General features: G+C 44.8%; 4 protein-coding genes across 8 annotated transcripts; 3 read left to right on the top strand and 1 right to left on the bottom strand.

Annotated features, from left to right (window-relative positions):
• Positions 1 to 497: 497 nt before the first annotated feature.
• zgc:92360 (ArfGap_ADAP and PH1_ADAP domain-containing protein) lies at positions 498 to 14,129 on the top strand. 2 transcript variants are annotated; one of them, XM_010905018.5, is made up of 12 exons: positions 498 to 622; positions 1,264 to 1,382; positions 3,005 to 3,138; positions 3,587 to 3,678; positions 7,938 to 8,020; positions 8,202 to 8,314; positions 9,009 to 9,155; positions 9,322 to 9,405; positions 9,491 to 9,553; positions 11,962 to 12,033; positions 13,038 to 13,269; positions 13,448 to 14,129. In XM_010905018.5, the coding sequence occupies exons 2-12, from the start codon at positions 1,295 to 1,297 to the stop codon at positions 13,474 to 13,476; spliced, it is 1,137 nt and encodes a 378-aa protein (XP_010903320.1). In that variant the 5' UTR covers positions 498 to 622; positions 1,264 to 1,294; the 3' UTR covers positions 13,477 to 14,129. The 2 variants fall into 2 exon arrangements, with proteins under 2 accessions (XP_010903320.1, XP_010903321.1); XM_010905019.4 differs by lacking the exons at positions 498 to 622; positions 11,962 to 12,033 and having other exon boundaries at positions 972 to 1,382.
• A 716-nt stretch (positions 14,130 to 14,845) lies between these two features.
• Positions 14,846 to 16,710, top strand: LOC105030899 (urotensin-2 receptor). Its single transcript, XM_010905023.4, has one exon. The coding sequence runs from the start codon at positions 15,238 to 15,240 to the stop codon at positions 16,348 to 16,350; it is 1,113 nt and encodes a 370-aa protein (XP_010903325.4). The 5' UTR covers positions 14,846 to 15,237; the 3' UTR covers positions 16,351 to 16,710.
• Positions 16,711 to 19,960: 3,250 nt separating this feature from the next.
• lgals2b (lectin, galactoside-binding, soluble, 2b) lies at positions 19,961 to 24,177 on the bottom strand. Its single transcript, XM_010905020.3, has 4 exons — positions 24,072 to 24,177; positions 20,920 to 20,999; positions 20,424 to 20,583; positions 19,961 to 20,292 (listed from the first exon to the last, which is right to left on the bottom strand). The coding sequence occupies exons 1-4, from the start codon at positions 24,072 to 24,074 to the stop codon at positions 20,146 to 20,148; spliced, it is 390 nt and encodes a 129-aa protein (XP_010903322.1). The 5' UTR covers positions 24,075 to 24,177; the 3' UTR covers positions 19,961 to 20,145.
• A 908-nt stretch (positions 24,178 to 25,085) lies between these two features.
• gtpbp1l (GTP binding protein 1, like) lies at positions 25,086 to 36,697 on the top strand. 4 transcript variants are annotated; one of them, XM_029122335.2, is made up of 15 exons: positions 25,086 to 25,180; positions 25,503 to 25,695; positions 26,377 to 26,488; positions 27,545 to 27,725; positions 28,117 to 28,300; positions 28,607 to 28,771; positions 28,903 to 29,026; positions 29,454 to 29,568; positions 30,078 to 30,222; positions 30,420 to 30,602; positions 31,095 to 31,230; positions 31,887 to 32,065; positions 32,643 to 32,768; positions 34,077 to 34,127; positions 35,079 to 36,697. In XM_029122335.2, the coding sequence occupies exons 2-15, from the start codon at positions 25,513 to 25,515 to the stop codon at positions 35,211 to 35,213; spliced, it is 2,019 nt and encodes a 672-aa protein (XP_028978168.2). In that variant the 5' UTR covers positions 25,086 to 25,180; positions 25,503 to 25,512; the 3' UTR covers positions 35,214 to 36,697. The 4 variants fall into 4 exon arrangements, with proteins under 4 accessions (XP_028978168.2, XP_034150239.1, XP_034150240.1 ...); XM_029122336.2 differs by having other exon boundaries at positions 25,122 to 25,180; positions 25,488 to 25,695; XM_034294348.1 differs by lacking the exon at positions 34,077 to 34,127.
• Positions 36,698 to 60,948: the final 24,251 nt, after the last annotated feature.

The raw sequence follows: 60,948 nt of genomic DNA, 5'->3' as shown, positions 1-60,948 counted from the left end.
GCCGGACGACCTGGTTGGTTGGTCATGTGATCATATAAACACATCTCCCGAAAAAAATTAAGCTATCACTGCACCTTTTTCTTTCCTTTACAAAAAAATTGAAAAGGAAGGTTTTGAGTGAGGAACAGAAGGGTTAAAATTAAGAGACCACTGCAAAATGAACCCTCACTCAAAACTTTCCTTTTCCACTTTTTTGTAAATGAAAGAAAAAGGTTCAGTGGTCTCTTAATTTTTTCCGGAGCTGTATATTCCTTAGTCATGGTAGGCTGTTAATACGCCGAAATGTAGCCTACTTTTTATGAGAGAGTGGTCTGCACCCAGGCCGCACCCAGGCCGCACCCAGGCCGCACCCAGGCCGCACCCAGGCCGCACCCAGGCCGCGCTAATGCGGCTCGAGACAATGTGATTGACAGTTCTGTCCGCCCAGTGACGGACATTACTCCCTGTTCAGACTCTGCGCATGTCTTTACCGACTGCTGAAATGCTGGTGCAGTGGCGGTTCGAAAGTATCTCCAGAGAAGGTTCTGTGTCATCATTTCAGAAGCCGTAGTGCCCGTACAGATAAACCTCTAATCCGTAATGGACGTGCGTCCGAGGCGCCACAGTCCACGTTTCTGGAAAGGTATCTCACACACCACTTTCATTCATATGCAATATGCATACACATATTTTATCATATTTTACCATATTTTACCTTGTGTAACAGTGTTCCCTTTCCAAAATGTTTATTTTAGTATTTTCAAATGTGTCATTGTGTTTTATTTAAATGTAACCGGCTGCACTGTTTTAGGAGACAGGTGGGCTATTTTGCATACATCTACTTCTCTTACTGACGACAAACTGACATCTAGCGGTGGGAAGCGACATTGCAATTGTAAGACCAGAAAGGTTATCTGAGCAGCAAATCTTTTTATGCGGAACCGCAGCAAGTTCAAACAAAACCAACAGTTTACTTCCGAGTATAGGTTAGACTCCCTTCTCAAACACACCCTGTTGGAAAGGACTCGCTGATAGACAGATTAAATCCAACAAGCTGTGGGAAAATAGTGACGTTTGAACCTAGGGAAGTTTTTGAATGGAATAGAAATATTGACTTGAATGTACATTTATTTTTTCTTCTTTCGGTTTAGTTTGGCATAGGTAAACCTACTTAAGCGTTTTCTGCAGCTACCTGTGTGGACCTGTCCCCGAGCTGCCGCCCGTGTAGACGGCCCACCCGAAGACTTACACTTTTATGCCATACTTTGTTGTTCACTCTCTCAGAAACGGTTTGGGACCGATATAACGGGTCAGGATGTCTGGCAACGAGAGGATTTCCCGTCTCCTCAAGGAGCTCATGCAGCGGCCGGGCAACGACCAGTGTGCAGACTGCGGGATGCCCGGTGAGCTTAATACTGTTCAGTAGTTAGAGGAGAACGTCTGAGTTGAAGAGCGAGCATGGAACAGGCTCGGACATGTATAGGTTGAAATATGCGTTTCAGTCACTACAAGTCATACCTTTTGGGTATTGCTGTGCCTGAGAAATGTAGATTTCAGAATATAGACCTTAGACATTCGGAGTTTAATCAGTCCAGATTTAGTGTTTAGACTGTAGAGTCAGTTTCCAAAGGATATCAATTGCGTTATTAGCGGTTAGGAGTGTTGGCCTGAGATTGGGACAATACATTATTTCACTGATTCATTAATTTAATAGACTTATCGCCATATTATAATTTTAATACTATTTCGATTAATTAAAATCCACACTTTGATCCCATTGAATTATGTCTCGCCGGCCTATATACGGTTCCCATTACACTGATCATTCCATTGAACTATTCAGCAGTCACATGCTAATTTTTCAATCCTTCGCAGTTGGAATTCACTGTCGGGGATTCAAGCTCACCCAGCTATTGAATAGGAACAGGCGTGACATTGCGCGTGTTATCATGTCATTATCATAATGAAGGTGGTTGAGGGAACGTTCGCGTCAGAACGTCCATAGATGTTGCCGTGACGCCGTAGCAGCGTAGGCCTACACAAGGCCTACCTACGGTCGATCAGTGATGTAATAAAGCGCTTGGACAGGCCTTTCTCAGCCTGATTCTTAGGAGCTAAAACACAGTAATTGACAAAGACACGCATAAAAGCGTCTGTGGCCTCCGTGCGTAATTGTAGAGCTGTGGTGGGCCCTGCGCAGGCGTGTCACCCCCCTGAAACTCAGGCTCTGCACACTGGCAAGGCTTATAAACAACATTTAATGCCGTCAAAAAGCGTGTCACCCTGAAGGCGGGATCAGAGTCATTACTTTATCTAACCTGTTTTCTTATGGCTGTTCTGGGTCCCCATATTTGATCTAAAGCTATTTCTGTCACCTGTGTGAAAACCTTATCGTAGAATGCTTACAGTAATCAGACTTGCACCAGACCCAATTTTCCAGATGTTATCTTGTATGGTAACAATGCCCTTGGAACCAAATGCATCTATGTGTTTCACTTTGTTATCTTTTTCCACCTCTCTTTCCTTCCTCCTCATTGCATCTCTCCATATCTCTCTGCATCTCTCCATATCTCTATGCATCTCTCCATATCTCTCTGCATCTCTCCATATCTCTCTGCATCTCTCCATATCTCTCTGCATCTCTCCATATCTCTATGCATCTCTCCACATCTCTCTGCATCTCTCCATATCTCTCTGCATCTCTCCATATCTCTCTGCATCTCTCCATATCTCTCTGCATCTCTCCATATCTCTCTGCATCTCTCCATATCTCTCTGCATCTCTCCATATCTCTATGCATCTCTCCATATCTCTCTGCATCTCTCCATATCTCTCTGCATCTCTCCATATCTCTATGCATCTCTCCATATCTCTCGGCTCCATCTCTCCATTTTTATATTTGACATTTCAGTCATTTAGCTGCCGCTACAGAGTGTGTGCAGACATTTTCATGCTTTCTTTGTGCTTTCTCGATCTCTCCATCCATTCATCCCTCCCTTCCTTTGTCCATCCATACTTCTTGCAGATCCTAGTTGGGGCTCCTGTTCCCTTGGAGTGTTTATCTGTGTTCAGTGTTCCGGGATCCACAGGAATATTCCCGAAATCGGAATGAAGGTCAAATCCCTCAGCCTCTCCAGGTGGGAAGATCAGGAAGTCGAGGTTGGTTCCCAAAATTCTTAAAAATGGGAATATCAGATTCCCCTGAAACAAGAATATCTACTAATGTACATTTCAGCAAATCCGATCAGACACAAACCAGATTTCAGATGATCGTTTTAACCCCGGTCTGGAGCCATTTTGCGAATGAGTCATAAACCAGTTACCTTGACTTGACACTACTCTGGAGTGATTTGAAAGGCTTGTTTGATCATCGTCCACAGAAAGTTGATCCCTGTAGTGTTTCAGAATAACCATTCTGCTGTATACAGGATGTCACACTGAAAACCAACAGGGAGACTTTGGACATTTCTGGAGATTGAAGCACATACAGTTATGACTCAGCCACTCTCTAGTGTGTCCCTTCACTTCTCTCTTCCTGGGTGTGTCCGTGTGTGTGTTTGTGTGTGTCCTGTGTGTGTGTGTGTGTGTGTGTGTGTGCCTATTACAGTTCATGACGGAGAATGGAAACAAGTTAATGAAGCACAAGTACGAGGCCACAGTTCCTGTCTACTACTACAGACCCACTCACAAAGATTGCCAGTAAGTGTGTCTATATAGGTGTGGGTGTATATCTGTGTGTGCGCGCGCGTGTGCATGCGTGTTTGTGTCTATATGTGTGTGTGTGTGTGTGTGTGTGTGTGTGTGTGTGGGTGGGTGTGTGTGCTTGCATGTGTGTGGTGATCATGTTGAGTCATTGTGATAAAAATTATATTTTTAGTGATTTCGTCAAAGTTGCACTGGACAAGGCGGAGATACTAAGCTGAAAAGACACAAACACACATACACACACAGTACATGTACAGACACACACACACACACACACACACTGTTTTTCTGCTTTGTGAAAATTATTTAGATGAACTCTACATCCCCTATGGGATTCTATATTGTGTTCACCGAAAACTGGATTTCCTGTTTCGTTTTAATATATACAGAATATATTGACTGCTGTGTTCAGTACAGGTGCTTAAATGATCAGAGATGTTTTCTTTTTATGTTCAACCTTCAACTTTCCTGTGCCTGAATTTATTTCTCTCTTCATGTCTATTTGTATTTTTTGACCTCTCCATCTCTCTCTGGATTTTATGTCTAGTTCTTTCTCTTTGTTTGTCTCTAGGTCTCTTTCCATGTTTCTTTGTTTAATGTGAGGTGTGAGGAAACTGATATGTGAGGAAACATAATTTCAATAATTTCACCTCACAGGGTTAATTTCAGTGGAGTATTGTAGACCCAGTCCGGTGAAAAACAGGATTCTCACTTGTTTTATAGATATTTCCACACGTTGCAGTTGGAATGAGACTTTGATATTGTGGCTCAGTGATTCAAACTAGCGAACTTTCAGTTACTGGACAACACTCCTAACCACTGGGCCAGTCTGGCGAGGCCACAACTCCAATGTCGTCTGGCCTCCTTGGCTATCTACCTCACCTCACCTCTTAAATTTAAGACATTCACAGAAAGGTTTTTTCATTATTATCCAGAAATGAGTTTAATATGATTTAAAACCGTTGTGTTGGATATTTACTAGTTATTCGTGTGTGTGTCTTTAGATTTGTTTACTTGACTGTTTCCAATGCTTATGTGGGGTCGAAGGTCAAGTGTTGGTTGATATCTTGTCTCAATGTCTGGATGATAATATCTCTCCCTTTGCCTCGTCTCCATAATCAGCCATCCTTTCATTAGTGCTCCAGCCTGCCCTGTAATCATTCCACAGCAGGCGTGAAGCCCAGCCTGTCCAGGCACACACATCTCCCATGAGGTTATTGTATGTCACTGTGATTGCAGGACTTTAAATTGACATTTTTTGCATAGTTGGAAGAAAGGACTTAGAGGAAGATAAAAATGGCAGAGAGAAAGAGACAGAGACACAGAGAGACAGAGACAAATTAAATATTTACAATTGAACAATAGTAAATAAATCTGCATGTTCCTGTTTGTGGAGGCAAGGAAAGCAGACCAATCTCAATCCTCTCTGTACTGTGGTCAACAGTCTCACTCCTCTCTGTACTGTGGTCAACAGTCTCACTCCTCTCTGTACTGTGGTCAACAGTCTCACTCCTCTGTACTGTGGTCAACAGTCTCACTCCTCTCTGTACTGTGGTCAATAGTCTCACTCCTCTCTGTACTGTGGTCAACACTCTCACTCCTTTCTGTACTGTGGTCAACAGTCTCACTCCTCTCTGTACTGTGGTCAACAGTCTCACTCCTCTCTGTACTGTGGTCAACAGTCTCACTCCTCTCTGTACTGTGGTCAACAGTCTCACTCCTCTCTGTACTGTGGTCAACACTCTCACTCCTCTCTGTACTGTGGTCAACACTCTCACTCCTCTCTGTACTGTGGTCAACAGTCTCACTCCTCTCTGTACTGTGATAAACTCTCCATGTAGTGATTACCAAGTTAGCCAGTGCCTTCAGTTTGGCAAAATTGGTGATCATTACATTGGTCTTAATTTTGACAGTTTAAAGAAAACCATGTTGATATTATAAACCTCTGAATAATTGGAAAGTGACGTTTCTCTGAACTTCAGTGCCTTCCCTGCTTGTTCTCACATGATAAAAGAGGCCAGAGTGGAAAAAGTTTGGTAACCACTGCATCAAAACATACAGGAATTTACTAGTTACGCCCTAGCTTAGCGCCAAGATTAATACCTTTATGCTGTTAAAAAAAAAAAAAAGTTTTTTAAAATCAAAAGTAAAAAAAAGTTTTGGAACTCTAACGGGTTTTGGAACAGTCCAGTTCTGTTTCATGTCAGGTGAAACGGCAGCAGTCTCCCTTGTGTCCAAGCCCACTCCGCTGTCTGCACTGCTCTGTCATGAAGGCTTTGCTGCTCCCCACTACTGGTCAACCCCCAAGCCAGTCTGCCTGGTCCCAAAGCCAGCTCTGGATGGCCTAAACCGCTGTTGTTGTTTTTTTATCATTGGGACTGGATTAATCTCCCTAGCCTGCTTTAATTTACTGGCACTGAGGTCAATAACTGCCATTTCCCATTGACCTCTCTGGGCTTTGGTGTGTGGTTTATGTCCCACGGAGTCCAGCCAAGTGGTGTGCACTGAATGGATGAGCAGCGCATGTAGAGAGCAATCACTGGGGGTGTGTCAGAGGACACAGCTTTTACTGACGGTTTTATTGGCCCACCTATATGGCTGTCTAGTGACACAATCATTTAAAATGAGCAGTCTATCTGTGTTGAGTTCCACTTCCTCTGTTGAGTAATAACCCTGGTAGATATGCACAGATGTACCCAAAAATAGTTCTGATACAGTTTGGGTCCTGTTTGAAAAAGGTTCAGCTTCAAAATATCCACGATTCTTTCCCCTGGATATGTCAGATGGACCAGCTTGTATTTATTATTCATAGGCTGCTATCTCAGTTATCTTGCTTGGGAATGCAATAAAATCTCTACTGGCTTACTGTTGATCGTGTATGAAATGAGAGCTACTGAAATAAATCTACCGTCTTACTTTAAGAACGAAAATGTATGCTATTCTAAATCACGGAGGAACGTTTGGCATGGTAATCACAGTGTACAGTTTTTTAATACAGAGCATAAAAAAAACAGTTGTAGCCTGTTCATAACTGATTTATATATAGTTGCAGAATGGAGGATCACAATGCATGGGATTGGTTAAAGTACAGATACAGGCCCTAAGGTGTGCTATGTTACTGTGGTTCTGTCAGGATGCAGCCTGGGAAACTGGGTTCCAGCTGGTCAATATCGGCGCTATTGAAAGATAATATTATTAATATTATTAAAGAGTCGGGTTGTCCATTTCCATACTTTTTCTTTTTGTTTATTTCACCTTTGTTATTCATTAATGTTTTGATTGATCATTTTATCCCCAGGCAAACAATGTATTGATTTGAGAGTGAAAGAACAAAAAATTCCAGCTCTATGATGGTAATGACTGTTTCACGTCTGCCAGCCATAAAATGTCACATATTTCACACGCAAACACACACACACACACACACACACACTGTTTCCCTCTACTCCCTCTGACTGTTCCGAAGTGGAACAGATCTTGTTTTACGCAGCTCTTGAAGCTCTCCATCTCCTGCAACTAAACAATTAGGCAGCTCTTACTGTACAGAGGACACAAACAAACTCTCCCTCACACACCCACTGACTGTGGCAAGTTTGTAGCACTAGATCAGTGTCACGGCACGCACGCATGTGTGTGTGTGTGTGCGCAGCGTCATGGTTAAAACTGCTCCAGACAGAATCAGGTGGATTGGTCACATTCTCTTCTGAATTTCCCCTGACCTACATTCTTAGGAACAAAGGCTTTCAGAATAGTTCTTGAGCCATCGGATTGTCTTTTGTAAAAAAAAAAGACAAAAAAGAAAACCGCTTTTGGTTTGAGGTAGAACCCCTTTTTGATTCAGATATTTCTATATTCTACCTGAAGCTCTTGTTAAATGGAGACAGCCACATGTAGCCGAAATAACCATTTCAGATCATCGATAGCACTGGTCAGATCATTTTTTGAGACACTGGTCTGCTGGAAGTGCAGAAAAGGACTATGTCCAAAAAGGATGTTGATTCAGCTTTCTACTCTAAATGAGCCAGCTGCAGTAAGGTTCAGATGTTGATTCAGCTTTCTACTCTAAATGAGCCAGCTTTCTACTCTAAATGAGCCAGCTTTCTACTCTAAATGAGCCAGCTGCAGTAGGGTTCAGATGTTGCTTAACTAAACTATTGTCCTGTAAATTAGCAAGGTGTCCGCAGCTGTTTTGTTTCAAGGCTTTTTTATGTTACTCTCAGGAATTTCATAGTTTTGTGTGTGTTTCTGACCAGGGTCTTGAGGGAGCAGTGGATCCGGGCAAAATACGAGAGAAAAGAGTTTACAGAAGAAATGAGGAAATGGACCTACGAGGAGGGTATGAACACACCTACTATTAAACACACACGCAAGACAATAATACACACATACACACACTTACTCATACTAACAAATGCTTACACACGCGCACGCACACACACACAAAAACAGACACGCATACACGCGCAGACACACGCACGTATGACCCTTCCTCAGCGGGCTTGTCGTCATGCCTACAGGAACGAGAGACGGGATGTTGATGAAAAGGGGGCGGGACAACGGACAGTTCCTGAGCAGACGATTTGTCCTCTCCGAGAACGAGGGGACACTCAAGTACTACATCAAGTTTGACGTTAGTCCAAATATTCGTTTTTTTTTTTCTTTCTTTCTCTCCGCCTTCTCTGTCCGTCTGTCCGTCTCACAGTTTTTGTCCCCTTCTGTCTGTCCTTCGGAACAACGCACAGTATTACAGAGTGTGCCGTATCCTTCTCAGTGGTTTATTCCCGTTTTCTTTTATTCGGGCGATGTGTCTGTTCTCTGTGTGTCTTCCTGTTACAAGTGCGTGTGAGATCCCCGTACTCATGTAGTCAGATTGATTTGGAGGCTGGAGTTTTGCAGATGTTTATCCTGTGGCCTCTGAATCGGGGGGGCCCATGAGGTGTCACTGAACTGATCAGACATCTAGGGCCCTTCCTAATCTAGGGCTTTAACCCGTTTGACCAGATAAATCCTGTGTGTTTCACTGAAGATATTCCATCAAACTATTTCTTCAAACCCACCCCAGACTGGTACTGCAGGTCCTAACACCCGCTGCCTAAGAGAAGTAACACGAACCCCCTTCTGAGAGCCTGTTTAGACTACAGCAGTTGTGACAACAGTTTCATTTGAATGACATGAACGTAATATGGAATCAGAAATGTCTGTGTTTGCCATAAGGCGCAACACTCGCGCGCGTCAGGCGAGGGGTGTTGGGTCTGTGGCCTTCTCTCACGACCCAAGTGTCTCTGCCTCTCTCTCTCACTCTTCCGCCTCTTGTCTCTCTGCAGGCCAAGGAGCCCAAAGCTGTAATAAAGGTGGACTCCATCAATGCAGCCTTCCAGCCGGAGAAGATAGGCAATCCCAATGGGCTGCAAATCACCTACCTAAAAGACTACAGCACCAGAAACATCTTCCTTTACCACGAAAGCGGCAAGGTCAGTGTGCGCGTGTGCGCGTGCGTGCGTGTGTGTGCACGTGCGTGTTGTCACCTCACGGACGTTTGGTCTTGTGGCAGATTTGCACGGAACTTTTTCTCTCTCACATCCATCCTTCCCTCTCATTCCCATTCTTTCTCTCACTGTCTGTCCCCGCCTCCTCCAGGAGATAGTCGACTGGTTTAACTCTATCAGGGCCGTCCAGCTTAATCGTCTCAAGGTGGCCTTCCCAGTGGCTAGTGACACAGAGGTGAGAGTGGACATGACCACACACACACACACACACACACACACACACACGTCCATTTACTGAGAATACTGCTCTTGTCTTTCAGTTGATGCCTAAATTGACCCGCAACTTCCTGAAAGAGGGTTATATGGAGAAAACAGGACCTAGGGTAAGTACACACACACATATACACACACACATACACACACACACACACACCCACACACACACACACACACCCACATACACACACACAGACACACACACACACACACACACAGACACAGACACACACACACTTGCATAAACACATTAGTCATTGTCTAGTAACATTGCACATTGCAACATTGTCTAGTAACATAGACCAAGCAATCCACTCCATTGATCATGAACGCTATGTTTATCTCTCGGGGGTTCCTCCCTTGCCTAACTTCACCTGTCTCACCTCTGTCCGGTCTCTGTCTTTATGTGGTCTAGGCTGCGGTCATAAAATCAAAAAGCTGACTCGCTAAGCCTTCGGCAGCCACTTCCTCTATTTCCTTGTCAGGTACTCGGTTTGACTGACAGCTGAATCACTGTGTGACAGAACACTTGATCACAGACACCAGAGTTGGTTCGACGAGGGGTTAACGCACAGGCAGAGAAAAACGCTGCTTCCTCGTTGGGTTAGTGCTGCAGCCACAGAGTGTTCTTTATCACGGGCCGCCCGTCCTGACTTCAGTTGGAACTGCCATTCAGGAACCGTCCAGGAATTATATTTCTGCGGCCGACTGAGGCCGTCCCATCGTACAAGGCTGGGACAAACTCGGGCCACCGTTTGGCAAGGCCTTCTCAAGAGGGAACACTAATCTGTCACGTGGAAATACAATCTAAAATGCTCAACTGCTCACAAAACTGTTGTGTGAAACAATTTGATGTGGGATGTCGACATCATGGCGAAACATGGGGGGAAAAAACAGTTGCTTGTTTCCTTGTCAAGGATGTAGCAACGCCGAAGCACACAACCATTTTTCTCCCCTTGCCCGAGGATCCAAGGCTGTGTTGGATCTCCATACCCCTCCTGTGGCCAGCGTTGATCTGTTTGCTGGGATGCCATTGGTTGGTGGATTTAGCTCGTTGATAATCCTGGGGGGGGGTAGCATTAGCGCTAACGTGTGCCACTTAATCTGATGGGACCAGGTATAATTTGGCATTCTGTCATGTGACCGACAGAATGCCAAATCTGCATTTGGCACTTTGAGCAGGAGAAACCTCTGTTCATCGCTTTCGCGGGTATTGCCCCGAACTGTGTGAAATTCAAGTCCCCGAAGGAGTCTTTTCCGAACCTTGTGAATTTCTCACTTCCACAAATGGGATCTATTGTCTCTAGTGTCTCCCTTAGCGAGTGCAGGATATTTCTGGACCTACATATCCTGATGTTATGAACATATTTAATCAGAGTAGTTTGGCGGTCAGTGAGGAGGAATGGTTCAGAGGAATTCATTATCTTTCTGCCGTATCCACAGGACTTCTTCCAATTCATCTTATTTGATTATTGAGTACAATCTCCCAGTGGGGACCCATATGAAACGATCTGAACTTGCCCAGTATAACTACAGTGTACTGTGCCGACCAGGCCTCTGGACCAGAAAACGGAACGGGTCGTCGATGGCATAACGGATGAACTGGCCGTTTTAAGTGAGCCAGTTAATCAGAGGTTGGCTGAATCCCAGAGCCGACGGTGTGACCAGTCGATTTGTTTTTGAGCAAGGCACCCGAACCTGATTTCGGCCCGTTTTTGCCATTGGGAATGTTTGTTCCTGGGTCTCGAGGGGAGTTTGGAAACACAACAACTAAATGTGCATTTTGCCTCAACGTGCTCGATCGACACACAGGTTTTTGTGCAACAGAAATAATCGGATCCCCCAGTGTCTGTACCCGTGAGGCCGTGTCTGTACCCGTGAGGCCGTGTCTGTACCCGTGAGGCCGTGTCTGTACCCGTGAGGCCGTGTCTGTACTCGTGAGGCCGTGTCTGTACCCGTGAGGCCGTGTCTGTACTCATGAGGCCGTGTCCGTACCCGTGAGGCCCTTGTCTGTACCCGTGAGGCCCTTGTCTGTACCCGTGAGGCCCTTGTCTGTACCCGTGAGGCCATGTCTATACCCGTGAGGCCGTGTCCGTACCCGTGAGGCCATGTCTGGACCCGTGAGGCCATGTCTGGACCCGTGAGGCCATGTCTGGACCCGTGAGGCCTGTGTCTGGACCCGTGAGGCCCTTGTCTGTACCATGTCTGGTTGCCTGACCTGTACCTGGATCTGGTCCTTGTAGTTTCTATGTTATTTCATTTCTAGATCACCTTCTGCTCTTTGACCCCACCGGATCATCTGTAGTCTTATAACAGGAGAGAAACCGACGGCTGACTGACAATGACCCGTCCATTTGATCTGTCTTATTGTCAATCTCACTCTCTCCATACCTCTCTCTCTTTACTTCTCTCTCCATAACTCTCTCTCTTTACTTCTCTCTCCATACCTCTCTCTCTTTACTTCTCTCTCCATACCTCTCTCTCCCTCCCTTTCTTTCTCTCTCTCTTTCTGCAGCACACAGAAGGCTTTAAAAAGCGCTGGTTTACCCTGGACCACAGGCGTCTCATGTATTTCAAAGATCCCCTGGTAAGACTGGTTTCGGGCTTGTTATAATTGGTTTCAGGTTTGTTGTAATTTAAGTAGCATTTTTTCCTCCGACAGAGTTGGTTTTGGATGTACATACCTCATAAGTTATTGCAACTGGGTCCGTAGCATGTGTGGATTCTATGCCCGTCCAAAACAATCATGTAAATCAGCTCACATAGCTCTCTGGTAGCGAGCGTGACTGAAATAAGTGGGCAATGTTATCGGATACTTTGTTTGCGTTACACTGTCAACAAAAACGATGGGTTAGGACAAACCGGGAACCTCACCCCCCTTTATGGCACCATCTTCTCACCGCCCCAACCTCACCACAATTCACCCCCAACCTCACCATACTTCACCCCCCAACCTCACCATACTTCACCCCCCAACCTCACCATACTTCACCCCCCAACCTCACCATACTTCACCCCCAACCTCACCGTACTTCACCCTTAACCTCACCGTACTTCACCCCCCAACCTCACCATACTTCACCCCCCAACCTCACCATACTTCACCCCCAACCTCACCATACTTCACCCCCAACCTCACCATACTTCTCCCCCCAACCTCACCATACTTCACCCCCCAACCTCACCATACTTCTCCCCCCAACCTCACCATACTTCACCCCCCAACCTCACCATACTTCACCCCCAACCTCACCGTACTTCACCCTTAACCTCACCGTACTTCACCCCCCAACCTCACCATACTTCACCCCCCAACCTCACCATACTTCACCCCCAACCTCACCATACTTCTACCCCAACATCACCATACTTCACCCCCCAACCTCACCATACTTCAACCTTAACCTCACCATACGTCTTCCCCCAACCTCGCCAATTTTCACCCCCCCACCTCACCACACAGCCTCCCCCCAACGTCACTGTACCCCCTAAATCCACCGTACCTCACACCCCCGAACCTCACCCTCTTTATTTCCCCTCATCTCACCCCCTCTTCCTTTCCTCATCTCACCCTCACCCATACCTTGCCAGGATGCCTTTGCCAAGGGTGAAGCGTTCCTGGGTCACCGGGACCAGGGCTACAGCGCCCAGCCCGGCCTCCCCGCTGGCACCCACTGCAACGGAGCCTGGCAGCACGGCATCACCATAGTAACGCCAGAGCGCAGCTTCCTGTTTACCTGTGAGACGGAGACCGAGCAAAAGGATTGGCTGAAACACTTCAACGACGTCATCAACATCCAGATGTCGCCTCAGGAGTATTCCAGTAAGATAGTATTACCACTTATGGCTGGTTATGGACAAGATATTAACATGCACTACTGTTAACTTTAATAGTTTCTTAAGACGTATTACACTTTTCAGGTTATCATGGTTTATAAATGGTTTATTAACACAATGGATAACTCTTAATAAGTGGTTATTATTCCCATTCTAATTTCCAGTGGAGGCTCAGTTCAGACGTAAGTATTAATGGGCCTGGGGATTGACGAACCATCCTCCCGTCCTCCTCCACTCCCATCATCCTCTGTTCCTCCAGTCCTCCTCCCATTCTTATCGCCCCATCCTGGAGTTCACCAAGTTAGGTTTGGATGTTCTTACTTCAGTCCTGGAGATGACTAGTCTGGTTATAGACTCCGCCACCCGGTCATCAGAGATTTGTAGAAACACTACGGCGCCTTTGACCATGTTATGTTGCTTGCTAGTAACGGGTTTGCACATACACCTACACTAAGCATGGTTACAATGTCTCAGGATAGCATGAAATGTTCTCTGGCAAAGGTTTCATTTTATTGTTATTGATAGATCTCAATAATGTGGAACCTTTGACTTTGACTAGGTTTCCTTTTTCATTAATTGTTGTTGCAATACTGCCACCTGGTGACTCAATATGATACATTTCTAAATACAGACTGTGCCAGGACTACCAAAGGTACTTTAACCTTCTTATTTTAAAGGGAGAAAATTAACAACTACATATCTGGTTGTTTGTTATTCGTCCCATTTTATGCCTTCATACTTATTTTTTCATATCCAGGGATTATAAAAGATTAGTTGAAAATGATGTTGTTTGTGGTTCTACGAACCATCAGCCTGTCTATTTTTAATAAATTCATTTATTGGAAATCGTAGTCCTCCCTCATTCAAAAGATGGTCTATATTCAATGTTAGTTTATGAGCCCCTGTATGGGATGTCAGAAATTGAACGTGTCAGTGGTATGAACATAACGTGCGCACGTGTGTGTGTGTGTTTGTGCGAGTGTGTGCGCGTGTGTGCGTGTGTAAACGAAGTGTTTAAATCTACACCCAGGTGTTCAAAGAGAACCGAGCCATGTCTGACCTGATTGACTAATAAATCTATAGAGTCATGCAGGGTTACACCTATATGTGAGGTGGGGGTGAGGCAGCGGGAGACCAGTCCAATGGAGGAGGGGGAGAGAGAGTAAGGGGACAGCCAGGGAAGGAGAGAACAAGAACAAAGAGCTGCCATTGGAGAATACCAGAAAGACAGATGACAGGCGTCACAAAAAACGTGGGCTCTGGGATTAAAGATGACTTAATCCACTTAGTGTACTGGACAACCCCGAAAGTCACCCGAAGATCTACCATCTTCCCTCAAAGCTGAGAAAACCTCCCCCGAAGACGACATCTGTGAAGACAACCTCTGTCAGGAAACGACCGTCTACAGTCCGACGGCTCCAGAAGCCCCTGGAACGTTCTGTACCGACGAGATACACTCCTGAAGTCACCGGTGCGAATCAAATCCTCACGACACTGAAACGGCGGCACCCGGGCGCCGGCGTGGAGGATGGGATCACGGGAGTCTGGAGGGGCGGGGATGTGATAGCGCAGGGAGATTAGAGGCAGGCGATGAGGTGGACTTGTCAAGCTTGTCGGTCGTCACCTGAAGACTAGCCCTAGGGGATTCGCTGTAGGCAGTGTGGATCGAACTGACAGCTCACTACTCTCTCTCTCATATTGTCGGATTTACATTTCATATAGATAAGAATATTTTTAACCAAAGACACGGAGGACTTTTGTCTGTTTTTCAACTGGATTTCACTGAGTGCCGTCACTTTAACCTAGAACAGTTTTCTGTTCGGTTCATAATGAAAGACTTATTGATTCACGTCTTTGGAGTCCACAGGCGACTATTTGAAATATATTTGACTACTAATAACGGCTTATCCCGGTAAAACTGCCTCTTCTTAGCCGGGACGTGCTGGCCTTATTCATGAACTCCAACCTATCCCCAAGGATGAACCAGAGCCACACGCCCATCACGCCCTCCATCTCCCCCCGGATGGGGCTTGGCTCTGGGGGCTCGGACGGCGGCCCTGGAGGGGGTAGCTCCGGAGGTTCGGGAGGCGGTGTCGGTAGCGGCAGTGTGTGGTTGACCTCTGCCCTTGGTGCCTCCCTCCTGATGATGCTGGCCTTGGGGGTGGCGGGCAACCTCTACACGCTCTTCATCACGCGCTCCGCCGTTCTCCGCCGCTCCGGCTCCATGTATGTCTACATAGTCAACCTCGCCCTCGCCGACCTCCTCTACCTCTCCACGATACCGTTCGTCGTCTGCACCTACTTCGCGCACGACTGGCTGTTCGGCGAGGTCGGCTGCCGGGTCCTCCTCAGCCTGGACCTCCTCACCATGCACGCCAGTGTCTTCGTCCTGGTCGCCATGTCCCTGGAGCGCTACCGGGCCGTCGCCGAGCCGTTCGCCGCGAGGCGGTCCGGCGCGCGGGGCCGTAGGCTGGCGGCGGCCGCCATCTGGTCGGCCGCGTTCATCCTGACGCTGCCGATGATGATCATGATCCGGTCGAGGGAGGGGAGGCCGAACGCGGCGGGGTACGCCAAGCGCATCTGCTTCCCGACGTGGACCCAGGAGGCCTTCAAGGCCTACCTAACCGTCCTGTTCCTGACCAGTGTCCTGGTCCCCGGCCTGGTCATCGTGGCGCTCTACGCTGGCCTGGCGCGTCGCTACTGGACTGCCCAGGCCAGCTTGGTGGGGAGCAGCCGCTCGTCGAGAGGACGGGGGTTAAAACAGAAGGTGATGCTGATGGTTTTTTGTATTGTGGTGGCTTACTGGGTGTGTTTCCTGCCGTTCTGGGGCTGGCAGCTCGTCCAACTGTTTTCACCACACTCTCTGAGGGCCCTGTCCCCAGCCACTCACAGCTACGTTAACTTCTTCGTGACATGTTTGACCTACGGGAACAGCTGCGTCAACCCGCTGCTCTATACTCTCCTGACCCGGAACTATAAAGACTACCTGGCTCAGAAAGGACAGGGCGCGGGGTCGAGTAGAGGGGACGCGTGCACGGCTGTCCCAGAGCCACTGCAGGACGTGTAATCGGAAGATAGAGGGAAGTGACTGTTTGGGATGTGACACCAGCAAAAACAAGACTTGCTTTGCGGTCAACAATACATTAAACATAGAGAGGGAATTACTATGATGTGAGGCCAGGAGCACAGACTTGGGATTCATTTCTCATTCTGTTCAATGTGTCTCGACTGGTGTTCCGGATATAACCATGCATTTTAATGTTTTCACCATGAAAAATACATTTGGATTTATTTAAAACACGAGGACATTTATTTATAGAAGGCATTTCCAGTTTGTATTCCTTTGTAAAAGATGTGTTTTGTGTTGCCTTAAGGGTTAAATGGAGAAAAAATGATAACCAGACCAAAATATAATTTTGGCAGTTGAGGAAAAATGTGTTAGTTTTGCAAATAATATTATTCTTTTATGCAAAGAAAATTAATAAATGAGATGAGGTGAGATTATCTTGGTGTTTTTTTTTTTATTGCTGAAACATTATACACTACTTTTATTAAGTAAGGCATTTTGCAGCTAAGAAACCATTATACACCTCTGCTTGTCGCAAGAATCTGCGTGAATAGTATCTGCAACGTTCTCTACAGTTCATATGACATGTTTTCTGGGTGTTCCGCTGTGTTTTCTGTCTTGAACTTTCTCAGTTTTTTCACTGGACATCCATTACGTCTTAGACAACACAACACATTCGTGTTACTCTTTATTGAGTTATTGTTTATTTGCAATTGTTCTAGTGTTTTTACAAGGAAATAAACGAATACTGGCCAGATGAATTGCTTTAAACAAGTATTCTCGGGTGGTGTAGACTTCTGAAAAGGACCACATACAGTACTAAACGTATTCAGACCTGTTCTATTCATCCACATTTTTTTCCCTTCTATGCAAAATACCCCATAATGACAAAGTGAAACATTTTTGGCAATTTGTGCCAATTTATTGAAAATTAAAATCTGAAATATCTCAGATACATCAGTATTCAGACCCTCCAAATTGCACTCAGATACAGTGGGGAGAACAAATATTTGATACACTGCCGATTTTGCAGATTTTCCCACTTATAAAGCATGTAGAAGTCTGTTTTTAAAATCCAGAAAATCACATTGTATGATTCTTAAGTAATTAATTTGCATTTTATTGCATGACATAAGTATTTGATACACCAGAAAAGCAGAACTTAATATTTGGTACAGAAACCTTTGTTTGCAATTACAGAGATCATACGTTTCCTGTAGTTCTTGACCAGGTTTGCACACACTGCAGCATGGATTTTGGCCCACTCCTCCACACAGACCTTCTCCAGATCCTTCAGGTTTCGGGACTTTCAGCTCCCGCCAAAGATTTTCTATTGGGTTCAGCTCTGGAGACTGGCTAGGCCACTCCAGGACCTTGAGATGCTTCTTACGGAGCCACTCCTTAGTTGCCCTGGCTGTGTGTTTTGGGTCATGTCATGCTGGAAGACCCAGCCACGACCCATCTTCAATGCTCTTACTGAGGGAAGGAGGTTGTTGGCCAAGATCTCGCGATACATGGCCTTGTCCATCCTCCCCTCTACAATTTTATCCTTGATGTCCTTACACAGCTCTCTGGTCTTGGCCATTGTGGAGAGGTTGGAGTCTGTGAGAGATGGAATTCTTACTGGTTGGTAAGTGATCAAATACTTATGTCATGCAATAATATGCTAATTAATTATTTAAAAATGATACAATGTGATTTTCTGGATATTTGTCTCTCACAGTTGAAGTGTACCTATGATAATTACAGACCTCTACATGCTTTGTAAGTAGGAAAACCTGCAAAATCGGCAGTGTATCAAATACTTGTTCTCCCCACTGTACATCCTGTGATCATCTTTGAGATGTCTCTTGGATTTAGAAAGGCCCACAGCCATAAGCTATAAGGTACCACACTCCATAGCATGTGTCAAAGGACCCTCTGAGGTGGACCTCTGGAGGTAAATGGACATGGAAGATTGTGTCACCAGATATTTTATATAAATATATATACAGTATATCGAACATTATCCCCATCTTTGGGAAATGAAACAGCAACTTATTTTTTCCATAGACATTTCAACGTGTTTTGTGACGCTTCCAAGCTTCAAACAGGTACCCAAATATCTGAGGTGAACCATTCTTCAAATGGCTTTCTATTACATTTTTCAATTTATTTTATTCAGCCTGCTTATTAAGGCCATGAAAACGCCCCTCCCCACCCGGCGAACACACACACATCCGCACACAAATACGGACATGCATTTCTTCCCTACGCGCTCTGACTCTGGCCTCTTTCAGGGCAATGTCATCCCACCATGCAACATTCCACAGCCTGAAACACGGCTCTCTTCGAGTTGCCCTGTAAATTGTCCTGCAGGGATGTCAATCGTTATTCATCGAGCCAAAATAGACTCAAAGGACCCGCAGAACCGCAGAGACCGGTCTGGACCTGTTGCGTGGAACATCATAACGTACTTCTGAGCCGTTCAGCTCAACCTCACACTTTGACAGACAGTCCAACAGCAAGTTAGAGGGATTTAGAAACCCAGACACATTTTCAATATTTGCCGTTAATCCCCCACAAAGGATCCACAAAACCATGAAAACTGGAATTGTTGCGTCGTATGGATTGTCCAGGTCGGACCTATGAAGTTCACAGCTCTGTCAGTCAAAGTCAGTTAAAGGGATAGTGTAGCACCATTACATACTGGTTTAGTTACCAGGTTGAAATTAATCTACGGACAAGTTATTACAGTAATCTGTGCTTTGGTTTAGTTTTTCTGACACTGTTTCGAAACTTGGTGCTCAAATCCCATTTGAGTCATTAGACTGATATTAAAAGGGTTGCTCTTGAACGATATGAACTGTATAATGTAAACACATGGAAACCACACCATGGGATGGAGAACTGTCGCCGTGTATTGCCCAGTTAACCCGCAGTGTGATTTCATTTAAACAATCCAATTAAATTGATAGTTAATTGCCACAGATGTATTGCTGATTTCTATTCACCACAAGATCTTAAGCAACCATTGTTAACCATGGCAGAGTCGAATTGTAGTGTCAAGGCTCTGCCCACTCCAAGAAACCTTCCTCATAGGTGAAGATTCCCCCTTTTTTCCCTTGTCCTCAAGTCCACGGAGCTGCAATTCACCCAAGAAGCAGGAAGGTCAGTGACGAAACAGTGGAAGCATGCGCAGAGGGGGGCAGGGGAAGCACTGGTGGCTGAAACAAGCAATTGCATTTTTTATTTTTATTTTTATTATGAGTGAAATAATTAATTGCATTGTTTAAAAAACTTTATTTTTTTTAAATAACACACAGCTAAATGGTGGTAGGTAACACATCTGATTTCATGTACTGCTTTAGTAAAAATTGGTTTTTTGTAAGTTTTTTTGTAGTTGTTTTTTTGCCCCCCCCGGCTCGAATGTCAAACTCCACCTATGAGTGGAAGTGGAACTTCTCACAGCCGCTCAGTTAACGCCCAGGACACAATCTTCGCAACAGTGAAGGTTGCCATGACGAACTGGAAAAAGAGTATTTCGGGGGGTGAGGGGTGCTCTGTGTGCGTTTGGGAGACAATTTGAAAACTGTCCGAAGGCAGACAAAAGACACACGGATACTGAAAACATTGTTTGAGTTCACAGTGATTTTATTGGGAATGTCTGGAATGGTCCGTCTCTCCAGAAGTACACACGGGAGTGGCGCCCCCTTGTGTTATTTTAATTAATCCAACCACACAACACTCTATGCAAGCGCTGAGTTAGTATGAAATACATTCACAGGTGTATTGAGAATTGCCAGGGGTTGACCTCTATTTGACCTTGATGCTGACGATTTTGACATCTCCATCGACCATGAACTGGTTGTACTTGCAGTCACCAAGGCGATTGGGGAAGTCAATCATGTGACCGTCTGGCAACTTGATGTAGAACTGCTCATTGGTGAAGTTGATGGCCAGCTGGACGGAGTGATGGCGGAAAGAGAAGGATGGAAAGAGAGGAGAGCGATGTTTGGAATCTCACTCATTAGCCAAGGAAAGGCAGACCATTCACACCGGCTTCACACAGCCCACAGACACGCACGTCTCACCTTGAACTCCTCTCCCGTCTGGAAGGGGAAGTGCATCTCATGGTTTTCGTCGCCCCAGCTACCTCCTGATAGAGAATTAAGGACAATTTTTTCGCTGCTGAACCGAGGGTTAAAGTGGAGGGCGAAGTTGTCGCTGTTGTGGCCGATGTTGATGGAGAATCTGAGGAGATAAGGAGAGAGAGGGGAGAGGGGAGAGGGGAGAGGGGAGAGGAGAGTGGAAGAGAGACAGGTTAGAGGAAAGACGGGTTGGAGAGAGACAGAGGGACAACTCAAAATGAGAACTTGACCATTCCGCTGCAATATCATCAGGAAATGTGTTTGGCCGTGCTCATAGTTTGGTTTTGATTGGCCACATTGCGTAGAAAAAAATGTCAATCGAATGTATAACCTTATAATTGAGTCCCAAAAATAACTGTCGGCGTGGATGAGCTATTCACGTTACACTGAGGGAAACACTGTTGATTTGGGGTTGGAGAGTACAAAGCCATGTTCTTACTGAGAGGCTCCAGGGGTTGACCTCGCTGTGATTCTCAGCTCCTGGCCTTGCTTGAAGGACATGTTCTCCACGCGGAACGCCTGAATAAGGGACAACAACAGTCAACTTCAGCTGTCCCAACACAGGACCGTCACTGGACATACCGCTGGACCTCTGGGTTCTCCTTAAACACCGAAAACGGTTGTTGAATAAAACGCTGTTTATTACCGTCATCACCCAATCACAGATCTGGTGAGGGGTTACAACACAGTGGAACTACAGTATGTGTTCAATTGTTATTTTGATACTGGGTCCAATTCACTTTTGAAACGGTGAAAAGGACTTTTATCTGGTTTCTGTCACTGAAACAGAAACTCATTGTGACCCTGGACAGTAAAGAATGAGGATTACAGGATAGGGCTTATTCTGATTCACCTGAAAGGTTTGGACTGTTAAAGGTGCATCAGTGTCTGTGTCCACTGTCTGAAATATATCTATCTATGTCTAAGATCCATAAGATCTATTGTATGTATACCAGTGCCTTTCAACAGGTCTGTCGACTTTTTCCATGTTTCTTTTTTCATTTCACCTTCCTTTAATCAGGTACCTTACATCAGTTGAGAAGTAATTCTCATGTACAATGCCGACATCACTGGCTAAGAACCACTGAACATGAATAGTTGCCTGTCAGCACATGTGTGGACACTGGACACGCCTATAAAGGACATCATGGTTGGGGGGGGGGGGGTTACAATGTAACCACAATGACAATAAAGTCGAGCCGCTGTATGTCAGGTTATCGTGTTCCATGTTAATGATCAATCTTATTACAGCAGTCACGCCATCGGCTAATAAAAACATATATCTGTTTGTGATCTGTTAGCACGACAGTCACAGAAAAAGGTACCTACCAACATTTACTAATAACCCTTTTGATATAATGAAACCCTTTAGGAAGATGTGTGTTTAATAATCAACATGATCCGACTGGAAACTTTAACAAAAAACATATTTTTGGAAGACATTTCTTTAAGGTTTGATGAGATGGACAATACATAGAGAAATTATTTTCAGAATTTTTTGGCTTTATAAATGTGCTGTTTTTATCTAGTTCCTTGATTATTTCCTAATAAAACCATATGCAAGGTGTTATTTAAAGAATCGTACATTCTAGGGTATTTGGGTAGAACCCTCTACACTGCCTGCCCATGACAACTGTGTTGACCCCTGCAAAGACCCTGCCCAGCGAAACCTTTTCTGAGAGCATAGGCAACTTTAAGCCATGTTTATACAATCAGACCGGGGCCCGGTCATAAAACCATGAACACAGGGCCATAAAAGCAGGGAACTAGGAACTAAACACATCATAATCTCTCAGGAGACAGGAGTCATAAAGGACACCCCACGCCTGTTTATTGACCATGGTGACCGTGCAAACCTTTCGCCCAGTCTGCTGAGAAGATACAGGATATAGAGATACATAATCATCTTCAAACATGGGAAAAGGACCCCACCACACCCTGTGTCCATACCTGCATTCTGCGGGACCTGTGTGTGTGCACGTACACGCGTGTGCATGGATGTTGCCCACTAAACTCTGTAAGTGAGCTGGGTTGAGGAAGGGGAAGTGTGTGTGAAATGATACTGCCATTGATGGTACGCGGACTTCTCCTCATCATCCCCGGTACGATATCAATAAGGTTGTTAATTGTTAACCAACGAGTTAACCAACCTCCCTGGTATCACTGGGTGTCTGACACCAAGGTCAAACAGGGGTTTGTCCTGTATTGGAGCCTGTATCTGATCCACACCTCAGGACAATACCCGTCTCTGTGTCCATATCGCAGATCAATGTTGGTTCATTAAAAAACAGGTGGAGCCTTGTTTGAATTGTCTGAACCAATAATTCCCTTTGGACAGAATCCATTATTCACGAATGGTTCAAAGGTAGTTTGTTGAGGACGACCCCAACTGTGGTCAATTCCAATAGGTTGTCACATTGATATTCTGACAGTTAATAATTTTTTGGACTGCTGAACTAAATGTTTATTCCAAAATCTTAAAACCGAGCTCTTCAGTCGTGTTCCAGGTTTTAGCTAATTTGATTGGTAATATTAGCATGTTGATAGTCAAAAATCAGGATGGTGACAATTTGGGTTGGAGTGAAAACTCACAGATGGGTAGCTTTTCTTATAGGCATTTTGTTGTGAGGTCACTGTGGTAATTAACAAATATGATAACACATTATTAAAGAACAGTCGTTTCAGGTGCTTGTCAGCAAGTCTCTTTCCCATTACCTTGCGGGCTGTAGGCCTTGCCTGACATTTCGGACATGTGGCCTAGTGGCAAAAAGGTTGCCAGATCAAATCCCTGAGAAAGCTAGGTGAAAATCTTTTGTGCTTCCCCTGAGAAAGGCAGTTAACCCTTATTGCACACACAGTAGCAGTTGCCCACATCTCTGAAAATCCTCTTTCACTGACAGGTAGATATTTATATGAATAGTTTCCAGCTGGTTTTGACAGTACTAAAATGAAACCATGCTATATCAGTAGTAATACATTATAATCATATTGCATACTTTTACTTTGGCTAAATGCTCTACGGAGAACAAATTGTTTCATGATATTAAGAGCAACTGCAGCAATTTTAGTAAACAAGTGGACAACATTTCCACCTTTCTCACTGTCAATAATTCCACATTGGTTTATTCTTTACGTTTAGGTCATTTATCAGATGCTCTGATCCAGAATGTGGTACTGGAACACTGTGGGAATGGACGCCCATGCTCTTATAGTGAGGTACAGCTAGGGCACTATTGTCTTGATGGACAGTCTTGAAACGCTCACTTGTTTTGGACGGCCAATCAGCACTTTCAATACATTTAAAATACTGTGATTGAAAATAATAGTTTTTAGAGAAATACAGTGTATGTTCATTATTATTAATTTCTACCCACTTTGTACCTGGTGTTAATTTTCTAAATTCAGACTGGAGTGTATATATATATATATATATATATATATATATGATAAATAAAACCTATTATAACCTCCAGTGACCAACATTTGGGTTGCGACCCAGAAATTGAGAACAACTGGTTTAAAAAATCTATCTTATATAATGTAAACTTCTGAAAACCAAAAGTTGAGAAAATAAAATAGAATTGTACATACCATATTGAACTTCTTCGTGATATCGGCAGAAATCAGAAAAAGGTTGAAAAGAGGAAAGGTTTTATTGTGAAGTCTATTATTATAGCAAGGGCAGGGTTTAGCTTTAGAATGTTGTAGCCAGTTAGAATCAACTACAAGCTGTAACCAATCACGGCTAAGAAGCATCAGCACATATTTGCCAGACAAGCAATGAAACAAAGATTAATAGATTTGAGGGAGGTCCCTCAAATTACTGGCATCTAATTCTCCATTTTATTAAGGCATATGCATTTTTGGTTAAAAGTTGTACACCAAATAGTGAATGGATTGAGTGTAATCATGGTTAATGCAGTGCTAAATGTCGGCTTAAAGACTTAAAGAAGTATTCCGTGATTTTTGGCTTTTTGGTTTAAAAAGTGGTGCTGTTGCCATACTGTTGGGCCAAATCAGATAATTGCATACATCACATATGAACAGACACGTGCTACATGTCATCAAAACCATTTGCTTTCATTTTTTAAATGTTCATGGTTAACTGAGATATGATAGTGACTTTACTTATAGATTATGCATATATAAAAAACACATCCAGACAAAAATGGAGTTTTAAAAAAGTCCTGGAATGTGTGTAAAAAAAAAGCTGTAAATGTGTGCTGTCATTTTGTTTATTTTCACAATAGGGGTTTGGGTCTTTTTTTCCCGTTCAATGTATTTTTGATTCTTTCCTTCTCCATTCTTTCTTTTCAATTGTCTTTTCAGTGTTGGTTCTGTCTGTCCTCTCTCGTAGTGTTGAGTACCCTTACTGTCTACGTAGCCGTTTGATCAATGAAACATTGCCCTCCAGCGGAAAATCCTTGTACTATACACTAAACACAGTATTTTAAATGCATCTTGGAGTTGGGATATAAGCTTTAAAACGTAATTTTTACTACTTAAATTGTTTGCCATATTGCTTCAGATATAACAAAAATTAGTAAGCTTTGGGAAACACATATTTTCTGTGTTGACCACCTGTCAACGAAGAGTGAAGTTCTGAGTGCTGTAGCCAATCCGGTTTCTGCATTTCATGAAGGGGTGTGGTATACCGCTATCAAAGCGAAGTTAACCTCGCATGTACACGACTACTTCTGGTACGATTAATTTATAGTACATTGTGATAACATTGCTAATAAAACGTTTATTTCCAAGTGAACATAATGGTTCTAGACTATTTAAAATCGTAAAGTTATTGTACAATGTTGTTGTATGCAGTACAATTTAACACTATTACACGATAGTTACTTTTGCTTGGATGCCAGTTGGTTAGTTAGCTTAGCTTGTTATGCTAGCGAAGTTTGCGACATCCCTCTGTGGTAACACTGTTAGATAGCTACCTTACCTAGCTAACATTGTTAGCTTCCAATACGTTTCCAAATATTTATAGTTTGGCTTTAATAGGGTGTTTCTCTCAAGGTTTGGGGAGATGGCGTCGTTAGCAGGGACAGAGCCAGAACCAAACCCGGGAAAATTACCAACAGGGGACACCGTAGTACCCGCTTCCATATTTGCACCGGACTGTGGGGACGACTTATCTGGGGGAGAGTATTTTGAAGACGGCGAGGATGTTAACGGCGAATCCGAGGATCATTTAGACTTTACTAGCAAGGTAGGCCCGTTCTCTTTTTAAACATTTTTGTTGCTATTTTCATTTACATTGTAATTCAATGACAGTGGTTCCAGTGCGTTTAAGCATGTTATGTTGGGCTCGAATTTTGACACGTTGCATTTCAAAAGCAGTGACCACCAAAACATTCAATGTATGACACGTATACTATGTCACACTGCTTCCAGATGCCCAGTCATCAACCAACGATCAATTGATGATTTTTATATAATTTTAAAATGTAACTTGTTTAACTAAGAAAGATCACTTCAGTGTGTTCATAACCAACGCATTTCAGTGAATAATCATGTATTAACACTTTTACAACCTGTCCAGGCTTGCCCCTAGCTTAATGCCGACCTCCCACGCTGGGTTTGTGGATACTGTAGCTACCAGCATAGGTGTTTTCATAGTGTCTGACCTTAATAGTGTCTTAGTTTAATCAACTGCTCTTTCCTGAGTCGGGCATAAACATGAAACAATGATTCATTCGTGTTTTGGTCTTTCATCTCCCATCAAGGACATACCCCTATGTTGTATTTCATGTGGCAAACACATTTGTCTGGGTACCCCCCCCCACACACAGACACACACACACACACACACACACACACTTTGGGTTTTTAAGACAGCCATCACACTCCCATTATATTACTCAAATCTCTCTCACTTTGTCTCGCCTAGCTGGCTTTGGTCAGCCCTACAGGTGAACAGTATGACTCGTTACTACGGCAACTCCGAGAGAGGATGGACGAAGGCTGCGGTGAGACCATCTATGTGGTAGGAATGGGCTCAGGTGAGGAGAAGTGACACGCCCCTACCAGACCACACACACCAACAGCACTGCTCACTCCACCTTAGCATGTCAATAAAGCTAGATTGTACATAGGTTATAACGAGGCAGGTGATGCTATAGCTAGCTCCGAAAGGGACATCTGTCTCTTCAGTTGAGCACTCTAGGTCTGTAAACTAGTCAACTAGTCGAGTTTTGCGGCGCTACACTTTCCGCAGAGCTGCCATTGAGCTGTACACTGAGATTTTTGTCAGTCGGCTAAAACACATCGACCCGGTTCTAGCCCAACCATTGTGAGCCCCCCACCCCCATTATTTCCATTTGTTTGGACATGCTCTGACCCAACCCCCAGAGCTTTGTTACTGCTCGGTGCCCTAGGCCTGTTTCTGCACACCACAGCAACACGGCTGACCCATGTGACCTTTGGGGGTCAAGGGGCAGAGCGTGTTCCTCCATCTGCTGTGCTGCTGTTCTGGGGCTGTTTGCAAATATTCTAAACTTATAATTTCTTTCTCTAGTGTCAAAGCTGTTTTCTGGTTGCTTAACAGCCCTTTATTGTTTTTCCAAACAAAACTGTCTGTCAAAAGTTTCTAATTCAAGTCTAAGTTCTTCAACAAAGTCCATATTGCTGTTCCATTAGAGTGTCTTAGCTTATCATATTAATCATCAAAATACAACAGCTTCCCTAGCTAACAGCTTAATGTTTGTCTTAGATTTTTGTTTCTAATTCTGTTTCTAATTTTGAGCTGCTAATTAGGAAATATATTCTAGTAATTTTTCCCCCAACACCCAATGGCAAACCCACCAAAGCACATGCGCATGTACCGCCACAGCATGGGTTCGAATCTGGCCCGTCGCTCTTTCAGGAACCGCTTTCACCGTCCTTCCCCGCTGTCTCTGAAAAATAAAGCCAATTCATCAGAAACAAAATAAAAGGGGCCCTCGTGCTACGTTTAAGAACGTGGATTCTTCTTTGTCTCTGTGCTCATCCCCCCCCCGCCCCCCCCCCCCCCCCCCCCCCCCCCGTCCCCCCCCCCGTCCCCCTCCCATCCCGCCCAGACGGGGGCGACTATGGCCTGGATGAGAGGGACATGGATGTGTCTGTGGCCACGGTCCGGGCCCTGTGTGAGCAGCTGGAGGCCGACCTGATCCTGCTCAGGGAGCGCTGCGACACCGGGGGCAAAGTACGGGACTACCTCATACGCCGACGCGTCGGAGAGGAGGACTTCCTGGAAGTGAGGTACGGGGAATCGGGGGACAGCGTTTTTTTTATAGAGATTAGCGATGCAGGGGTCAAAGTGCGGGACTCGTCAGGCCAGAGAGCGAGACTCATCGGAGGGAGGGCGTTGTGACGATAGGTCTGTCCAGTGGCTAGAACTTGGGTCCTGTCGCCCCGATCTGGCAGCCCCCCCCCCCCCCCTGCTGGAGGATACATTTCTTGTGAGCCTTTATTGCGAAAATGACCGCGGAACTAATTGAGTCCTTTCAGACGAGAAACTCTGCGGCATTAGACGTGGGACATTGATGACGTCGGTCGGCCGGCCTTCAGCCGTGTGACGGGGTTGTTGTGTGGAGAAACCCTGGTGTCCCGTCTTCCCGGAGTTAAGGTTCTGTGTCCTCCGCCCGTGCAGAGTGGCGGTGGTGGGGAACGTGGACGCTGGGAAGAGCACCCTGCTGGGGGTGTTGACCCATGGCGAGCTGGACAACGGCCGGGGGTTCGCCCGCCAGAAACTCTTCCGACACAAACACGAGATGGAGAGCGGCAGGACCAGCAGCGTGGGCAACGACATCCTGGGCTTTGACCAGGAGGGACAGGTGAGGGGATGGTGACTTAGGGATGACATAGGCAACGTATGTTAGGACACCCTGGGCTTTGACCAGGAGGGGCTGGTGACTTAGGGATGACATAGGCAACGTATGTTAGGACACCCTGGGCTTTGACCAGGAGGGGCGGGTAATACTGGTTCATAGAGGTGACGTAGGCAGGTGATGCTGGCTCATAGAGGTGACGTAGGCAGGTGATGCTGGCTCATAGTTGTGACTTAAAGGTGACATAGGCAGGTGATGCTGGCAAACAGAGGTGACATTGGCAGGTGATACTGGCTCTGCCTCTGTTCCTAGGTTGTTAATAAGCCAGACAATCACGGGGGCAGTCTGGACTGGACCAAGATCTGTGAGAAGTCCTCCAAGGTCGTCACCTTCATAGATCTGGCCGGCCACGAGAAGTACCTGAAAACCACAGTGTTTGGGATGACCGGCCACCTGCCGGACTTCTGCATGCTCATGGTGAGTGGGAGGTGTGGTCCGTTAGGGAGGGAGGGAGCCAGGTGGATGTGTGTCGCGGCGTCTGGATTAGCTAGGTCGGATGAAGCGACGGGTTCTGTGTGGTGGCCTTTTCATTTGGTTTCCCCCGGCAGGTCGGCAGCAATGCCGGCATTGTAGGGATGACCAAGGAGCACCTGGGTTTGGCCCTGGCCCTCAACGTGCCGGTGTTCGTGGTGGTCACCAAGATCGACATGTGTCCAGCCAACATATTAGCAGGTGAGGAGGGGAATGTGAAACATGCCTTGTTGGAAAGAAAGACCAACACATACAGTTGTATTAGAACTGGAAAAGGTTTAGACCGTATGCCCTGGTCGTATGTTCCTCCAGGCACACAACAGCAAGAGAAATAGTGTGTAATGAATACAGTCTGGCCATATCATCTTCTCTCTGTGTCTGTTAGTGTTAATAACCTGTTTGTGTGTGTTAGTGTTAATAACCTGTTTGTGTGTGTTAGTGTTAATAACCTGTTTGTGTCTGTTAGTGTTAATAACCTGTTTGTGTGTGTTAGTGTTAATAACCTGTTTGTGTGTGTTAGTGTTAATAACCTGTTTGTGTGTGTTAGTGTTAACAACCTGTTTGTGTCTGTTAGTGTTAATAACCTGTGTGTGTGTGTGTTAGTGTTAATAACCTTTGTGTGTTTCAGAAACGCTGAAGCTTCTACAGAGGTTACTAAAGTCACCTGGCTGTAGGAAGATCCCTGTGCTGGTTCAGAACAAAGACGATGTCATTGTCACCGCGTCCAACTTCAGCTCTGAAAGGTGGGTGGTGTGTGGGGGTGTGTGTGTGTGTTATTCAATTGTTATTATTCAATAGTGTGATTAATAGATAGTAACACAAACTCTGGAAGTTTGGCTCATTTTGATTCTATAAACATTCTCGGATTAATCTGAGAAGTTTATATGTGGTTATAACGTGTTATCCTAATCCTTCTGTCTGTCTGTGTCGGTCTGTGTTGGTCTGCCTATCTCCCTGTCTGCCTGTCTCTCTCCCTGTCTGCCTGTCTCTCTCCCTGTCTGCCTGTCTCTCTCCCTGTCTGCCTGTCTCTCTCCCTGTCTGCCTGTCTCTCTCCCTGTCTGCCTGTCTCTCTCCCTGTCTGCCTGTCTCTCTCCCTGTCTGCCTGTCTCTCTCCCTGTCTGCCTGTCTCTCTCCCTGTCTGCCTGTCTCTCTCCCTGTCTGCCTGTCTCTCTCCCTGTCTGCCTGTCTCTCTCCCTGTCTGCCTGTCTCTCTCCCTGTCTGCCTGTCTCTCTCCCTGTCTGCCTGTCTCCAGGATGTGTCCAATCTTCCAGATCTCTAATGTGACAGGTGAGAACATGGACCTGTTGAAGATGTTCCTCAACCTGTTGTCTTCTAAAACGTCCTACAAAGAAGATGAACCTGCCGAGTTCCAGATCGATGACACATACTCCGTACCGGTTAGTACAGACACACCCACACACACAGACACACACACCGAAGTGTGTCATAATTTCCTTAACCCTACCCCTCAGTCTTCCAACTAACCCAGCCCATCTAAAGGCCATGTGTCATTGGTGGAGGCTGATGCCGAGGCAGCGTGAACTAATGTGGCCCCGTTGTCTCCCGAGCGCTGTTGACTGTGGTGCCTCCTCAGGGCGTGGGCACCGTGGTGTCGGGAACTACGTTACGTGGATTGATACGACTCAACGACACGCTGCTCCTCGGCCCGGACCCCCTGGGCAGTTTCCTCCCAATCGCCGTCAAATCCATCCACCGTAAGAGGATGCCCGTCAAAGAGGTCCGGGGGGGGCAGACGGCCTCCTTCGCTCTCAAAAAGGTGCGCGTGTGTTTTGGAACGGGTTGCGTCGGAGATGGAATGGATCAATTGTGTGGGTTGATTCTTTGTCTGATGATGATCCTTGTTGTCCATAAGCCCTCTATTAATGACTCCTGTTAATTAACCGAGACATCTGTGGCTCACTCGCTCTGTCCCTCCCCCTCTGTCTGTGTGTCTCTCTCTCTGCCTGTGGCTCTCTCTCTCTCGCTCTCTCTGTGGCGCTCTCTCTCTCTGTCTGTCTGTGGCGCTCTCTCTCTCTGTCTGTCTGTGGCGCTCTCTCTCTCTGTCTGTCTGTGGCGCTCTCTCTCTCTGTCTGTCTGTGGCGCTCTCTCTCTCTGTCTGTCTGTGGCGCTCTCGCTCTGTCTGTCTGTGGCGCTCTCGCTCTGTGGCTCTCTCTCGCCTGTTTTCTAAAACATTCTGGGGTCTGGGATGGGGTTCATGTTGCGTGAGTGTTTCAGGGTAGGTGACAGAGTTTGTCTCTCCCTCCTGCAGATCAAGCGTTCCTCCATCAGGAAGGGCATGGTGATGATCAGTCCCAGGCTCACACCACAGGCCACTTGGGAGTTCATGGCTGAGATCCTGGTCCTTCACCATCCCACCACCATCTCTCCACGCTACCAGGCTATGGGTGAGGAAACACTGTCTGGGTACCAGGCTATGGGTGGGGAAACGCATGTCTCGGTACCAGGCTATGGGTGGGGAAACGCATGTCTCGGTACAAGGCTATAGGTCAGGAAACGCTGTCTCGCTACTAGGCTGTGGGTGAGGGAACACTGTCTCGGTTCCAGGCTATGGGTGAGGGAACACTGTCTCGGTTCCAGGCTATGGGTGAGGGAACACTGTCTCGGTTCCAGGCTATGGGTGAGGGGAACACTGTCTCGGTTCCAGGCTATGGGTGAGGGGAACACTGTCTCGGTTCCAGGCTATGGGTGAGGGGAACACTGTCTCGGTTCCAGGCTATGGGTGAGGGGAACACTGTCTCGGTTCCAGGCTATGGGTGAGGGGAACACTGTCTCGGTTCTAGGCTATGGGTGAGGGGAACACTGTCTCGGTTCCAGGCTATGGGTGAGGGAACACTGTCTCGGTTCCAGGCTATGGGTGAGGGAACACTGTCTCGGTTCCAGGCTATGGGTGAGGGGAACACTGTCTCGGTACCAGAGTATTCACACTTACGTTTACAGTCTGTGGGTGTGTTCTGTCTCCTAATTAGAGATGCACCTCATTTCTTCCTGATCCACTGAGGTCAGAGGTCGGGGTGTAACGCTGTCCCGTCTCCCCTCTCAGTGCACTGTGGCAGCATCCGGCAGACGGCCACCATCCTGACCATGAACAGAGACTGCCTGCGTACCGGGGACAAGGCGTCGGTCCACTTCCGCTTCATCAAGACCCCCGAGTACCTCCACACTGACCAGAGGCTGGTGTTCAGAGAGGGACGCACCAAGGCCGTGGGCACCATCACCAAGGTCAGGGGTTAGGACACTACCCGAGAGGTCATAGAGTACATGGAGATGGAGGTTATACTAGACGTAAGCAGGCTCCTTACGTCTTGCATAGGTTATTTAAAGAGTCAAAGCTTCAGGGGTTATGAAGGCTTCATGAAGGATTGCCTATTAGATGTACTGCATTAAGGTTCACTTCAGGCTCAGTTTGGACTTGTTCTTCTCCCTAAATTCACCCTTCTGGCTGCTCCAGTCGGCCACCACGATAAAGGGTTTTGAAGGGGTTATGAAGGGTCATAGAGCACCTCCACTATGACCAGCGTCCCTGTCTCCCTTCTGGCTGCTCCAGTCGGCCAACACGGTAAAGGGTTATGAAGGGTCATAGAGGACCTCCACTCTGACCAGCATCCCTATGTCTCCCTTCTGGCTGCTCCAGTCGGCCAACACGGTAAAGGGTTATGAAGGGTCATAGAGGACCTCCACTCTGACCAGCATCCCTATGTCTCCCTTCTGGCTGCTCCAGTCGGCCAACACGGTAAAGGGTTATGAAGGGTCATAGAGGACCTCCACTCTGACCAGCGTCCCTATGTCTCCCATCTAGCTGCTCCAGTCGGCCACCAAGTCGCAACAGGCCAAGATGCACTCCACTAAGAAGGGCACAGTGCCAGCCAATGAAGAGGCAGGATCCACACAGAGGCCGGACAGCCCCAATGCAGGACAGCTACTGGTGAGTTACCAGGAGGGAGGGGCTTATATAGAAGGGGGGAGTGGCTAATACACAACCATGATGACAGAAGACGCAGGGGGTTATAACCAGGTGGGTGTTGGGACCAACTACAAGCTGGTTGCATTCACATTGTTGTTAGCTAATTTGGAAATGCAGATTGGCAAAATAGCCACCATCTATGTAAACAAAAAATACAGGTGTTCCTTTTCTAAAACAAATTACAGTGTACAGTGTTAGTGACCGTTTGGAAAGACACAAGACCATTCCGGGTGGATACTGATTCTTTCAGCATTTTAGCTTAACTGAACCAGTTTCCTAATATATTCCTTAACTGCCACTTTATCCCAATATGCTACTTAAGTTCTAACCTTCAATGACCGGCTTCATTAAAATGCTACAAGGGAATCACCCACCCTAAACGTTTTTAAGTCGCTAGAAACCAGTCTGCCCAATTAGCTGTTAAATTCCTGTGCTCTTAATTGACCCTCTCAGAGATCGCTTAAGCTAGCCTGAGGTACACAGGGCAATGGTCATCACATCAATGACCAATGGATTTGTAAGCACAACCCTTTACTGGATCAAATTGTGTTGTATGAAACACATTGACATCTCAACAAATCAAACTGAATCCCAATGGATCGTTTCAAGAAAACGTGAATCCAGTGGTATTTTGTTGAATCCAGGGCACATACAGGCATCCCCTTATGGGAAAACAAACCCTGAATAGTGTAGAGAGTAATTTTGCCATCCAAATCCTTTTTCAATAATTATATATATATATATATATTTTTTTTTTTGAAGTGAGCAGTGAAATTGTAAGAGTCAAAGCACCTTGCTGAGATGAAACGGTTTGAGGGGAAGATTTGTTTTGAATGCCGACTGTTCTTGCTACCCAGCCAAGGGGATTCTTTGTAGCACCTGTGTGTGTGTGTGTGTGTGTGTGAGCCAGCCAGCCGCATCAGCAGCTTCCTGCTTTGGTCTTTTTATTCCCCCAGTCTGTATCAGCTAATCTCTCTCTCTTCTTCTTCCCCCTGGCCACTCCATTTCATTCAACTTTCTTTATCCCTCCTCTTATGATTGTTCATCAACCTGCTTTTCAAAATGTCCTCCCCATCCTTGACCCGGCCTTTCATTCTATTTCCATCGCTTTCTTGCGTCATCCCTGGCTCTCGTCTCCATCGGCCCTTTCTTTTATCGTTCGTCGGCACCTCCTCGTCCCTCAAACGCGTCTTTCTGTCCCCTCGCCTCTTTCCTACCCCTTTCTTTCCATTTCTCTTTCTCTCCGTCCATGTGGACTGTCTGCATTAGACAGTGGCAGAGGAGGAGACACTGTGTAAGGACGGCAACAAGGAGAACAAGGTAACGAGAGGGGGGAGATGGAGGAACAAGGCTTTTGCCTGTAAGAAAATACCCTAGTTATGCACTACAGAGAGTATTGATATTGTGCAGTATTACTTTGGTTCTCAGATTGTTTGAGGTTTTGGCAGTAAGAACATAACACGCAGGCACCGTTTTGTCTCTGTGTCCAGTATCATTTAAGCCGGAGGTGGTTTACTGAACCAGTGCTCACTAGCGTTAGCGTAATGCATTGAAGTCTATTGTAACAGTTAGCATGTAGTGTTCCAGTAGACTTCCTTTGATTGCGCTAACCGTAGCTGGAAGTTGTGCTAACCAGTCAAGACGACCTGTAGACAGAAGGTGTGACAGTTTCAACCTGCACCATCTGTCGCCAACTCGGTGAAAGGGGGCTGTGCAGGAGGCGGCCCAGGAGGAGGCCCACTGCTGAGAAAGAAAGCCTGACCGCAATTTGCCAAAACACCTGAACATCCTCCAATCCTTCTGGGACAACCTCCTGATGACAGATGAGATGAAATGAAGCCATCACAGAAATGAAGACCCCCTGCCCCTGGAGCTGGGTGTCAAATACATGTGCCTGACATCATGAAATTAGGGGGATTACCGAGGCATTCCAGCAGGACAGTGACTCAAACACACAAACCTACACATTTAGGAGACCTGGAGTGGTTTTCACTAGAACTGGCCCACGCTGCCAGTACAGAGGGGCAGGAAGTCCATCCATAGATATAGGAAGTGCTTGGTTGAAGTTTGTTTGGTTAGAATGATAAATCTTGGGTCTGTGGTCAATAATGTTGTCACTGCTTTTTCTTAATTTTCTGATTTAAAAGGATCTATTCGGTTCTGAATTAATACAATGAAGAATAATGTCAAATCCATTTTCAGTGACAATGTGAGTTATTTAAAGTGACAGTATCTGTGACCTAAGCAGCATTTCTTCTTCTTCTCTCCCAGCCAAAGTCAGGGGGAGGAGGCAGAAGAAGAGGGGGGCAGAGACACAGAGGAAAAGCCCTGAACAGCACAACGTCCCCATCCTCACCTTCATCACAGCAACCAATACCTGTCGCAGGAGTTGGCGCCACAGCTTAAAACCACCGCCGCCTTTCCTGTCGTCGCCCAACCTTTCTCTTTGTCCTCCTCTGTCCATCTCCCCCCTCGTATGTCGAAATGTAATAGTTATGGGTGAAATAAGAACAAGGGAATTCGTGTAGCAGATGATAAAATAACTCGAGTTGTGAGTCGTCCCCCCCAGTCTGTCTAGGTATGTCCCCATGGGGCTTCAGTGGCGTCTAACCAGCAAGCAACCATCTGGAACATAGCTGAAGCAAACCGGGTATGATCCAGAGACTAAGAGTCATTGGTTTAGTTCAAGGTTTAGGCTTGGTCTAATGGAACACAAGAGAGTAACAAGGTTTTCGTTACTATTGATGAACATTCATTGTCATAGACCGGGAAAATAATGTGTAGTTCAGGTATACATGAAAATAGATGGGTCTGTTGACCCCCCCCCCCAGGACAATACCAGGCTAACAGGGTCCATAGACTGATGACTGCAACTACTAAAAAAGACCTTTCCTAAACAAATATTGGTGACCATGTGCCTTTATTTTGGAGATAATGCAGAAGCTGGGTTTTTTCAGTTGGTTTAAGTGGACAAGACACTGTTTCAAATAAATGCTAAGTTTGCTGATGTTTCGGTTCTTTTTTTGTAACAAATATTGTACCGAAATATGTGCTGAAAACACGCATAGCATATCTGTTCCATAATTAATGTCAGTAGAATTGGGAGTTGTTGTTCAGAAACCTACTTTGAGTGTTCTGTGTTGGATTATTTATTAGACTTTTATAGATTAAAGTGTTTGGAGGAGTAAAAAACAATTCAAAGACAGCTTAAAAGAATTTCAGGAGGATTTGGACATTTCCTGTGTTATCCTCTCAAGGACATGGGTTTAGGACAACAAACAGTCAGAAATGTAGTTTACTTTTCTAACACTTGGCACACCTTCAATAAGCTATTTTGTGTGCGAGGATTTGAGGGTTAAAGATTGGGCTGCATCCATTGCCATTGTGGACGTGACTTAAATTGTAATTTATTTTTTCTAAGCATTAATTTGATTTTATTAGGTCATGTGTGTCTGCGTGAAGTTTTTTGGGGGGGGGTTTGTATTGGGACAGGCTTCGGTTTGGAGAAAGGTGTGTATTGGTTGTTATCCTATCAGGTAGAGGTTTATCCTTCATGAGTAGTTCTACAATCAGTTGAATCAACCCCAGATCCTTCCCATTAGCATTAAAGGGGGAACACATTTGATCCTGGATCTAACAGACATTTTATTTCTCATTTAGTTTTTATGTTGAACGTTGATCGCAGTTCTTTGAACTGCCCGTTTCCTTTTCCCTTGTTATTTTAAATAACTAGTATTGCTGCATGATTTTATTTTTGAAGAGACACATTTTGTGTGTATGTATGTACAAAAGGAAAATTGTGCAGAAAGAAAAATATGATTTAATTTTAAAAGTGGTGCCCAGTCTGTGTTGTAAATCCTTTTAAATAAAGATGTTTCAGAGTATCAACACATGGTGTCATGTTTTTTCTTCGATGGGGGGGGGGGGGTAGCGAGAGAGAGAGAGGAGACTTGAGTGTCATTATTCATGAGGAACCAAAAGGGGCGTACAAGCCATGAAGATGTGTTTTTCTGTTGATTATAGACTTTACGTATGATATATTTTTTTATGAAGCCAATTAGCCACACCGGATGCAGTGAGAAATGTCAGTCCACATTCAACTGTATCAAAGTGAAACAGAATGGAGCCTTATTCAAAGGATGCTGTCACAGCATATTGGAGCAGATTCCTTTAGACGCGGCCAACCTGGAGTTGTCTCATGGTGTTCTGCTCTCTTCCCATTGCAAAACCGTTCAAAACGCCTCCGTCTGTTCTCAACCCTCGTTGATCTCAGGAAATCAGAAAAATTGGCGCTCATTTGCAATGCGAAACCTGTTTTCTGCCGTGTTCACTAATGGATAAAGTGAATATAAGAAAAGTCTATACCCCCTCGGAAGTTTTTGCCCTCCAAATTATCTTGAGTCAGTGCCTTGGAGTTAATGCATTTACATTAGGATTGTATTGCCAATTATCTACATTCCATACCCCACGCTTAATGGTTTCATTATTGTGAAATTAAATATACTATTTCAGTTTGGATTGTTTATATAACTGGAGATTTCTTCAGCATCCTGAATTAGTGCTTGCTGGAAGCCTCTGTGGCCGTAATTACATCTGTGAATATGTTGGGTGTCGGTTTCTACCCAATTTACTAGATTTGGCCATAATTTGCCCCTTTTTCACAACACTGGGCTCTGGAGCACAGATGGACAGCAGTCTTCATGTAACGCCACGAGTGCTGAGTGAACTCCAAACCCCAAACCTAACCGGTAATGCCTAAACTTCAAATTTTCCCCAATTCTTACAGTATGTGACAAAAAAAAATTCTCTATATCTAAGCCGCAAATCACATTTTCCCTAATGGGCTCCGCCTTTTAAAAAGAATACGGACTGATCTATCAGGTTTGATTATCTTGGGGGCGTCCTAGTCCCCACAAGCACAGATAAACATGGATCACACACACACACACACACGGTTATAACACTGTCCACATACATTACACATTGTTTGTAGAATACTTCTGTGAGAACAAGAGCATGCAGGGTTGATTTGATTTAATGGGGAATCAGGAGTTTATTCAGTCCACTGCAGATTTGATTATAGTCTTCTCATCTGACGCTTTTAAAAAAGCCAATAATAACTGAACTGGACACAGTGAGAAATTGCAGTCCACGTTTGATTGAATCAAAGTAAAACGGGAATGTTTTCGAATCACGCTGTCACAGAGCAAAATGAGTCGAGAGACGGGAGGCAGATGGAGATAGTGGAAGGGGGACTGAAGTACTTCAGCAAACACATAAACCTTGAAGCGGGTGCCCGCTGGTGTAGGCATCAAATCCTTCATCGATCGGAGGCCTTGCATTAAATGGGTGTTTTCCATTTCATACAGCAGGGGTGAACGTGGGGAGGACAAGTATTTGATACACTGCCGATTTTGCCGGTTTTCCTACTTACAAAGCAAGTCTGTAATTTTTATCATAGGTACACTTCAACTGTGAGTGAGGGAATCTAAAACAAAGATCCAGAAAATCACATTGTAAGATTTTAAAATAATTAATTAGCATTTTATTGCATGACATAAGTATTTGATCACCTACCAACCAGTAAGAATTCTGGCTCTCACAGACCTGTTAGTTTTTCTGTAAGAAGCCCTCCTGTTCTACACTCATTACCTGTATTAACTGCACCTGTTTGAACTTGTTACCTGTATAAATGACACCTGTCCACACACTCAATCAAACAGACTCCAACCACTCCACAATGGCCAAGTCCAGAGAGCTGTGTAAGGACATCAGTGATAAAATTGTAGACCTGCACAAGGCTGGGATGGGCTACAGGACAATAGGCAAGCAGCTTGGTGAGAAGGCAACAACTGTTGGTGCAATTATTAGAAAATGGAAGAAGTTCAAGATGACGGTCAATCTCCCTCGGTCTGGGGCTCCATGCAAGATCTCACCTCGTGGGGCATCATTTATCATGAGGAAGGTGAGGGATCAGCTCAGAACTACACGACAGGACCTGGTCAATGACCTGAAGAGAGCTGGGACAACAGTCTCAAAGAAAACCATTAGTAACACACTACGCCGTCATGGATTAAAATCCTGCAGCGCACGCAAGGTCCCCCTGCTCAAGACAGCGCATGTCCAGGCCTGTCTGAATTTTGCCAATGACCATCTGGATGATCCAGAGAAGGTAATGTGCTCTGATTAGACAAAAATTGTCTAAACTCCATTTTTGGTTTACACCAAAAATGGAAGAAGGATGAATACAACCCCAAGAACACCATCCCAACTGTGAAGCATGGAGGTGGAAACATCATTCTTTGGGGATGCTTTTCTGCAAAGGGGACAGGACGACTGCATTGTATTGAGAGGAGGATGGATGGGGCCATGTATCGCGAGATCTTGGCCAACAACCTCCTTCCCTCAGTAAGAGCATCGAAGATGGGTCGTGGCTGGGTCTTCCAGCATGACAACTACCCGAAACACACAGCCGGGGCAACTAAGGAGTGGCTCCGTAAGAAGCATCTCAAGGTCCTGGAGTGACCTAGCCAGTCTCCAGACCTGAACCCAATAGAAAATCTTTGGAGGGAGCTGAGAGTCCGTATTGCCCAGCGACAGTCCCAAAACCTGAAGGATCTGGAGAAGTTCTGTATGGAGGAGTGGGCCAAAATCCCTGTTGCATTATGTGCAAACCTGGTCAAGAACTACAGGAAACATGATCTCTGTAATTGCCAACAAAGGTTTCTGTACCAAATATTAGTTCTGCTTTTCTGATGTATCAAATACTTAAGTCATGCAATAAAATGCAAATTAAGTACTTAAAAATCCTGATTTTCTGGAATTTTGTTTTAGATTCCGTCACTCACAGTTGAAGAGTACCTATGACTTCTATATGCTTTGTAAGTGGGAAAACCTGCAAAATCGGCAGTGTATCAAATATTTGTTCTCCCCACTGAGTGCAATTTGGAGGGTCTGAATGCTGATGTTACCATGATAGTGTGTGTCAGATGTTGTGTGTCGGCACTGGCCACAAATACACTTATTAATATTATGCTTTTTCACAAGGATGTTGTTTTACTCTAGGCCCCAAGGCTAGCTGATTTGCCTCCTGGCCAAATTTAGCACTCTTTATGAGGAATCAATTTGTGTGATTTGTAGCCAGCAGTATGCTGTTGGCACAAATCTTTAATATAGCATTTCCTGCACTAGCTCAGCATCAGGTGGTATTAAACTGCTGTGTGTGTTAATAAGTGCCTGCGCTCATTAATAAGTCAACACCTTGGCTGGAATTTTCCTACTGTGCTTTGACACCTTCTGTTCAACTTCCTCTTCACCTGGTGGAGCAAGCGGTCCTCTCACCCGCTCGCGCTGTTTACCCCCCCCCTTTCTCACACACAAACACACACACTCAACCGTTCCCTGCTTCGCTGCTCACCCTGCCAAGAGTGAAAAGTGTGAATTAGTTTCTGACATTTGAGCCACAGCGCCCAATGTTTATTTTTCACGAAACAGCAAGAAACCTCCGTTTTTTTTAGGCCTCGCCGACGATAAAGAAAACGTTAATGCCGTTATTCAGAAAAACACCAATTAGATGGCAGACAGCTGGGCTAGCCGGAAAGGAAGATAGATAAAAATAGCCTCCATTTTGGCTGCAACAAAATCGAAGCGATTCTTCAACTTAGTAGCCCTCTGGAACGAAGTTCTGCCATTAAAAATGGATACGGGCCCATAGTCAGGTCCGATACAACTCATTAAAAAGCTTGCGCACACACACTCCATTTTCTCCACCATTCTCATGAATAAATCAACTTCTCATGGTTCCTCATTCCTGCAATCTGAGAGGCTCGGGGTGGTTTTCCTGCAGTGGTAACGTGGTGTCGTCTGCCAAAAGAGAACGTCAGAGTTCCATTTTCCACAGGAGAGGGCTAACATTGGTTAGCCACTTTCTTTGTCCCGCACCTCAGCTATTTCTATAAATATTGACATGATCATTTGGACAGTAAAAAGATGATGCACTGTAAATGTTGATGTAAATGGCTAAGTTTTGGACGAAGCCTTTCTTTAGACTTGATGCGGAAGGTTGAGTTACAGCCAGACCATTCAGGAGTTAGACAGCTGTTAGACTGAGCAGTAAGGTTCAAGCTCTCTCTCTCTCCTCCATCGCTGTTTTTACTGAGGTCATTTAATTGCAGGTTGTATTTTCCTCCACTACTTTCTTCGCTTTTTCCCCTCCTTCCATTACTCCCCTGCTCTATCTCCCTCCCCTGTGAGATGCTGTAATGGCAACCTCTTTCTCCCTCTTCACCCCCTGCCGCCGTCCATTCATGAAGCGGTATTGGGGTTGGGAGATCAACATCTCCATTACTTACAACAGTCGGCACACACAGAAGTCCTAACTCTCCTACCAGCTGACAGTAGCTACAAATGTCCCGTATGTTTCATTGCTGTTTGTTTAATTGTTTTTGTTCAATTATGTTGTCAGTGTCAGAGTGTATTGGAGTGAGTCTTAGGTCTTCACTCCTCTACTTCGCACGGGGATGTATGTTGATGCTAGATGAGGTGAGTACCCTGACAACAGGAAGTGCTTCAAGCCCCAGGAGAGGAAAATAAGGATTCTCATTAACACATATTGTTTTTGCAGTTGCGGCCAAGCCTCGGCCAAGAGACCACACCCCCAGCAGATTTAGTCCTCCGACGCGTTTGCGCTTCTCATCGCACCGCCTCCTCGAACATGAGCTTTTCAAACACTTTAACGACACCCAAAATCTTAATGGACACAACCTAATAAAAAATGTGTTTTCATGAGCCACTCAGGGCCCGGGTCTTTATGAAACACTAATACGCTAAGAAATCACCCGTCAATAAAGGGATTAAGTGAAAGAGTGAGAAGAAATCCGACAGGTATTAGAAAGTGAGGAAGGTTTGGAGAAAACAAGGTGACATGATTTGTTTATATGAGAGTTAGACATAGCTAGAGGAGGAGGAGACTGAGAGAAAGGAGTGGTTCTAAACTCATAGCCTCTATAGTGGTTTTAAATCCTAAGGGCTTTGCATTCTGGAGAACTCTGTTATTAAGGCTATAACTCTTTTTCACTGTCTCTCTCGCACTCACTCACATAGATGGGGTGCTGTGAAATGGAGCGCCAAAACTCGAGGAAGCTCGAAAATAGCCCCCCCCCACGAAACCCCTTTTCCACATTTGAATGGGCTGCCAGATTAAATCAAAATGGATTTATTCAGGAGCTTTTGCCACTGGTCAAAACAGGTCTATAATTTTACTGTGAAAAAAAAAATAATCTAAATGAGTGGCACTCATTAAACTGAAAAGAAAATATTGCATGAATGTTCAACAAGGTCAAAGAGCTCCACCTGTGTGCAACTGAGGTGTTTCACATGAGGCCAAAGCACCTAGTAAGAGAGGCCACCATAACTCGAAAGGAGTTACAGTCTTCCATGGCTGAGCTGGGTGACACTGTGCATACTCCAACAATAGCCTGGGTGTTTCATAAAAGTGTCCATTATGGGAGAATGGCATGAAGAAAGCCTTTATTGAAAATAAAAATAAAATAAAACTCACAGATTTCCGCTATAAGACCAGGTGGCAGAAGCATGGTGGTGGTGGCATTTTGCCGTGGGGATGCTTCTCTGCGTCAGGGCCTGGAAAACTTTAAGACAGAGGGCAAAATAGATGCGGCAATGTACGGAGAATCCTGTTAGAAAACCTGTTGAAGTCAACCAGAAACTTGATACTTGGGAGAAGATTCTTCCGGCAGGACAATGACCCCAAACATACACCCAAACCCTGAATGGAAAGGCTTATTATCTCTGAGGAGAACAGTGGGACTGCTGAATGCAACCCAAACCAAGAGCCCTGACAAACCATGCCTGGAGTCCATCAGGGCTCGTCAGGGCCGAGATAAAAGGGACTCTCAGACAGGTATGACAGGAGGAGAGTCTGGAAATGCTAACAGTGGCTTTATGTTCCAGAAAGTGAAGGCGATGCCAACTGAGCCAACAGGCGGAAGACAGCTTCCCTTCGCTGTGGCCTGTGCTCTAGCTACCCTCGATGACCCCCTTTGTCGTCACGTGTTTTTGTTTTCCCTTTCTAGTTTGTGTTCAGATTTCTAATAAACGCCCAAGGGCTTCCCAGCAGCCCCGCGTCAGGCCCCTTTGTTCTACACACCGCTACAATACATATTGTATTAGGCTAGTTCAAAGGTATCACGAGTAATTACATGAATTATTTTTGATGTTATTAGCCCTGTTGTAAAAACTTCACACCCAATCCCAACCCTAAATGTCTCGCGCCTTGTGGAAGTTGCCCGAATTACAGCAACACCATTTCGCGTTCAACCCCCCAAAAAAATTGGGGACGTGGTGAAACAATGTTGGCAACCCATGCCTGGGTAACTGGGCCTGAAGCCTTTAATCTTCATTTCTTTCCCTCCAAAATCCAACATGGATTTTTTTTTTTGGGTGCTTCGTGTGAGACAGAATGGAAATGACAAGACATCAGACCGAACCAATCCTGCGACGACATTATGAATGTTGATTTAAAATATGTCAATCTGTGGGTTGCACACCGCAAACGCGGGTAGCGTTTCTATCTTGCTGTCCGCCTCTTATCCGTAGGCCATTTGCTGTTGTTTCAAACCCAAGCACAGCAGCAGAGTGACATGTCAGGCTCTCGGGAAGGCGTGATTAACCCAGACATTTCCCCTGTGTCCCCTGTGGCTGAGACACACACACACACACAGTCATTCAGTCAGACATATTGATCTGTGTTCCTGTATCTGTGTATAAGTCAACTGTGTCGTGTTTTAACCGAAGCCCACAGGCCAACACTCAACCTATAGGGACTTGGCATTTCAACAACAACTTCATCAAGCCCTTGAAGTGTGTGTGTGTGTGTGCGTGTGTGGGTGTATGTGTGTGTGTGCGTGCGTGCATGCATGCAGGCGTGCGCGTGTGCATCTTTACTTGGGGTTCCATTCAAAAAAGGTGTGACTCACAAGCAAGGGTGTATGAGTGAGTTTCATTTTGGGGATGACACATTTAGAATGTTTGCAAAATGTTTGTATCATTGTGTGTGTGTGTGTGTGGGGGGGGAAATATTGTTTCTGAAAGGAAAAGTGACTTTGCGGAAATAGGTCTTTAACAATTAATTGGTGGGCTCCCATAACCTCCAGGTGGAGGTTGTGGATGGCTGTGCCTTGGTAATGGCTATGGATTGTTGATAGCTATAGATTGAAGCATGTGCTTGAAGCATGTAAGAGTCCAGGAGCATTACATTTTAAGGCTACACCCTGAGATTTGTTTTGTGTCCATTTGTGATGTATAATGAATATTCTGCTTTAAGTGAGGTATGGGGACAACACCCCAAATTGTGCCTTTGGATGCAGCCATTGACTAAATCACTGAGGCAGTGTTCAAGGCCACACTGATGGCTGTTACAGAGTGTTTCCTTGGTCATACAGAGTGTTTCCTTGGTAAAACAGTGTCTCCCTATCATACAGAGTGTTTCCTTGGTCAAACAGAGTGTTTCCTTGGTCATACAGAGTGTTTCCCTGGTCATACAGAGTGTTTCCTTGATCATACAGAGTGTTTCCTTGGTCATACAGAGTGTCTCCCTGGTCATACAGAGTGTTTCCTTGGTCATACAGAGTGTTTCCAAGATCACACTGATGGCTGTTACAGAGTGTTTCCTTGGTCATACAGAGTGTTTCCTTCGTCAAACAGAGTGTTTCCTTGGTCATACAGAGTGTTTCCCTGGTCATACAGAGTGTTTCCTTGATCATACAGAGTGTTTCCTTGGTCATACAGAGTGTCTCCCTGGTCATACAGAGTGTTTCCTTGGTCATACAGAGTGTTTCCAAGATCACACTGATGGCTGTTACAGAGTGTTTCCTTGGTCATACAGAGTGTTTCCTTGGTCATACAAAGTGTTTCCTTGTCATACAGAGTGTTTCTTTGGTCATGCAGAGTGTTTCCTTGGTCATACAGAGTGTTTCCTTGGGATAAGTATAGTGATGCTATTCCAAAGGAGGGAAGTCATCAATTCTCTTTCTCTTCTCTCTCTCTCTTTTCTCTGTCACTATCTCTCCTGTTGTTAATTATTCATCATTCTTTCTCCATATATCCATTTTTATAATCAATCACCTAGCCTGTATTAAAGGGATACATAGAGATTTTGCGAACTTTTGGGAAGAGTAACACTCATTATTGAGTGTTACTCTTCTCTTTTTTTCTCTGCTCCATGTAGAGTAAACTGTACATGGGTTAAGGCAGCGCAGTCCGGTTCTGGGTCCAAAAAACAGACCCGTGCAGGACAATACAATGAGGCTCGTTATCTAGTCCCCCCAGACTCAGTTATTTTAATAATGTCTGCCTTAAGGAATGGATGATTGCCTAAATCCAGAAGGATTCCTTTAAATCTCTGATGAGTTTGGACCCCTCCTCCCGCGTTTCCATCTCAGTTCCCCACTTTATTTGTCTGAGTGTGAGATGAGCGTCATAGATCTGAGAGGCAGAAGTCATCAGGGACACAATCTGAAAAACACCATTAGAATGGAGCTAAGGAGGGTGAGAGAGGGAGAGTAGAGGGGAGAGAGACAGTAGGGGGGCAGAGAAAGAGTGATGACAGAAGGAAAACCAACGAGGGAGACAGGAGGTCAAAGGCTGAGTGAAGGAAAGGAGGGAAAAACAAGCCTTGGGAGGACAGGGGGAATACTAATTGGCTGAAAGAACAGACAGAATGAGAGATAAAGGGAGAGAGCAACAGACAGTTAGTGGTGACGGGGAGAGGACATCATATACAATCATATGAGTAGCCGCGGGGATGGGAGAGTTCAAAAACATTCAGTATATCTAGTCATGGCAAGAATCACACACTGTCCATCAGCCTGGCCACCGCTGAAATACTGCGGAAGTACTATTGGCATTTCTTTTTTTTATATATTGCATATTTTTACGTATGTTTTCACTATTTGTTTCCATGTTCTGAGAGCGTGATTGCATGTTTGAAACAATACAACACATGTTTGAACATCACAATCACATCATAATCAAACACAAATCACAATGGAATACTGCTACAATACATGAAGCACATGTTTTGTAAGCTTTTATGAGCATGGGATTTAATTATTCTAATGTAGAAGGTGTGCAGATGCTTCCTTTTACTAACCTTAACACTAGCAACAACCTTAACACAAACACTAACCTTCACAATTACATTAACCTTGACACTAACAGTAACCTTAACACTAACCTTTAAACTAATTTAACCTATGCACTAACTCTAACCTTTACACTAACACTGACCTTTACATTATTTCAACCTTTACACAAACTCTAACCGCTACACTAACAGTAACACTAACACTAACCTTTACACTAACACTAGCCTTTACACTAACCCTAACCTTTACACTAACCCTAACCTTTACACTAACACTAACCTTTACACTAACACTAACCTTTACACTAACACTAACCTTTACACTAACCCTAACCTTAACTAACCCATAGCAAATGTAAAATGTATTTGAAACATGTATTTGATATGGCTGAGGTCATAGCCTGCATTGCATCAGACTGGATCCCAAGCTATCGTTTCTGCTGAGTCCAGTAGATTTAAGAGGAAATGTAAGCAGTGGTACCAGATAGAGTTGTCTGATTATCAATGAGATAACACTGACGACAAGAACAGGCTCAGCACAAAGACCAGGAGAGGGCAGAACTCAAGGGCAGAAAGAAGAGGGGAAGAGGAGAGACTGATCAAGAGAGGAGAGAGAGGGAAGAAAGAGATGGCAGAAAGAGGAGCAAGGGGTACAGAGGAGAGAATAGAGAGGAAAGAGAGAAAACTAAGAGATGAGAGAACGTGAGGAAGAGAGATTTTGTTAGATATTAATTCTCATAAAATACAGCTCTGGGATAAATTAAGAGACCACTGCACCTTTTTTTCTTTCCTTTCCAAAAAAGTTGAAAAGGAAAGTTTTGAGTGAGGAACAGAAGTGTTCGATTTGCATTGGTCTCTTAATTTAAACACTTCTGTTCCTCACTCAGAACCTTCCTTTTCGACTTTTGTTTTGGAAAGGAAAGAAAAAGGTGCAGTGGTCTCTGAATTTTTTCCCGGGGCTGTCTTGACTTACACTACAGATGATGTACAGTATAGACAGGTTGGAGTCTTGATTTCATGTCTTCACCAGCAGATGTCACCATTGTGTGGCTTTCTGCCTCTTCACAGTGCTATGGGAGAAGTCGAGAATGTGTGTGTGTGTTTGAGTGTGTGTGAGAAAGAGAAGCCTATTTCCATTAGTGAGTAAAGTTGTCATTAGTATTTATCAGGGTTCATTAACAGGGAGCAGCCTCCACTGGCCAGACTTCTACCTGATTCAGCTACAACTACTACTGCCAGCTAGGCTACACGTACACTCACCAAACACACATACCACACACACCCAACACACACACTCTACACATACCAAACACACACACAACATACACACAAAAAACACACACCGCACCCTTGTCCACCATAATTTCTAACCTCTTCTGTATGCAATACCTTATCTCTCCTCCATTAGTTAGTATCTCACTTCTCCTCCTACAATCAGTGCCTCACCTCTCCTCCTTCAGTCAGTACCACTTCTCCCACAGTCAGTACCTCACTTCTCCTACAGTCAGTGCCTCACCTCTCCTCCTTCAGTCAATACCTCACTTCTCCCACAGTCAGTACCTCACTTCTCCTCCCACAGTCAGTACCTCAATTCTCCTAGTCAGTACCTGTCACATGGATGGATGAAGGACAGAGGGTCATGTCAAGTGGATGGATGAAGGACAGAGGGTCATGTCACATGAATGGATGAAGGACAGAGGGTCATGTCACGTGGATGGATGAAGGACAGAGGGTCATGTTACGTGGATGAATGAAGGACAGAGGGTCATGTCACGTGGATGGATGAAGGACAGAGGGTCATGTCAAAGGGATGGATGAAGAACAAATGGTCATGTCACGTGGATGGATGAAGGACGAATGGTCATGTCACGTGGATGGATGAAGGACAGAGGGTCAAGTCATGTGGATGGATGATGCATTCAGAAATCTCAATGTCTACTGGGCAGTTGAGTCAAAGCACGACTTTCCCCTACCAGGAGAGACAAATCAGTGATTATCCTCTCATCCTTCGCGCTCTCTAGCTTCCTGCTTACTCATCCTTCACCTCTGCCCTTTATACTCTCAACCCCCCTCTCCTCTTTTCCCTGTCCTCTTGCCTCTCTCCAACCATCCCTGTCACGTAGCGGAATGTTTTATTCTCATTCATATTGTTCCTTCCCTGGGAGTAACTTGAGAGACCTGGTAGTCAACATTGATGTCAGTTTGGGAACCACAGTCTCAAAACCCCTCTCCCTGCCCCTCCCTGTCACTGTCTTTGCCCCTTCCTCATCCCTCCTCCTCTCCCAGCCCCCTGCACACACATGCATAACACACACTATATATACATTGCCAAGATGTTAGCAGCAGATCCTTCAAGTCTTATAAGTTGCGAGGTGGGGCCTCCATGGATTGGACTTGTTTGTCCAGCACACCCCACGGTTGCTCGATTGGATTGAGATCTGGGGAATTTGGAGGCCAAGTCAACACCTTGAACTCGTTGCTGTGTTCCTCAAACCATTCCTGAACAGTTTTTGCTTTGTAGCAGGGCGCATTTATCCTGCTGAAAGAGGCCATTGCCATCAGGGAATACTGTTGCCATGAAAGGGTGCACATGGTCTGCAACAATGCTCAGGTAGGTGATACGTGTCAAAGTAACATCCACATGAATGGCAGGACCCATGGTGTCCCTGCAGAACATCGCCCAAAGCATCACACTGCCTCCGCCGGCTTGCCTTCTTCCCATAGTGCATCCTGGTGCCATGTGTTCTCTAGGTAAGCGACGCACACACACCCGGCCATCCACGTGATGTAAAAGAAAATATGATACATCAGACCAGGCAAACTTCTTCCATTGCTCCGTGGTCCAGTTCTGATGCTCACATGCCCATTGTAGGCACTTTCAGCAGTGGACAGGGGTCAGCATGGGCACCCTGACTGGTCTGAGGCTATGCAGCCCCATATGCAACAAACTGCGATGCACTGTGTGTTCTGACACCTTTCAATCAGTACTAGCATTAACTTTTTCAGCAGTAGCTCATCTTTTGGATCGGACCACACTGCCCAGCCTTCACTCCCCACGTGCATCAATGAGCCTAGGCCACCCATGACCCTGTCGTTGGTTCACCGCTTTTCCTTCCTTGGACCACTTTTGATAGGTACTGACCACTGCAGACCCGGAACACCCCACAAGGGCTGCACTTTTGGAGATGCACTGACCCAGTCGTCTAGCCATCACTATTTGGCCCTTGTCAAAGTCACTCAGATCCTTATGCTTGCCCATTTTTCCTGCTTCTAACACATCAACTTTGGGGACAGAATGTTCACTTGCTGCCTAATATATCTCACCCACTGACAGGTGCCATGATAACGAGATTATCAGTGTTATTCACTTCACCTGTCAGTGGTCATAATGTGACGGCTGATTGGTGTGTATATGTATATACATTTAGGTGAATGACATAACGTATCATATCTGACATATATTTAAGTAGAAACAATTATTATTTGACATCTGAATTGTCCATCCCCTCACTCAGATTAAGCTGGCAAAAATAAGACAAAATGTGTGTGACTGTTGTTGAAGCCTCTTGCAACAGAGCTTTCCTCTTCCCTGACAACCAGCTGCACTCCGGAACTATTCTGGATTGGGATTGGCCTGCGAGACGGAGTGAGACCCCTTTTAGAGAACATGTGATTTTTGGAGGAGCTTGTTCATGTGACTTCTGAGCTCTTTCAATCACCGTAAAGGTACTTGCTGTGCAATAAGAAAAGGAAGACTAGTAAAAACAGTAGGTCATTTGAAAAAGCAGTCAAGAGTGATGGTAACAGTATAACCTTTACGGCTTGTTCATGTGAGGTTGGTAAGGTTTCCTGAACGTTATTTCTTGTCTCTTGTTCTACTACGATTGAATGTACAATAAACTGATTGGATTTATTGTGAATTGGTTGAAGACAAATTGTTTTGTCAGAAATGTAGTAATGACATGTGACAATAATTCAAACATTAAAGGGAATCAGGAAACAGTCAATCAGACAAATCAGTTTGTCAGCCAGTCACTCGTTCATTCCCTTGCTCATCAGTGTGAGGGAACGGTGAACAAATGGAAACGATTGGGTGTCAAAAGAACTTTTCTAGGATCTGACGCAACAATAGAGCATCACAAAACAAGAAAGTGACAAAAAAGTTCACAGTTGGCACCTGTGAAGTAGAGAATGGGCTATAGATTTAAGTAACTGCTTATTAGTGTATGAAAAGGGAGGAAGCAAGACCATCTTGTCATGCGCACGGGCAAGATGGTCACGCAGACCACCCAGACTACCTGGCAACCATCTGGGCATCGTCAGTGATGAGAGCCCCTGATCTTCATCAGATGAACGGCGTCTCTGTTGCCCAGCCTTGTCCTCCGGCATGAATGATCCACACACAACAGAGTCCCTGAGAGGGTCTCTGGGAGGGAATTTAAGGCTTAATCCTCTTCTCAGAAAGACGCTTATAAATGTTTAATCTCACGCACACGCGTATTCACACACACACACACACACACGCGCACACCTCAGAGAAAAGGATTATAAATATCTCAACGAATCAACCATGAATAAGAGATCAAATTAAACCCCAGAAGCACCAACCAAGTTTCCTCATAACCTAAAGAAGAAACGGAAAAGCGGAAGCTTCCCGTTTTTAAGACGTCTCCTCCGCTTTCCTCTTAGTCTTCTAAGGGCTGGACACACCTTCACACGCTTCAAACACAAACGCTATAGTGGCGGCGTATATATGACGGGTAGAGCCCGGGGCTGCTCTTTGGTAAAATGTAATGTCATGATGTCACACAAACACACACACACCAGGGCATGTTCAGTACGCTAGCGTTATATTATGGCTTAAAGGATCCAGGAAGTGAATATTCTGTTGGATGTCTTAAATGTTCCTGTTAAGGCTTTGCTTGTGTATTTCCTCGCTGTCAGAGCAGTGGGTTGGATTCAAACCCAAGCTACAACCAGAGGCAGTGTCTTAGATCTCTGGACAGTCCTAGCCCACAGGGTCCTTAGCCTGTTAGGCTGCCCTAGCCCACAGGGTCCTTAGCCTATTAAGCTGCCCTGGCCCACAGGGTCCTTAGCCTGTTAGGCTGCCCTAGCCCACAGGGTCCTTAGCCTGTTAGGCTGCCCTAGCCCACAGGGACCCTTGGCTTTTAATAAACGCTCTCCATCCTGGACCACATTACTTGAACCAAACAACGCTGTGTAGAATTTCGTCCGGTCCTCCACCGTGTAAAGTCAACGTCCGCTCTGGTCCCGTTCACTCAGCTCTCAGATGCTGGCGACATACATCATGTGCATTGCAGGCCCGACCTGCCCAGATAGCCTCTAACACTTAGGCCTCAGACCTGGAAGTGATCCATTAAGAAGGGGGTTAGGATTTCCATTGCTATCTCTTCCCCAGAGAATGATGCTTCATTAAAAGCCATGTCATAAATCAGGTCCTGCGAAATCTCTTCATGAAGGATTGGCCCCTCCCACCAGATAATAGGCAGGGCATTAAGGCACTGTTCTTTTTTTCTCTTGATGTAGAATGTGTATATAGTCAAACGTGCACGCACACACGCGCGCACGCACGCGCACACTCACAGCTCTGTGTTAAAGTGATTTATCACAGCAGATCTGTTGTTGGGCTTTGTCTTCCCCGCCACCAACACAGAACCTGGTGCTGCTCTTTGGTAAATCAAGACGTTACATATATCTACCTCCCTAACCTCACGCTAATAAAGCCGACTCGCTCTCTCTCCCTCCCATTGCTCGTTCTCCTCTCCCCCTCTATTTCCTCTTCTTTCTCTCTCCTTTTATATCCATCTCCTTTCTTTATCTCTTTTTTCTTGACATTCTTTCTTTATCTCTCCTGGATTCTTGTCAATCCCTCTCTGTCTTTCTCTTTCTATCTCTCTTACTCTCCTCCTCTCTCTTACTCCTGCCCTCCCCCACTCTTTCTCACTCTCTCTCCCTGTGGATCTTCCTTCTCGCCCCTTCTCTCTTTCTTCCCCGTCTCTCCCATTCTCTCTCTCTCTCTCCCCAATCTCGGTGTCTCTTTCCCTCCGTCCCCCTGTCTAATCAGTGTGTCAAGGCTGCCATATCTCTCTGCAGGGGAGGCTGAATTATTGATCTAGAGGGCCAGGATGGAGAACAGCAGGGAGTGAGAAAAGAATACTTGGAGCGAAGGGATAGAAAAAGAGACAAAGATTGGTGGGAGCTTAGGAAATGACGGCGCAACAAGCAGCACAGAGAGAGGGAGACAGAAATGGAGGCAGGAACAGACTGAGGGGAACGAGAGACACTGAGCTTTGGGCGTTAGGGGAATAGGACTTCACCAGGCTCACCGGCAGCTTCTTCACGGCGTCAGGGCGCATAACTGAGAAGTTTCAATGAGCTTCCCGGTTTTCCAAAGAGACGGGAAAGTTGGAGGAGAGCGAGGGAGAGTAAAGGAGTAAGAGGAGGGGGTGGAGGGAGACAGGGAGAGGGAAAGAGAGGCAGAAGAGGAGGGGGCGCGGAGAGTGAGCCCGGCTACATGTTCAGAGGGGAAGATCAGGCGTCCACGGGAGGAACGTCGGCGTTGACGTGGCCGTGTTGTCCCGCAGCTCTGGGAGTTTGCTCCTCCGTGTTTACCCAAGCTGCTCCTGTTTGACAGTGGCGGATGACTCTGATCTAGCCCCGCCCCCCTGTAATCTCTCATGGCCGGTGTTTACGCCCGGTCTGACTTCTGCATCTGTCCCCACCTGTTCTAACAATGCTGACACCATGGCAACCACAACGGCGGTTTCTGACAAAGGTACTCGACCATTAAGAGATAGCCACATCATTACTCATCGTTTAACCTAACACATGTATTTTTATTTATTCCTTACTTTATTTATTCCTTTATTTATTTATTTATTCCTTACTCCTTACAATATTTGGAATAATCAACTAGTGATATTCAACTGTCCATTATTTTCTTTGTCCCACCCTACCTTGTCCCACTCTGTATATCCACCCTAACGAAGTTAAGGAAAGAAATCCCACAAATGTACTTCTAACAAAGAATGTCTGCTAATGGAAATGCATTTCGATCTATTTAACACATTTTTGGTTACTACATGATTCCATATGTCGTTTCAATATTTATTACGTTTTTCACTGTTATTCTGCAATGTGGAAAATAGTAAAAATATAGAAATACCTTTGAATAAGTAAGTGTGTCCAAACTTATAACTGATACTGTGTATTGTATAATGCATTAATGTTTATTTCTATTTTGGGGGAAAATAACAAAAAATATATGTAAGCAACCTTCACAATATATAAATTTAATGTATATAGCTAACTATAGGCAACTTGCTGGAAACAATTTACATTATCGATAACTTACAACTTATACCTAGGGCCTGAAGGTTTTGAAAAAGACCTGTTTTATTAAACCTCAATTTTATGTTAAGAAAACAATCTGTTTTATTTATTTAGCCTAGTTAGAAATGCCTTTGAGGTCCCGGCGTGACTGAACACCTTTTATCTGCCTTCAATGGGGCCGTCAGTACTGAGCATTCATTAACGAAACAGTCTAAAACACAACTCACTGAACGATCAATATTTTTTATACGGTTATTATAGTCTATGTTTTGTGTGTGTGGGGGTGTTTTTGTGTGTGAGTCTACTGTCTTCACAGTTTAAAACAGACATATTAATACAGAGCCCCTGTAGAATGGGAAAAGCACGACTAAACACATTCACCACTCATTGAAGTGGAGTGTGTGTGTGTGTGTGTGTGTGCAACATGATCGAGCAACCAGATTGATCCAATACTCATCGATCCTTCACTAATGAGGAAATACAAGTGCAACCTGGGAACCATTTAGGACTGAACTACACAGAGACACAGACAGAGACACGCGCACAAATGCACACAGTTCTCTGAACGCTTCGGGCACCAAGCGGAACCCGTCGCCATTGCGTCCTCCCCCTCAGCTGGTTACCAATGACGATTAATTTAGGTTTATGTGTGTGCGTGCGCGTGTGTGTGTGTGTGTACGCGTGGGTGTTTGTATACGACGTAAGATCACGCAGCATGATAAGTGTTCATTACGCTATTGATTTAAAACTAGCAGCCGTCATTAATGACAGCTGCGTTAGAATGGGCCTGTTGTTTTAGTGATGCTATAAATAATTTTTGCCTGGAAACAGACCGTAATACAGCAGCACAGCGAACACGTTCAACGTCTGAGCGGTTGGAAAAAGTTTAAACGGGAATCTGGAGAAAGAAAATTGTACCGAAAAAGAGTAAAAACAGTTCAGGCATAAATGTGCTGTGCAATTCAAGGGTGGCGCTTCAATCGTAGATATGGTGTATATTTAGCATTAGCAAGGCAGCAAATGACAGGACTAATAACGTCACAAACATAATATCAATTTACAGATGCTCTTGATTTCAACATTTAGTAAAAAAAGAAAAGTGTTATATTCTAGGTTGTTAAAGATATTCCTGGGATCCATGTCACTGTCTGAGAGTCAGTATAACGTCTCCAGAGCTAGTTAGTAAAAACCAGAACTCGGCTCGGTCTGAAATGAAGTGTATTCAACTCAAATTCGAAGTGAAATAGAACAGGACACAGAGTTGGTCAGATGGTATGAGCAGCATGAAAAGAGTGACACTAGCAATGTTTCTGACACTGATGGGGGATCTGGTGACAGGGACAAGACAGGAACAGCAGCTTGGTGGCATCACATGGGAATAGGAAAGGCAGACCTCCAAGTCAGACATCTAGCAGAATGGTCCAGACAGGAGAACAAACTAGCAGAACGGTCCAGCCAGGAGGGCAGCTAGCAGGATAGTCAGGACAGGAGGACAGCAGGCAGAATTGTCAGGACAGGAGGACAGCTACAAGAATAGTCAGGACAGGAGGACAGTTAGTAGAATAGTCAGGACAGGAGTACAGCTGGCAGAATTGTCAGGACAGGAGGACAGCTAGCAGAATAGTCAGGACAGGAGGACAGCTAGCAGAATAGTCAGGATAGGACAGCTAGCAGAATATTCAGGACAGGAGGAAAGCTAGCAGAATAGTCAGGACAGAAGGACAGCTAGCAGAATAGTCAGGAAAGTAGGGCAGCTAGCAGAATAGTCAGGACAGGAGGACAGCTAGCAGAATAGTCAGGACAGGAGGACAGCTAGTAGAATAGTCAGGACAGAAGGACAGCTAGCAGAATAGTCAGGAAAGTAGGGCAGCTAGCAGAATAGTCAGGACAGGAGGACAGCTAGCAGAATAGTCAGGACAGGAGGACAGCTAGTAGAATAGTCAGGACAGGAGTACAGCTAGCAGAATAGTCAGGACAGGAGTACAGCTAGCAGAATAGTCAGGACAGGAGGACAGCTACCTGCTGGTATGCTCATGCTGTGGAGAATGCATCTCCCCAAAAATCTGCCACGATTGAGCTTGCAGGTGCCTAAACTACCACAAGGACTCACAAGTCAAATTCAACTTCCAGTTGCTTAGTGATCCATAGTATGACAATCTTCAAAATACGTGAACTTGGTAGACAGGTTCATGATTTTTATCGCAAGTTTTCCTGGGCCCACGGAACCCAGGGGAGTAAAACTGTGCTTAGGTACTGGTTTCCAGCTCATTATCGTTCAAGCGTAAACCTGTCCACTGTCCACTAAACAGACAGGCAACGTTTATTAGAGGAACTTATGAAATATGTCCCTGTCTTGAATATGATACAACTACATACACAAACAAACACCCGCACAACGCAACGCAACAGGCACATTGATCCCCCTTAAATGGGATGTAACCATTATATAAACTCCAGACCTGGCCCTAATTAAAATAATAGTGTCAAACTTATGCTGCTAAAGAAAGCGTGTGTGTGTGTGTGTCTGTGTGTGTGTGTGTGTGTGTCTGTGTGTGTGAGAGAGAGAGAAGGGAGAGTGAAAAGGAGACAGATGAGAGGAGCAGGTTGAGGTAGGTAGAACTTACTTAAAGACTCACCGAGTGGGGACTCCAATTCCCTCTCTATCATTAGAATGAAATATGGAATGTATCAATGGCAACGCATGATGAATGTATCATTACCTTTTTATGATAAAAGTATATCACATTGGACGATATTGACCTTGTAGAAGGAGACGATATTAACATAGCCGAGGTAGGTTATTAACATATTATACCGATAAAGTGTAGAGGCTGGAAACTACGAGCCCCGGGAGCTTATCAGGTTGCCAGCGATCCGCTGGAATTGGATATGAATGGGACGTGCTTACTCCACCAGGCAGAGTGGTGATAACATAGTGTATGCAGGTTGTCGATCCCATAATATCCTCATGTTAATCACAATCATGTTGTCACATGACCTAATGTGATGTTGTTATCACAGGGCAGCATCGCACTGAATCTCATTCCTATCATTACTAGTACAATAACCAAACATACATCAAACGAAGTTCCACTTAAAAAAAATAAAAAACTACAAAAAAAAAACGTTTCAGTATTAAACTGTTGTACGTCTTGCTCCATCAGCACGATGTGGGGTCTATCTTCAATACAACCACACAGCAGTTCGGTCTTTGTATTTTTATGGGGTCCTGAAACCTGAACCTAGACATTAATAACGAAACCAAAAAGTGACCCAATTCCAACAGCCAGAAATTCCATTTCCTCATTTCGGGGACCAACAAGAAACATATTTGTTCAGGGTTTGCAATATTTACGGGCTCTTGCGAGTCCCACAGTCACAGGCACACACGGGTAACACTGCCTCGGTTCCACATTCGGAACACTCATTGGCTCAGGGAACCCTTTGTGATTTTAATTGAACGAGGGCCTTATTAAAACCGTAATCCTCTGTCTAAGTCTACGTGACGTTTCTGTAGCCGGAGCCTCTTCTGAGTCTGCTAACCCAAGTTCTTTTCCATTAAGCACTGCCTCAAGGGTAGTGCACTCTGGGAAACGGGGCAGTGGTTTGGGATGCAGTGGGATATTACTGACCTATTACTTCACTGTTATTTGTGCTGCTAGTGTGGATAGAATTGGAATTGGAATTATGCTAGCGTGGGAATTCCTCTCGTGTCGGATTCCAGCATTTTTACGGAGGACATTGGATGAGTATTAAAGCCTTTAATCAGCATTTACCGTTTGGTCATTTGACTGCTCCTGCCTTTCCCAGAATCCATTTTGGTCGATGGCAGATCAGCCAGCATGGAACAAATCTTTAGTTTTCATTTCAACAACTTCTAATAATGTTGTGCATGATTTGTTGCTTAAAACTGATCACTTGGGGCACATATTGTTTGCAGCAGGTTTCTGTTCCTTGGACTGTTTTCGTGCCAGTTAAACAGAAATGCATTGTAAACTCCTAAGTGAATTCTTCCCGAAGTGGCTATAGTATGAAGTAAAAAGAGACCTTGTGTGGGTGGTAGGTAATAAAAATTAATACAGCGTTATATGGACAATATTTACTCTCGTTTTAATGAGAAATTCGGGCAATATCACCCCATTCACATTACATGTAGGTTCTTGTCTCAAGGCATTCCAGACATATTATCTAACGTCTAGGCTCTCATTGAACCTATAAAACTGTGTTCCCAAGGTAGAGTGATAATGTTTTATTAAGCCGAATACGTTAACTTGGCTTAAGATAGGTTCAGGCATTGAAAAGCCTGCACAATAAGATACTCCGATGGAGTTCAGAGCATGCGGATGGAAAAGGAAAACGACGTGCAAAGAATGAAATCAGCGTTGGGTATGTAAGAACGTCAGACAAACAGCCGCGTGAATGTTCTGTTACTTGAGGATGTGCCAGCAAAATAATGTCCGGCCCATTTCTCAAAGCAGTGGACTTCGCATAACATGATACTGCTGACACATCAGGAGAAGCCATGTGAATGCAGCCATGCACGTTAAACAGATTTAGAGAATTTGTCCTGCTTAACAACGAATGAGACGGCATTTGTATCCGGTTATAACGACAAAGTATCGAAGTGCAATGACACGGCATCTCACTATGACCAAACTCATGGTGATTTGGCGCTTTTTTCCGCTTCAGTCTTCAGGACTTGCCGTGGCCTTTTGTATCAGGAAGTCGGGTTGGCCTTCACGGAAGCCCTGAATGTCAATACCTTGCATGCTTTTTATTTAGTTAAGCTCCCCTGCTTGAAGTGCCGCTAAAGTGTTTATTTGACATATGCTAGTACGAAGTGTCAGACGAGTTGTCGGGATGGCTAACTCTGGAGAACTACACAAGTTTGATACACTTCAAATCTTAACTCGTGGAGATCTCCAGAGCAACGAGAAAGTGGATGAATCGGTGCCTCTCGGGCTCTTCAGAGGAATGTAAGTGGATATTTTAAATGAATAATGTGTTTGTTTCTTGTGTTTGGGTTTTCACATTGTGCGTTTGTGTAGAGGCATTAAATGTATATTGTTTATTTCAATGTTTTTTAACATGTTTATGCAATGCTCTTCGGTAAAAAAAAAAGACATTTGGTATGACCTCCTGATAATAAATAATAATAATAATAATAGAAAATGTATTTCAGAGCAATAAAACATCTACATTCAAGATGAGACATTGTAATTCTCCTTTAATGAATGACAAGCATCACCATAAAAAAATATGAATAAATGTATAGCTCATAAAAACACACACGCTGTTTTGCATAACTGCACATAAACACACACACACACACACAAACACACAACACCTTTCTTTATTATACACACACTCTATCATTCTCACATTTTCAATCTCTCTGCCGTTTATTTGACACCATCATTTCTGTGATACTTTAGAGCACAATTTTTTCCCCTCTGCAATTAAATTACATCCAGATACATTGGCTTTTATAACTGTAGCTAAACTAATATCTGCAGTATGATACACACACACACACAAACACACACTCAAACACACGAAAACTGAGCGTGTATCTGTATCGCAGAAAAGACGCATGACATCCTGTCTCCTGCTTCATGATGCCACAGAGGTGTGACACGACAGTGTGACTGCACAGAGACAGGTAACGGACGTGAGACTGTGTTTCTGATTGCCCTGAGGGTTTGCTCCTCCACGACTAAAAGAAGGTTTGTTGAATTGAACAGTGGTGAAATGTTGTCCCAGTCCCCGTTGCCTCCGTATGATGCCTCTTGAGCCTCTGAAAGGATGGGCGTGAGCGGTGGTATAGAAACTGGGTCTGGCGACTGAGCTACGGTAACATTACATCAGTACTGTGTCAGCTAATAGAACAGGAATCAGTGAGATATGGAAAGGGGTTGTCAAGCTGGGGTGGGTAGAATGACACAGGTTGGGTTGGGACAGAGGAGGTCAGCAGGTGACATCAGAATAGAATGTTCCCAATCTAGAATAGACCTAGTCAGGCCGAGATTTCTCATCTCCTTGTAATAACCCACCCCTCAGTTTCCCTCCATTTCTCATCTCCTTGTAATAACCCACCCCTCAGTTTCCCTCCATTTCTCATCTCCTTGTAATAACCCACCCCTCAGTTTCCCTCCATTTCTCATCTCCTTGTAATAACCCACCCCTCAGTTTCCCTCTATTTCTCATCTCCTTGTAATAACCCACCCCTCAGTTTCCCTCCATTTCTCATCTCCTTGTAATAACCCACCCTTCAGTTTCCCTCCATTTCTCATCTCCTTGTAATAACCCACCCCTCAGTTTCCCTCCATTTCTCATCTCCTTGTAATAACCCACCCCTCAGTTTCCCTCCATTTCTCATCTCCTTGTAATAACCCAGTTTCCATCCATTTCTCATCTCCTTGTAATAACCCTAACCCTAAAACAAACACACACACACACACATAACCATGATTATAGTATATCTATTCACTATGAAAATAGTAAAAATTGTTGTTAAAACAGTTCTTAGTAAGCCTTTTCTTGAAGTTATTACATTGACCCTAGTGGTAATAATAAAGTTATTATCTATGAAAGGCCATTTGTAAGCTTTATACTGTGCTATTAGTATAAATATAAGCATAAATGACCATAAGTCATCTGCAGTTAACGTTTTAAGTCAATGTTTAAAATACTTATTTTTACTCTTTTCTTCTTAGTGCCTGAGATATTCTGTTGGACCTTATTGGACTACAGGAGAGGCAGGTGCCCCAATCATAATCGACAGGCCTGTAGTGGAGCCTATAGAGCTTCCACATCACCAATAAACTAATGACACACACACACACAGATATTAATGAGCTATTACGAGCACATGGACAGGCTGTAATTGCCCCGCCTTCAATCCCAAGGTGGTGTCAGTTGCTGGTGTGAACACAAGGAATCAGGAGATCCTATTCCAGGCCGGTGTCCACCTCTCTATCACGCTAAAACTGGAACGGTGTTCAGCTTCTACCCCCAAGCCAGCTGGAAATGTAGCATGGTTCACTCACTATGAGCTACAGTTTTACAGTTTTTCATGATTGTTAACAAGCATCGGTCAATACTGATTGTCAAAACTCTTCACAGTCTGCCGAAACAGAAGTGTATGTGGACCAAACTGTATATCATTTTTCATTGCCTTCACACAAAATGCATTCAATCAACACATTCCCACAAAATACATACAACTCTTTTCTCATTCATACTCCACCACCTGCAAAACAATATATTCACAGCACATGTTTTTTCAAATGCTTACACACTGTTCCCAAAACTGTTAAAAACACATTTAAAACAGAATGACGGCGACTGTTGTGCATTTCTGCAGTAACCAGACTGCAATATAAAGAAAATGTTAGCAGAATATTTAATAATTTCAAACACATCTTATTGCAGTTTCAACTGAAAACCTACCAAAGTGTTGTACACTGAACCCAATGAGAGAAACGTGAACGTGTGAAAGAACTCCGGTACCAACATGTCCAGGTAAGATGTCTGTTCAATAACCAAACAGGGCATATACACATCTATGCATAATGTAAAGTACTGTAAAACTGTGGATTTACTGTTATTTTGAGAAAAATGAAG

The sequence above is a fragment of the Esox lucius genome, chromosome 9 (genome assembly GCF_011004845.1).
Source record: "Esox lucius isolate fEsoLuc1 chromosome 9, fEsoLuc1.pri, whole genome shotgun sequence".
Taxonomy (NCBI): domain Eukaryota; kingdom Metazoa; phylum Chordata; class Actinopteri; order Esociformes; family Esocidae; genus Esox; species Esox lucius.
Note: the sequence above shows the minus strand (reverse complement) of the source record. Positions and strands in the feature narration are given on the sequence as shown.

Bases quoted from the DNA above. Each gene is read 5' to 3' on its own strand.
- zgc:92360 (XM_010905018.5), top strand. From the start codon at position 1,295: ATGTCTGGCAACGAGAGGATTTCCCGTCTCCTCAAGGAGCTCATGCAG. The intron at 8,021-8,201 runs GTATGAACACAC...TCATGCCTACAG, and splicing joins GAAATGGACCTACGAGGAGG to GAACGAGAGACGGGATGTTG. The intron at 8,315-9,008 runs GTTAGTCCAAAT...GTCTCTCTGCAG, and splicing joins AGTACTACATCAAGTTTGAC to GCCAAGGAGCCCAAAGCTGT.
- LOC105030899 (XM_010905023.4), top strand. From the start codon at position 15,238: ATGAACTCCAACCTATCCCCAAGGATGAACCAGAGCCACACGCCCATC.
- lgals2b (XM_010905020.3), bottom strand. The intron at 20,584-20,919 runs GTAAGAACATGG...TTATCTCCTCAG, and splicing joins TCAACCCCTGGAGCCTCTCA to ATTCTCCATCAACATCGGCC. The intron at 20,293-20,423 runs GTGAGACGTGCG...CACTCCGTCCAG, and splicing joins AGACGGGAGAGGAGTTCAAG to CTGGCCATCAACTTCACCAA.
- gtpbp1l (XM_029122335.2), top strand. From the start codon at position 25,513: ATGGCGTCGTTAGCAGGGACAGAGCCAGAACCAAACCCGGGAAAATTA. The intron at 25,696-26,376 runs GTAGGCCCGTTC...TGTCTCGCCTAG, and splicing joins ATTTAGACTTTACTAGCAAG to CTGGCTTTGGTCAGCCCTAC. The intron at 32,066-32,642 runs GTCAGGGGTTAG...TCTCCCATCTAG, and splicing joins CCGTGGGCACCATCACCAAG to CTGCTCCAGTCGGCCACCAA.